At 37.0% G+C, this 72,089-nt stretch overlaps 3 protein-coding genes across 3 annotated transcripts; 1 reads left to right on the top strand and 2 right to left on the bottom strand.

The window, feature by feature from the left end:
• Positions 1 to 3,828: 3,828 nt before the first annotated feature.
• LOC106871907 (28S rRNA (cytosine-C(5))-methyltransferase) lies at positions 3,829 to 22,227 on the bottom strand. Its single transcript, XM_089360886.1, has 8 exons — positions 22,028 to 22,227; positions 17,761 to 17,949; positions 15,914 to 16,022; positions 13,766 to 13,886; positions 12,727 to 12,868; positions 8,764 to 8,879; positions 7,407 to 7,585; positions 3,829 to 4,535 (listed from the first exon to the last, which is right to left on the bottom strand). The coding sequence occupies exons 1-8, from the start codon at positions 22,196 to 22,198 to the stop codon at positions 4,156 to 4,158; spliced, it is 1,407 nt and encodes a 468-aa protein (XP_089217012.1). The 5' UTR covers positions 22,199 to 22,227; the 3' UTR covers positions 3,829 to 4,155.
• A 6,048-nt stretch (positions 22,228 to 28,275) lies between these two features.
• On the bottom strand, positions 28,276 to 70,225 carry LOC106871910 (sorting nexin-25). Its single transcript, XM_014918667.3, has 23 exons — positions 69,813 to 70,225; positions 67,963 to 68,207; positions 66,928 to 67,088; positions 64,916 to 65,047; positions 63,936 to 64,111; positions 61,244 to 61,430; positions 60,030 to 60,103; positions 58,149 to 58,225; positions 55,842 to 55,955; positions 54,942 to 55,033; positions 53,284 to 53,323; positions 48,677 to 48,796; positions 45,276 to 45,417; positions 43,912 to 44,084; positions 41,659 to 41,799; positions 40,416 to 40,559; positions 39,188 to 39,301; positions 37,823 to 37,956; positions 36,257 to 36,316; positions 33,238 to 33,384; positions 31,153 to 31,334; positions 30,324 to 30,424; positions 28,276 to 28,914 (listed from the first exon to the last, which is right to left on the bottom strand). The coding sequence occupies exons 2-23, from the start codon at positions 68,185 to 68,187 to the stop codon at positions 28,819 to 28,821; spliced, it is 2,832 nt and encodes a 943-aa protein (XP_014774153.1). The 5' UTR covers positions 68,188 to 68,207; positions 69,813 to 70,225; the 3' UTR covers positions 28,276 to 28,818.
• LOC149133056 (zinc finger MYM-type protein 1-like) lies at positions 49,530 to 51,400 on the top strand. Its single transcript, XM_089360657.1, has 2 exons — positions 49,530 to 49,648; positions 50,784 to 51,400. Exons 1-2 carry the CDS (start codon positions 49,530 to 49,532, stop codon positions 51,379 to 51,381), a joined length of 717 nt encoding a protein of 238 aa, XP_089216783.1. The 3' UTR covers positions 51,382 to 51,400.
• Positions 70,226 to 72,089: the final 1,864 nt, after the last annotated feature.

The following is a 72,089-nucleotide window of genomic DNA, read 5'->3' as shown; positions in this document are numbered from 1 at the left end:
GCTCATTTCTACCCATTCTGAAAATCGCCCAATTTCCCAAATCAACATCGATTTCATTCAAGTTTTTTTTATGAAATTTCATTAAAATATATCCATTCTTCTGAAAGTTGGGAAACAAATTTTGTGGGGCACAGTCAGGTCCTAAATGAACATTTGTATGCAGTAATCCCTTGACTATTGCAGGTGTTATGTTTCCAAGCACCGGCGATAGGTGAAAATTCATGAAACAGTACTGTACTGCATATATTTTTTTTATTATCATGTTATCCTCCGCCAAGCAGCTCATTTTAAGAGAGATACGCGAGTAAAATTACTAACAGAAACGAAAATAAACATTAGAATCAGCAATGGTTACGTAGAAAAGATGAACGTATTTTCAAGGGAGATAATCAAGGAACCTAACGTAATACTTCATGTAATGTAAATATAACAAATGAAAAATTCTTCAAGAATCCATAAAATTTCCCGGATCACGACCAAAATTTCATCATCAGTTCCTTGTGTCATTACCAACTTTTTCTGCAAGTTTCATCAAATACCGTTCATAACTTTTGAGTTATTTTGCACACAGACGGACAAACCAACGCCAATGAAAACATAACCTCCTTCCTTGGCGGAGGTAAAAATAAACTTTAGTGGGTGCGTAAATTACATGAGTAGATCATTTACAGAATTTTTTTGAGAAATTGTTTTGTTGAAAAAAGACGTACAAAATGTAAACATTCGTACCAGAAGTTTTAATGTCAGGATAGGTTTTTACAGAAAAAATAAGTGCAAGGACAAATTTATCACAGAATTCTCCCATCCAGTTTTACAGGAAGCCCAAGATATATGAATGAGAGGACACAGGGTGCCATAACTTACATGCGTAATTATGGACGTCTTGATCTTTTCATCACTTGCAATCCCAAATGGAACAAAATCCAAGCTGAACTTTTTCCAGGACAGTTATACATCAACAGACACAACCTAGTTGCAAGAGTTTTTCATCTCAAGATTTCGAAATTGATGGAATTCATAACTAAGTCTTACATATTTCGACCAAGACGTTGCCGCATGTATACCATTGAATGGCAAAAAGAGGCCTACCTCACACACATATATTAATCTGGCTTTTGCAAAAAATTCAAACTGATGAGATTGATTTCATAATCTCAGCAGAAATTCCAAACCCCACAAAAGACAAAGAACTTTATGAAATTGTAAAATTGAACATGGTTCATGTGGTGACCTCAACCCAGCTGCACTTTGCATGAAAGACAAGAAGTGTACGAAACATTATCCTAAAAATTCATCGAAGAAACGCAAGCTGGTAGTGATGGATATCCATCATACAGAAGGGCACCACATGATGGAGGTTTTGAAATAAAAATTGGTCCCCATACAATTGGTAATCAATGGATAGTGCCTTACTGCCCTCTTTTGTCTAAGACAGTCAGTGCCCACATAAATGTTGAATATTGTAATTCTATGAAGTCAATTAAGTACATTTGTAAATATGTTAATAAGGGTTCTAATGCTGCAATGTTCACCTTTCAACAACAGACATTTCAAGATGAAGTGACACACTTCTAAATGGGATGGTGTGTTTGCAGCAGTGAGGCTTTTTGGAGAATATTTGGCTTTCCTATTCATGAACGATATCCTCCAGTGAAACAACTCTCTTCATTTAGAAAATGGACAAAAAATATATTTCACTACAGAAACTGCTGCTCAGCAATCCCTAGCTCCAAAACAAACTATATTAACATTTTTCAAACTGTGCCAGAAAGTCTCTTTCGCTAAAACCCTGCTGTACTATCAATTACCATCATATTATACATGGAACAACAGACAATGAAATTACAGAAAAAGAGGCACTGAGGTTGATAGTTATCCTGATATCCGATTTGACAATGTTCGGGGAAGAGTTTCTACTGTGCATCCAACTCATCAGGATTGTTTTTATTTACATCTGCTTCTCCATGAAATTCGTGGTCCACATCTTTTATTGACCTTCAAACTGTTGATGGTTATGTTTGTGCTTTGAATAGAGAAGCAGCTTTTAGGTTAGGTTTGTTACAGGATGATAGTCATTGGATGGCAGCAATGTGAGAGGCTTCTATGGCTTGCACAGGAAGCAATTTAAGAACACTGTTTGCCATTCTCCTTAAATACTGTGATTTAGAAGATCCAGGATCAATATGGCTAAGATATAGAAATTATCTTGTGGACGATTACAAGTACCAGATTCAATTACAATGTCCTGGCATGAAAATAGAATACAGTGGCAAACGGTGAACAGAGGAAGAATAATTTCATTGTCATTTTTAAGATGAACCTGAATTGCAACTTTGTACAATTCACTAATGGCAGCTAATTCAACATTACCGCCGTATGTTCTATCCCTACTCATGTGTGCTTGGTATTCCTGCATTGTACTATTAGGAATAAAAGAATGAAAATTATTGCATATGTATCATACGGACTCTTCCGGAGAGTTTGGTAATTCCTGCTGTTTTTGAGCAAGAGTGACACAATTCTGAACATGCAGTTACCATCACCCATGACTTTATTAGTGATTATAATTTTGTAAATTATAAAACACCTTCAATGTTGACTTGAAACGTCATCTTCGCGAAAAGAAAAGTGAATTGACTCTCAGTATTTAGCAGACGATAACTTCTTTATCATCTGTTCATAAATGGAAAACAAAAAATACTTCGGTTATTTCTGGATAATTTTGGTTTAAACATTGTCTATAGATACTTGTCTATAGATTTGTGAGTGTGTGTATGCGTGTTGCAGAGAGGGAGACAGGCAGACAGAAAAACAGAGAGCGAGAGACAGAGAGAAATAGATTGAAAGCACATTCATGTGTATCTCTGAATGACAACTGTATCAACGTTACTACCCCACTGCCACTCCATATTTGTCGCTAACACAACTGTCCTCCCCTTCTCTGATATCAGTCACTCTCTCTATGCCACTATGTTTCCGCTCACACTAACATCCTTCTCATTTTATCCAATGATAGCCCAACTTACCACTTCAATTTTATAAGTTACTAGTAGAGGCACCCGGCGTTGCTCGGGAATGAAATTGTTGCTTATATACTTGAAGAAACAAAGGCAAAATATGCTGTATAGAAATTTGAGGACATTCTGTAGATGGACTCTCAGATGAATGATGGCTGGGCGCCTCTAATGAATGGGGAAAATTGAAGATGTACCAAAAAGCCTCATTGGTACTTGGAAACTTTTATGAAAATTAAAATGGGGATTAAATGAAAAAAATGATTTACGTGAATATCCTCACAAGAGTAATTGAAATAAATGGCGATTGTGGAACCCCGCACGCACGCGCGCGCGCATACACACGTGTGTCTTTGTAAATATGTTTGTATACATTTATGTATGTGTGTGTTTGTAAGAGACAGAGTGTGAGTGAGAGAGAGAGGTTTGTTGTCATGTATACGTACATGCATAAATATACATACATCTGTGGATGTATGCATATGACAACACAGCCCTTGACTCACTCACACTCTGTCTCTTACAAACACGCACGCGCACGCATACACACGCGTGTCTTTGTAAATATGTTTGTATACATTTATGTATGTGTGTGTGTTTGTAAGAGACAGAGTGTGAGTGAGTGAAGGGGTGTGTGTGTGTATGTGTGTGAGACAGAGTGAGAGAGCGGTGTGTATGTAGTATTTACTCTCTCTCTCTCTCTCATACACACTCACACACAAAATAGAGAGTGAAGCTTTTATGCCGTTGTTACGTCAATACCGGAAGTTGACATTGAGGAACCTTTTTAAAGAAGTGAATCTTAAATATAAAGCAATATTATGTATTTTTAATTAAAAAAATCAAATGAAGAGCCTAAGATTTATCCGAGGTCAAATTATTCACACATTACAAGTATGGAAGCATTTGGTGAAGTCGATTTCACGTGAAAAGCGATTACACACACATCTCTGTTTTATATATAGTATAGATAAGATAAATACAAATATATAAAAACACTAAACTCATTATTATATTAGAAGATTAGAATGTATTAGAAAAACGATGATAATGATGATAATGATGATGATATATTTTATGGTTGATGTTTCAGAATGAGCAACGTTTTCGGTTTGATGAGTTATCAGTTTATAGTTTCCATTTAGAGTTGTTCAGGGTTGGACTCAACTAATGACAGATCACGTCTTACAAAACAAGCCACAAAGAAACCATTAGTTTTATCAATATTTGATGCAAACCGTAGACAATACTTAGAACTCTGATATCCCTCTAAGCCACGGTGAGGAAAATCTGGCATAATTTCCTTCAGGCAATATTCCTTCTGGAACATTTGAAAGACTGTATCAATGACTTGTTCATTTTCTTCTGGGAAGACAGAACATGTGGAATAAACGACTCTTTTAACACTGGGGAAGCTGAGTGCATGTATCAGTAACTTTCTCTGAATAAAATACAGTTTCTGTAAGCGGTCATTGGTTGTAGGATTACTGTCAAGTACATTGTCCATTCTGGAAATTATGCCTGGAGAAAAGGAGATAGAAAACAACACAAAATGAATTCCTCATCATAAATGTCTTCAACTACACATTTATAAATCATATTGGTTTAACATGATCAACACAAGTTACAGTGCCCACGAGTTAGCCCATTACAGGGTGGCTAAGTCTGATAGAAACAAGTCAAATCAGTAGTCTCTCTTGTAATTTGTCTCACCAGGAAGAGGATATCAGTTGTCCCCTGCTCTAACACAAATCTGCACTACACTTGATCTAAGGAAATTTCCTTCCTAATTAGCTGTTCAAGAACTCTTTCTCTTACTGCCATAACATCATCATTTGAGTTCATTTCCCATGCGGGCATGGGTTGGACAGCTTGACAAGAGCTAGCAAGACCAGGGTCCACACCAGGTTCCTAAGTCAATTTTGGCTTGGTTTCTACAGCCCGATGCCCTTCCTAATGCCAACCACCTTACAGAGTGTACTGGGTACTTTTTATGTTGTACCATCACCAGTTTTCATGTGACACCAGCACCTACACCAGTGCTGTTTATGTGGTATCTTGGTTTTAGGATCCAAATTCTGTTGTGGTGGGTGGGTCTTCTTGAGTACAGCAATATCAATTTTCTGCTTTTTGTAGTTTCTTATTTCTAGAACATTTGTTTTTCCCTTTAATAAGTTAATGATGAGACTGCTCTGTTGCTAATCATTTTGAATAACCTCTTCCTGTACTTCCTGATTGACAAACTCATTAACTAATGAGTATCCTTACTTTATTAAATATTTACAACATTTCCAAGCCTGTGTCTAACCTTCATACCCTTAATAGCCATTTCCAATGTACTGCCATTAAATTCAAATAACTGATCCTTATGAAGGGTTTAATTGAGGTCCTTCCTCACCTCCTAAGCATTCTCCTTAATCAGTACTTCTCTTAATAGCATCTCAATGCCTCTGTCTGTCAGTGAGGGCAAGTGTACCATTTCCATTAAAAACTCAATATAGTTGTCAACCATAAATGAGTGTGATTTGGTAAGAACGTACCACCATGACTGTGGTGATTGATTTAGGGCTCTATAGAACTGTAATCAGATAAACATACCCTCACTCTTTCATTCCCTTCATCCAGAACATCCAACATATGACAGCTGCACCAATATTAGGCTGGTACTCTTTTACAGTTTAGTAGATTGCTGGAATGTGAAAGGTGCCTTACTGAAGAACACGACATGCTACCCAGTCAAGGAATTGAACCCCTGACCTCGCGATTGTGAGCCTCATACACTAACCATTAGTTCTCCATTAATGAAACCCTGTTTCATATTGACTTACCAGAGCTTCTCACATCACAGAACATTGGCAAACTTTTTATTTTCAATGTCTACTTCTCTCCTTGCTTAACCTAAAGTTTAGCCTTCTCTTCTAGTCATGTCTGGCCCTATGCTTTCCCCCTTTCTTCCAAGCTAAAATACAGATCTTTCAAAAAAAAAAGTTCCATTTGTAGATCTGGTCAGAGGTTCACAACAGATTGTCATGGAAAATGGACCTGTTGTCTTCTATGTTACAGATCTTTATCTCCTTTTCAACATATGTATTAGCTAGTACTTCTTTGAAACCCATGTCTGCTAAGCATTAAGATTGCATGTTCACTTCAATCCAAAAATAAACCTTAAAACTTTCTTAACTACAGTAACACAGAAAAATGGCGAACAAACAGTTACAAAAGAAGATACTTACAAAATATTCGCAGAGAGAAAAATATAAGGGAGGTAATTGCTTTATCGAATTTTAACGCAAATTTTAATTTATTTTTAATGAATTTAGACTTATAGTATGAGCTTTTTATGCTGATGTTGGCTAAATAATGTCATTTATAACAGAAAAGTAATTAAGATAGTCATGCATTCAATGTCTTCTATTGATAAAGATCAGAAATATTCCAAAACTTACTAAAGTCCACATCCAAAGAAAAACGAGGAAAAGTTGGAATTTCCTAATATATAAAGATGTGGAGAGAAAGAAAATTCATTTAAAACTTATCAGTTTTAGACAATTAAGGTAGGATTGAGCCAAAAAATTTTTAAATGTTTATACTGAATTTGAAGAGAAAGGACTTTCCTGCATTAGCAAGTAAAATGACCTCAAAAGGTTTTGGAGAAATCTGCTTTATGCAAGCCATATAACTCCTCAAAACTTTTCTTATTTTTTAGAATTTTCAGAAAATTTTTGTGAATTTGTGTTCAACACGTAGGAATTCATACGATTATGTAAAAACGAAAATAGCAAAGAAATTTTGGTGCCTGATTTAAGGCCTATTTAGCTGTTATTTTTAGCACGTCTCATAATCACCTCATACCCTCCTCGTTCGTTTGTCAATCTGATGTATTGATGTTTTTCAATATCTTTCTCTCCATAAATATTTTTAACAGTTTATTGCTGGGATTTAAGCCCAAAATTTGGATTGTCCATATTTTAAACTGATTTAAAAAGAAAAATTCGATAAATTAACCAAAGAATTCATCATCATCATCATCATCGTTTAACGTCCGCTTTCCATGCTAGCATGGGTTGGACGATGTGACTGAGGACTGGTGAAACCAGATGGCTACACCAGGCTCCAATCTGATTTGGCAGAGTTTCTACAGCTGGATGCCCTTCCTAACACCAACCACATGTAGAATACAAATTCACAAAAATTTTCTCAAAATTCCCCAAAATAAAAGTTACGAGGGGTTACATGGCATGCTTAAAGCAGAATTCCGCCAAAGTCCTCTGTTCTCTATATTTGTGCCCTCACTTTCCAAAGATATACATCATCAAAACAGCTGTCATTCTTTGTAGTTTTGAAAAAAAAGATTGTATTTAGAGATAAACTAAAACGTGATTGAGATCATACCTGATCCAGTACATGATGGATCTACCAGAATGAATTCCACATCTTTAAATCGACAGTCAGCAGGATCTAGCCTCATAAAATCACCAAAGATAGTTTCAACAATTCCACTGCCTGTCTTTGCAATGAAATGTTTTAAAGTCTCCATTCGACGTGCATCCCTTTCAATAGCATAAATTTTTCTGCCAAATGAAGAATATATGCAAATCAAATAAACAAAGTTAAAAGAGAGTTGCAAGTTAAAGCTACTTCATAAATGTAATTTGTACTAAATTTGTTTTATTTCATATCCTAATTTCCCATAAGTGGTAAACTATAGCCAAACAACAAATATGTGTTTCACTATTTTAAATAAAAAGATTTTGTGCTGATATGTTTTAATTCTGTAGCATTTAAACCAACCTTATTCAGCCCAAATATTCTACCTGTTCTATATTCAAACTAGCCAGATCCAGCCTCTCACACTTTTCCTACCAATGTCATTAAAAAAAGTAAACAATCTCATCAATACAATTGTGAAGCTACATGCTAATGTATGATTAATTCAAAACAATTGCTGCCATGCAAAAAAGGACCTGTGCTACTTCCACATTAAAAAGCACCCATGCTGGTGCCACATTAAAAAGCACCCATGCTGGTGCCACATTAAAAAGCACCCATGCTAGCACCATGTATAAAGCATTTCTGCTGGTACCATGTATAAAGCATTTCTGCTGGTACCATGTATAAAGCATTTCTGCTGGTTCCACATAAAAAGCACTTGTATTGGTGCCACATGTAAAGCACCCATGCTGGTTCTTCACATAAAGCTGGTGCCATGTAAAAACGTACCCAGTACACTCTGTAAAGTAGTTGGTATTAGGAAAGATATCCATCCATAAAGACGATGCCAAAACAGACAAGTGGAGCCTGGTGGAGTTCTCTGGCTTGCCAGCTTCTGTCAAACCAACCAAGCCATGCCAACATGGAAAACAGATGCTAAATGATAATGATGACATTTGACAGAGTATTCTCAATGCATTGGTTTCATTTCTATTCATTTAATTCTTTTAGAAAAACAAAAAAAAATCAAGACTAAAACTGTTGGTAGCTTAATGGAATGATTAGAGATAAAATGATTCGACCAATCTAGTGAATTGGTAGAATTATTAAAGTGCCAGATCAGATGCCTGGCAGTTTTTATTCCTGTTATTTGATTCTGAGTTCAAGCTTGCTGTGGTCTACTGACCACCATAGAATTCAAAGAAGGAAGAGGAAGGGGAGAAGAATTGGTGGTGAGACTTTATTTCAGTTTATTTTATGGAAGAAATTTCCATTAAATGCTATTGTGAAAAGATTAGACAAAAATAATTCTTCTTACCCAACATTATTCATCAAAGCGGCAAGATGAGTAGTTTTGTTCCCTGGAGCAGCACAGCAGTCAATAACACAGCTCCCCTCAGTGGGTGACAAAACATAAGCAGGGAAGCAACTGGCCTACAAAAAATAAAATAAAAATAAAAACACAAGTAAAACAATATTTGAGGAAGTAAGACTATTCGAAAACTTTTTAACAAAGACAAAAGCAACAGCTAACAATTCTGCCATAGTTTGCCTTAGTTTATATATTTCCAGTAATAATGGATTCAAATTTTGGCAGAAGGTCCATAGTTTAGGGGAGGGGCTTAATTACATCGACTCTTCCATCCTATCTCATTGGATAGATGGTTACATTGGACCAATTGTGTTCAATTTACTCTGCATTTATCCTCCTCCCTTCTAAAGCCTGTCACCACCCTGATTACACCAACAAACTTATTTGTTTTCTTTTACAGATATTCAGCCTCTATCACCACTCTAGCCACTGAGTCACATATATTTCTGTCACCTCCTAACCATCTAAGCTAGGTTGCCTTTAACCCTTTAGCATTCACATTATTTTGTCAAATGTAATGCTTATTTATTTACATTGATTTGAAATGATCATGTATTATCTTGCAACTTTGAGATTTCAATGATGTGATTGTATAGTTTTACAATGACATTCTTAGGTAGGTGCAAGAGGCCAGATCTGGTCAGTTTGAACATAAAGCAGGAAAAAAATTTGGGGCTAGAGATGGCTTGTTTAAATACCAAGGGTTAATATACATATAGTTACTTTGGTTAATTTATCGAATTTTTTCTTTTTAAATCAGTTTAAAATATGGACAATCCAAATTTTGGGCTTAAATCCCAGCAATAAACTGTTAAAAATATTTATGGAGAGAAAGATATTGAAAAACATCAATACATCAGATTGACAAACGAACGAGGAGGGTATGAGGTAATTATGAGACGTGCTAAAAATAACAGCTAAATAGGCCTTAAATCAGACACCAAAATTTCCTTGCTATTTTCGTTTTTACATAATCGTATGAATTCCTACGTGTTGAACACAAATTCACAAAAATTTTCTGAAAATTCTAAAAAATAAGAAAAGTTTTGAGGAGTTATATGGCTTGCATAAAGCAGAATTCTCCAAAACCGTTTGAGGTCATTTTACTTGCTAATGCAGGGGTTAGCTGTGCAAACTCCAAGAGAAGTCCTGGTGGAATTCACTTTTCTCTTCAAATTCAGTATAAAAATTTTTTTTTTATTTTTTGGCTCAATCCTACCTTAATTGTCTAAAACTGATAAGTTTTAAATGAATTTTCTTTCTCTCCACATCTTTATATATTAGGAAATTTCAACTTTTCCTTGTTTTTCTTTGGATGTGAACTTTAGTAAGTTTTGGAATATTTCTGATCTTTATCAATAGAAGACATTGAATGCATGACTATCTTAATTACTTTTCTGTTAAAAATGACATTATTTAGCCAACATCAGCATAAAAGGCTCATACTATAAGTAAACAGATGGCTTGTTTAAATACTAAATGGTTAATATACACACTGATCCTGGAATACTGAATACTGCTGTTAGTCGTCTCACACTCCCTCTCATCACTATCATTCATGCCTTTACCACTGAGTAAAAAGACGGATGAGCGAGCAGAGACATGGGTTTGTGACAAGGACATGGCTATCTCTCTATTATAAAAAACACACTCAGTTCAGTCTGTAGAATGTGAGGTTGTAAGGACCCTATCATCTTCTCATAACAGCTTTCAAGTGTTGGTGGGATGAAAATAACCCCTCAGTTCAATCTGTAAAGTGGTTGGTGTTAGAAAGGACATTCAGCTGTAGAAACCAACCCAGATAAAATTCAAGTTAGATGAACCACCCACAAAGTGAGTAAACCTGTCCAACCCATGCCAACTGATGTAAAACAATAAAGATGATATGATGGTGATATGCATACAAATATATACGTTTATTAAAGGTGCAAAAATCTTCACAAACTGTTACTCAGTTTCACATACCTGTTTGTCGGACAATTGTGATCATTCATGCATGCATACATACATATATTCAGTTCCACTGCATGACACCTTAGGCAAGTTCTTCTACTATAGCCCTAGTTGATGAAAGCCTTTTAAGTGGATTTGGTATCTAAAACTGAAAGAAGCTGCCGTATAGTCATATGTGCGTGTGCTTACTTGTTTTGACATCGTATGGTTGTTGGAAAAACATGTGACTGTCATACAAGCAGTGTCATCCGTTTTCAGTGTTTCAAAAAGACATGTCCAGTCATAGAGAAATATTACCTTGTTTGGAAACAAATGAGAGTTGTGATGACAGGAAGGGCACCTAGCCACAGAAAATTTGCTTCAAACAGTTTTGTCAGACCCATGCATGTATGAAAGTGAGCATTCGAAGGATTGAAGGACTTCCTAAACCCAGAACTTAGAATGACAAAGCTAAACATTCTTAGATATTTAGTTCCACCCAAAATAATTATTTATTGATTTTTCATTTGAACTATGGATGCAGAAAGTTTCCAAATAATACAAACTGAAACACATACATACACACATTGAACATTAAAAGCACCCAATACACTCTGTAAAGTGGTTGGCATTAGGAAGGGCATCCAGCCATAGAAACTGTCAAAACAGGAAAACACACAAAATGGAGCCCAGCTCCTGTCAAACTGTCCAACCCATTCCAGCACAGAAAATGGATGTTAAATGATGTACGAAGTGAGTCAGCTTCAACTAGAAATGAAATCTACTATTTTTATTATTCATTGTCTTTTAATGTCCATCTTTGCATGAGTCAAGCAGAGTGTGTCAAAGAGGGCGGCGAGCTGGCAGAATTGTTAGCACGCCAGGCGAAATGCTTAGCAGTATTTTGTCTGCCGCTACGTTCTGAGTTCAAATTCTGCCAAGGTCAACTTTGCCTTTCACCCTTTCGGGGTCGATTAAATAAGTACCAGTTATGCACTGGGGTCAATATAATCGACTTAATTCATTTGTCTATTCCTGTTTGTCCCCTCTGTGTGTAGCCCCTTGTGGGCAGTAAAGAAATAAGAGTGTGTCGAAGTAGATTTTCTACAGATGAGTGTCCTTCCTGTCATCTGTTTCCAAGCAAGGTAATATTTCCCCATGGCCAGACGTCTACGCAGAATATTGGAAATGAACAACATTGTTTATATGACAGTGACACTTGTTTATAACTACCAAGCAATGCCAAGACAAGGAGACACAAGCATACACCCGTACTCACTCCCCACACACACCTGACAGGCTTCTCTCAGTTTCAGGCTACCAAATCCACTCACAAAGCTTTGGTCAGCTCAGGGCTGTAGTAAAAAAGACAGAAGAGAGGCAGGAAAACTGCAAAAGTCTTGAGAGTATGCATGACTTTTACAGCTTTCCCCACCAGATTAGTGAGAATGACATGACGGATGTTCTGCTTTGACATTTACCAGTCAATGTTTGACAATAAATGTTATCATTAAATGTCAAACTAGTGTCAACTTCTTATATACATTAAGAGGAATAATAAGATTCAAGAAAAGCCTGTGTCTTAAAAATTATTATTATTTCAATATATATATAGACACACACACACACACATATATATATGATGGAATTCTTTCAGTTTCTGTCTACCAAATCCACTCACAAGGCTTTTGTAGGCCTGAGGTGTCATGCAGCGGGACTGAACCCAGAACCATGGAGGGTCATTATGCCAATAATAAATAAATGCTCTGGCTCTATTTCATTTCTTTACTTTTATTTGTTAACCAATTGACAAATAAAAATGAAGTGAAAAAGAACTAGTATGGGTGCTTATTATTGGCATAATGATCTTCCTAAGATTATTACTATTGAGGATGATGGATTAGGAGAATCAGTAGAGCTTTAGGAAAATGTAGTGGTAGCAAGGATTCTAAAGTCAACAAGAAACGAGTTACTTACTTTTTCTTGCAAAACTATTTCCCCAGACAAATACAATGGATGTTCATGGAATTCAGAACCAGCTGGAAAAACCAGGAGTGAAGGGATGTGAAGATCTCGCAGAAATTCACCAGAATTCATAAATTCTACGGCATTAACAAACCTGAAAATCAGCAAGATAAGCGAGAGTATAAGAGCAGAACTAGTAAAAATTAAACAAACTTGTGTGGTATAAACATGGTTCTCTGTCCAATCACACTGTGTGGTACCTTCAACAAGGTCTTTCTTTTTATAGCCTTAACTTTACCAATACCTTGAGAGTAGAATCTGGAAACAGAAACTATGTGGACACCCTTGGCTATCCACCTTTTCTTACTCTGGCATTGGCAGGACAAAACTTGTTCAGGCAATATTCTATAGCTGGAGGCTTTTCCTGACACCAACCATTGCGTCTTCAAGGAAAGTACTTTATTCTATGACTTCACCTATCAAAGTACTAAGCTGCCAGATTTTTTGTTTGGACACTAAACTTCACTTGTGAAGACCTGTTGAGGCAAGTGAAATCGAAATCGAGTTAAATTTGACAACTGGCACCCATGCCAACGTTGTCTCCTTCATTGGACACGAAACTCAGCTTGCGAAGACTTATTGGGGCAAGCGAAAGCAAAATTGTGATGGCGTCTGTGCCCAGCGTCACCTTTCTGGCATTTGTGCCCGCGGCATGTGTAAGGACTTTCGAGCGAGATTGTTGCCAGTGCCCCTGGACTGGCTCTTGTGCGAGTGGCACATAAAATACACCATTTTGAGCGTGGCCGTTGCCAGTACCGCCTGACTGGCCTACGTGCTGGTGGCATGTAAAAAGCACCCACTACACTCTCTGAGTGGTTGGCGTTAGGAAGGGCATCCAGCTGTAGAAACTGTGCCAAATCAGATTGGAGCCTGGTGTAGCCATCTGGTTTCACCAGTCCTCAGTCAAATCGTCCAACCCATGGAAGCGAACATTAAACGATGAATAATAATAATAATAATTCTAACTTTTTATAGATGTGAGAAAACTTACTCTTCATAAGTTTTTCCTTTCCGGTGGATCCTTTTGTATCCATTTTCTTTAAATTTTTTGCAAACAGCTTTTGTTCTCACCTTGAGAGTATTGACACGGATATACCTGGGTAGAGTCAGCACTAAGATATACAAAATTATAGTTTAAGATTTTTTTCACATATATATATATATATATATATATATATATATATATATATATATATATATACACACATACATATATATCATTATCATCCTGCTAGGAGGAGGAGAGAGAGAGAGAGAGAGAATAAAAGGTGTATACATACACAAGTGTATGTGTATATACTTGTGTATACATCATCTAGAGTGTGGCAGCTCTCAATGGCCGTTTATAAGATTCTGTACTAAGAGTCAGTAAGGCATCACATTGCAGTGAATGCAACACATTTTTTACTGCATAGATTGGAACAATGTGAAATGGAATGCCTTGCTCAAGGACACAATGTGCTGCTTAATCCAAGAATTGATCCCATGACCAGACAATAAGTTCAACAGCCACACATTCACAACATAAGCTTATACACACATACTCCTACAACTGTTAAAAAATATGAACCAAAGGGAGCTGCTGTGTAATTGCTCAATCGGAAAATGAGAGCTAAACTTACTTTGGACAAGATAATTGTTCTATTGTAGGCGACACTACCACACTATCTCGGTCAGAGTTTCTCAACCAGGGTCCATGTGGCCTTTGGAGGCCCATATAAAATTTTGTTGTAAAAATTTATGTATAATAAGTTATATTTCTACAATTCACAAATTATTTTAACAATTTTTAAAAAATAATTCCTAATATCTAATTACAAAAATATGATGATTTCTTTAAACACTGAATGGCTAGGAGGGTCCACCTAAGTAGAATTGGAATTGTAGAGAGTCTACATGTAAGGAATGGTTGAGAAACACTAATTTAGGTAAACAGAGCAGGGTCATCTTAGAAGTATTACTATTACAGCCCCTAGCAAATCAGTGCATGAGGATCTATAGTAACTATTTATTGACAAAAAGCTGTGGTATACATAGATCAGAATTGGTGCCCTACACCTGTAAGACACTCCAACAGGCACCAGTGTGCCCTTGTCTTAGGACAACACTGAAATGAGGTAGTGAAGAATTAAGTGTACTTTCCAAGTCTGAGCATTGGATTTGAACTGAAGAACCAACAGTTGAGAGTCCAGCATCACATGTATTCATCTATTTCCTTTCTAACAGCAAAACAGTAACATTAGTTATGAATGTTCACAGCAGCAATGATTGTTTGCGAAGTATTAGATTGACTTTTATTTTCTATGCATCTACATATCTCAATTATGAAGTACAATGGCGATGGTGGATCTCTTAACATATTGGACAAGACAAGTGGAAGCAGCACTCTAGTGTGAGCTTCACTTTAACCTTGTCGGGTATCCGTAGGTATTAGGGACACTAATATTCTCTCACCTCAAAGGAAAGACCTCATCTTTGGGATGCAGTCCTGTGTTAAGGATGTGCATCTATGAGAGATCCCCAATGATAGTAAGGCACACTTGGATTGACTGTGAGGGCCCCAACAGGACTTTGCACAGAGTTTCTAGAATTCCAGGTGTGTACTAATTGAGCAGATCTATGGTCAATGATATTCCAGCAACAACCATTCTGTCCTTTTCTTGGACATTGTACATACAGAACATTATCCAAAGTGTCTTTCTTCTTTTAAAATGGTGTAATTTGAGGGATATTTGACTGCTGTATTTAGCAGACTGAGTAACCTCACAGAGACTTCTTCGATGTCTTATATAATTACTGTAAGTCAGCTTGGTAGACACCATCCATCTCTTTTGTAATTTATATCCAAGCAAGATGAAGTGGGGGCTGTAAGCTAACTGAAAACATGGTTACAGTATTGCTACTGCTCAAAGTTGAATTCTTCCTACCCTGTGCTACCTGTTTAAACCTGGGTGGATTGCTCAATTTGAGTGTTAAATGTGATGTCCAACTTTACATAGTTCAAATATAATTTTATCTTTCATGTGCTTTACAATAATTTCTCAACGGTTGCCTTACTCCAACAGAATATCAGTTAAAAAAACAAAAAAACAATAATAATGACATACATATAAAAAGAAGCATAACATGTCCAACATACCATTTTCATTATCGTAGGTCAGTAATTCTTTCACATTATCAAGACCTTTTTCTTTTATTAACAATTCACAGTGGTTATTGATTTTGTCTCGATATTTCCTCATAACATTCTGAAATTGAACAACAACAATTTCTTTTTAACCCTTTCATTACCATATTTCTGCTGAAATATATAACCATTGTTTCAATTAATTTTTTTAATAATTAAGAATTTAGCACAATAATTTTGTAATTATTAAGCTCGTGCTTGCAGCTTTAGCATTTAAACTGGCCATATGAGGCCCAAATATTCTACTTGTTTTATGTTCAAACTGACCAGATTTCACCTCTTGCACCTACCATAGACAATGTCATTCCAAAAATAAACAATCACATCATCAAAATCTCAAACCTATGATTAATTCAAAATAATGCGAACCGACAAGCATTACATTTGAGAGTAATCAGAATGCTAAAGAGTTAACATAAAATTTTGATAGATTTGAATTTAGATCACTTTAAAACAGGATGTTTGTGTCCTCGAACCAGGAGCAGTCTCAGGCTGGATGGTAACAAAAGAGTCAATAAGTAATCAGTGGTTTTATACACACATATATGTATGGTGTTAGGAAGGGCATCCAGCTGTAGAAACCAAGCCAAAATAGCCTGGAGTCTGGTGCAGCTCTTCAGCTTACCAGTTTCAGTCAGCCCATCTAACCCATGCCATGGAAAACACACTAAATGATTAGAAAATTACTATTTTTAAATCTCACAATGAGAGATATTCAGCAACAGCACTTTGTAGTAAAGGCTGTTTGCCAACATGACATGGCAGTCCTGGTTTAGGATGAATGTAGCTGTAATTTAGCCCCAGGAAACATCGTCTCCAGCTGGCTATATGACATGGTCTGTGTCCTTGTATTTTCGAACAAAGGAATCTAGCACACCCACTCGGAAATTGCGATACACAGATATTGTTTTGAGCTGAATGGGGGTGCTAGATTCCCTTGTCTGAAAATATAAGGACACAGATCGTGTCGTAGCCAGCTGGAGACGATGTCTCCTGGGGCTAAATTACAGCTACATTCGTCCTAAACCAGGACTGCCATGTTATGTTGGCAAATAATCTTTACTAAACACTAAATGATGATGGAAAACAGACACTAAATGATGATGATGATGATGTGTGTATTTTGCATTTAAGGCTGTCTTCATTGGTTATTTCTCCAATCATATTTTAATACCTAATTTCCAAACACATACACCATATGCAAGCAGATGCAGTCTACTGAGGCAGATTTTCTATGGCCAGATGCCCTTCCTGTCAACAACCATTACCTGTTTCCATGCAAGGTAATATTTCCTCCATGGTCAGACATGCTTTCTATGGAAGATTGGAAATGGAAACTTCTTGCATAACAGTGATGCTTGTTTACAAGCATCACATGAATATTTGAATATTGGAAATGAAAGCCATCTATTTACAACATTCATACAATGTCAAAGACTAGGAGACATAAACATACACACACTCACATATATAAGATGGGCTTCTTTCAGTTTCCATCTACCAAATCTACTTACAAGACTTTGGTTAGCCCAGGGCTACAGTACAAGACATTTGCCCAAAGTACTATGCAGAAGAACTGAACTTAAATCCATGTTGTTAGACCACAGAGCCACAACTACTTGGAACATTCTAACATGTATCCTGCTATTCATTAATGTCACATTATCATATAGTTGCTATTGTTGCAATTGACAAGAGATGCTTTGCTCACAGTCCAACGAGGAAAAAACAAATTTATGTAAAAAAGAAAAGAAAAGAAAGAACATCAAAAAGTCTCAGCAGAAGGTAAAATACTCAACTTTAAACCGTCTGGAACCACAGATGCCTTTACCAAAAATTTTATCATACAGCAGCAATTGTAAAAGTGGCATATTTTGTCGTAAGGCGTAAGTCTCATTTTTCAGAATATTCAGAGAAGTTGCTATTTCATGAAGAATGTTTTGGTATTTTAAACCTTGACAAACTAAAGCATAGAGCTTCTTCTTATTCTGGAAAAAAAAACAAAGGCAGAGTTTTGGTTAAATTAAAAATATATTGATGGTACAGAAAGTCTCACCTACCCTTTTATTTCTCTGGCTGCTGGGTGCATAATGCTACCCACCTCAACAGCATTATCAAGCTTTTAAGTGACTTTAGTAGGATTTGATCTGTTGCAAACATCCAGAGTGATCCTTTGGTTTGAGGATTTCTGACCTATCTATGCCGCATAACCCCTCCACAAAAGTAGATCGAAACATTTTAGCCAATTTTCACTTCCTTTCTCAAACATCCAAGTAACTTCCATTTACTCCAACCCAGAATCTCCCTCCCATATTCCCCTCATTAGCCTATTCTCCTTCTACTCCTCCTATACATCAATAACCTACTTGCTGCCACACCTAGAAAATGATACAACCATTCATTTCCCTCTAGTCTTTCCCAATTGTGCATCATCCATTTGCAACCAAGACAACACACACTAAACCTGCATTGATTTCATGAACAGAAACTTTGAGAGTATCGTCTCGTACTACTTTGCCAATCTCATCGTTAAAAACAAAAACTGAAACATTATTTACAAGAAAACACTTCTGCACAACACCTACACTCAACATAAGCAGCACTCAGTTGGAGCCCTCACAGTAGCTCCAGATCTCTCCTAATGAATGCAATTGCCGGTGATACATAAAAGGCACCAAGTACACTCTGTGGAGTGGTTGGCATTAGGAAGGGCATCTAGCCATATAAACCAAACCAAAACAGAGCAGAGCCTGGCAAAGCTCTCCAGTTTACCATTTCCAGTCAAACGGTCTAACCTATGCCAGAATAGAAAATGGATGTTAAATGATGATAATAGTGATTGCATTTCAAACATGAGCTCTTTTCTTCAACGTCAGAAAATATTAGAGTCCCTAACAGCAACAGATACCCCATAAGGTTAAAATAGGACTCACAAGAGAGTACTGCTTCCATTTCTAGGACAGTGCTGTTGTTTCACACACACACATCCTCGACCACATCCAGCATCTGGAACACAGATGTGCTGGTTTATCACTTTACCTTTTCTGTCACTACTATAATGACCTCTGTTCCTCAGAACTGGCTGGTCATATATCTTCCCCACTTAGGCATCCCTGACCCATTTGTCTTTCCCCTTCTCATCACTCCTGTTGCAGCCACCACAACTACCCCCAGCCCTGCACTAATGACTTTTCCCAGTCCCTCCTTCCCGGAACACTGGTCTCCAAGAATCTTCTCCTTGCAACAATTCAATGGTCTCTGAAGACCTACAAAGGCCATGGGTGCTAACCCATCCTCCAGACTCATCAAGTAAAACAAACTAATTGGATTAATTATGCACACCATGTTGTATGATGGTGGCAGCCAATCCTCACTGATTAAACCAAGGAAATCATTTTTCCATTCGATTTTCTATAGGCACACAATCGTGGCCGTCAGGCATGGGTCAACAGGCCATGATCGTAACCCAGATAGATGCATTTAATTTATAGGCATTTGTTAGGGTCTAATGTCACTCAAACGCTCCAATACCCCACAGAATGCAAGAGGATGAATAGTTCAACTAATGACTTTTCAGATGATGTAAAACTTGCCACCATTATATATTAAGAAGATATTTTAACTATTTTTTGTTTTTTATGTGCATGGTAGTCTCATTTTCATAAAATGTGCTCAGCAGACCATGTTATGTAAGTGCAGATCCCAGGTAACATGTTTTCGATGTCTTAATGCCATCTGGGACTTCTCATGGCCCGAAACTTGATTCCACCTCACCCCTGTTGGCGTCTCAAACGATGAGGACAGTTCCCGCTGATTGGTACCCAACCTTTACTCCAGTCATCTGGTCTGTCAATGATAACATAGCATTCGTAAGTGAACAGAACTGTTGAAAAATCTATCTTCATGTATTCTTCTGCCCATTTCAGTCACTTCTGCTTGTGAACAGCCTTCGGAGGGGACCTTGTAACAGGTTTAACATTCCTGGCTACCTGCTTCAAGAGGTGACACCTGGTAGTTTTCAATACCTCTTTCCTGCTGCAACATTTGAAGACTTCTCTACTTGTCAGACATGGGTTCCACACAACTTCCCTTTTCACAAGTATGATGCAAAGCAACCCTCAACTTGCCCTTCTCTGCCCTTGAGCAGACAGAAATAGGAGACTGCACTAATTTCTTCACTGTTCGGTGATCTCTTCCCAGTATTTTTCCAAGCTCTAACACGATGGTTAACTTTTCATTCGAGGTAGAATCACGTTTCTGACCCATAATGACACTTAAATTGGGCACCTGCCTAGTAATTTGTGACAGCAGAAATGTTGTTCACAAGCGATAATGTTTGCCGTTTGTTTTCGCCTGTGCAGATCTGATTTATTTTAAGAGAATGTGCGCAGATAGATGTTGCCAACAGTCAGTTGGAAAACAACTGACTTTGAATGAATATACATTTATTTTATTGAGAGTAGATTGAGTTGCCTAATAATGTGGGACACAGTGTGAACAGAAATAGTAGGGAGCAGGAAGTGGGGCTAAAAAAAATCTTAGATTTTCAAATTTTTCTTTTTTATAGCATAACTGTTTATGGGGGAAAATATTGAAAAACATCAATACATATTTGGGTGAGAAAAAACAAGGAGGGTGGTCTTGCAATGTGCTAGAAACAACAGCCAAATCTCCATTAAATCACACACTTTTTCCTCTGAAAAGATTAAATTTCTTTTTAACCGAAAAGGTTTCTCCCATGTTTTTTAAGTGCGTGGTGAAAAAAGAAAAAAATTAGCCTAAATCGGTCTTGAGGGGGTGACGGGAATGAAAAAAAAAACTATAGATTAAAAAATTTTTTTTCTTTTTTTCGCGAAAAGATGCCTCCCTTCATTCTGGAGACTGTGCTGAAAAACAAAATTGGAAAAAATCCCAGTCAAAACGGAGAAATTCCAACTTCTGGGGGCCGTTTCCAACAAATCTTTACATACACTCAATCTACAGGATCTAAGTGATTACTTGTTCAACGTTTCGTTAAAAAGTATCCGTTTTTCTGGAAGTTATGAGGCAACAAAGTCGGGGGAGTACATCTGTAGTTTTGCCGATTATTAGCACTGTGACGTTTCCTAATGTCTGTGTTATAAATAGAGGAACGGGAAGAACGATGCCATGGATTCCTATGTACATATTCAGGAATAAGACATCTGGTTATCTTGGGTCATATCAATTAAAATGTTGGCACTCCGTCGCTTACGACGACGAGGGTTCCAGTTGATCCGATCAACGGAACAGCCTGTTCGTGAAATTAACGTTCAAGTGGCTGTGCACTCCACAGACACGTGTACCCTTAACGTGTGACAAGGCTGGCCCTTTGAAATACAGGCACAACAGAAACAGAAAGTAAGAGTGAGAGAAAGTTGTGGTGAAAGAGTACAGCAGAGTTCGCCACCATCCCCTGCCGGAGCCTCGTGGAGCTTTAGGTGTTTTCGCTCAATAAACACTCACAACGCCTTGTCTGGGAATCGAAACCGCGATCCTATGACCGGGAGTCCGCTGCCCTAACCACTGGGCCATTGCGCCTCCACATCAATTAAAATGAACTGTAAATATAACAAAATTTTAAATTTTAAAAATCGCAGGTTTGTTTGTCACATGGTTTCAGGTTCAATCCCACTGTGTGACACGTCGGGCAACAAGTGTTGGTTTGCTTATGTCCCAGTAACTTAGCGGTTCGGCAAAAGAAGCCAACAGAGTAAGTAACAGACTTCAAAAACATAAGTACTGAGATTGATTTGTTTGATTAGAGCCCTCCAATACGGTACCCCAGCATGGCTGCAGTCCAAATGAATGAAACGAGTAAAAGAAAGAAAATCAAAATTAGCAACATTTCGCCAAAAGTATCAAAATAAAACGATGAAAGAAATTAATTAAAGACAGAAAATCAATTACTTTCTTTCTTTAAATTCCGTGCCAATTAAAGACACCATGAGGGAATAATAATTTTGTGTTGAATCTTGCCTGGATTTTGCAAACTGATTTGTATTAAGATAAAAGTAAAGAAGTCATTAAATCATAAGCAATACTTACTGGATATTTTGACGCATAAACAAGAGACTTGACGTGAGCTTTCTTAGCTAAAGCATTGGTGAAAATATCAGCCGCTTGAACGTAAATATTATCAGCCATGCTTGAAGGCAACGTGGGAAATGTTTCGTTGCGACCGGCGGTGTAGTAGCAATCATGTTCCCAGCAAAACATAAACTCCTCCGGTCAACGACAGGCCCTCTACTTAGTCGCTCAACCTAGAGATAACAGCCAAATTCCCTCAAATCATTTCACCGTTTTTACAAAAGAAGGTTACATTGTACAGTCTGTGACATAGGAAAAGACCAGATGCCTTTTATCAAATGTCTACTGGATTAGAAGTGAGGCGGAAATATTCCTGCTACAGGACTTTCCTGTTAATGAAAGAATGAAAGTATTGGTGAATTGAACAAAATGAGACAGGTACAGATGTGTGTGCCGGTCAATGCTTTAGAAAAAGAGCATTGGTTAAATTGCGTAGATGGCACACAGGGAATCTTGCTGAAAAGAGCTGGAGTACTGACAGAAGATATTTTCTATTCACATTGCAGTTCTGTCTAATATGTGAAGTATTGCCCTAGCTTGAGGTACAAAAATCTACATAAGTAGGAGTGTGAAAAATGGACAAGAAAAACTAGGATGAATATCAAGCCAGAGTATAATTTGGCAATGTGCTGTGCTTGAGAGAACCCATCAAGCCAAGTGCACCCTTGCTGGTGGCATGTAAAGAACACTTTTTGAGCGTAGGGACTTTCAAGTGTTGGGCCTTGCAGAGGCAATGACTGAGACCTTTGGTACTATGTTGTGCTTGAGAAGAAGACCCACCAAGCCAAGCAAAATTGCAGTTGTGACAGATACCGGTGTCATGCAAATTGGCACCCATGCTGGTAGCATGTAAAAGCACTCCAGTGTTCCAAATGCCAGTGGGACATGAAAGGACACTCCAGTGTCCTGTGCCGGTGGCACATAAAAGCATACTGGTGTCACACAAATGGCACCCATACCAGTGGCATGTAAGAGCACCCATTACACTCACGGAGTGGTTGGCATTAGGAAGGGCATCCAGCAATAGAAAGCCATGCCAAATCAGACTGGAGTCTGGTGCAGCCTTCCAGTGTGCCAGCCTGGTCAAACTGTACAACCCATGCCAGCATGGACAACGGATGTTAAATGATGATGAGGAAAGATCTGATTGAGAATGCATGTATGTATGAGTCAGATGTGTGCAACCAAAATGTGTGAGTGTGAATGACTCATACATAGTCATGATCACTTACACCAGTGGATCTGTAGTTGTATATTCATGTGAATGTGGATTGTGTAATCTATACCGGTGGGTCAATATAGTGAACCAATTCAGCTTTCCAAGCTTAGGAACAAAAGCAGTTTTAAGTCGTTTTGGGAGTACCAAATATTTCTACATCAGATTTAAATATTATTTGCTATGGCTTCATTAACAGGATTTACAAACTAGATGGAATGGTTCAAATGTATATGACTGTATCCTTATTAAGTTGGGAGTTATTATAAGCACACCATTAATGTTGTTCCTGCTTAAATGAAGTCTTTAATAATAGCTGCTAACATCTTTGCACCTGTTTGGTTTACAGAAATAAGGAAGCATTCCTTTGTATTATTCTTTTAATGGTTTCAGTTGCTAGACTGTGGCTATGGTGGAGCATTGCTTTAATTTATTTTCTTTCAGTTTTGTTGCTTTACAGCTGGAAGTTGGTCTATGACTGAGTTGGTAGCAGCTGATCTTCCCTGAATGTATCCTTGAATGGTGAATGATTGGTCGATCTGGTATCATCATTAGGAGTTTATTAAATGTTTTTTTTTTGTAACACTTCAGTAGAGGCCCCCTATATTTCTGCTTTCTTTAGGTAGGCAGTTAAACAATTGAGGACCCCTAAATATCAGACTGGTACAATAGAGTGCTTTTGCTTGTGATTTCAAAGGTTATATTCAAAAGTGTTAACATATGCAAATTCATGTATATACAAAATGCACTTTGAAAGTGGTAAAATGCTACCTGTATCACAAAAATTATTGGAAGAGCTGTGTGGATATATTTAATGCTCAATCTGATAAGTTATCAAACTGGTTTTGTAACAAATGCCATTTCACACCTGACATTTATGGCTCTCTGTTGAAGATTTTGATGTTGCCTTGAGACACTATCCATGTCAAAACATATCAACCATATCCAAAGAGTGGTTCAGAGTTCTTTTGCTCATACTGTCTGAACTTTAGGAATAAAAAGAAAAAGTATGTCTCTCTAATGATGTATCCAATTGACAAAGATGGTTTCTTTTCCTAGCTGCTACTCTTCATGTACCTGACTAAGAAGCCGGTTCACTCATTTCTACTAATTCTAATCATTTGAAATCTCACCAACAATTTCTCATATCACATCATTCGGAGTAGTTTAAAAAAAAAAAAAAAAAAAGAGAGAGAGAAAAACACCACTGATACAAATGTTAGTCAGTGTCCAAACTTGGAGAAAACCATCAACACCAAATTAAATATGACAATAGGAAAGTCTATCTTCCCTAATTTCTTTCTACTCTCAGTGTTAAACAGAATTGCTTAATCATGTGGCGTGTGATCAACAATTTTCAACCAGAGGCTTTTGACACTTTGGCAGGTGCTGGTTGTTGGTATCTGGATGAAGTGTTTCACTTTATTTCTTGTGTTTAAGAAAGCAAGAATACAACAAATTCCTTTCCATTATTAAGTTTGTAGTGGCGCAAAATTATAGCCGCCATTAAGGAAGTACTATTCTGTGCATGCGCTGGGGATTTCACCACCAGAAGCCCCTCGAGTAGGCATGCGTAGTAAAACTGGTACTCAAACAGTGAGTTTCATTTTCTCAGCAAGTTGAGGACAGACCTTCTACGTGACAACTCCTCGCTCCTCAACGAAGCACTCTTCACCTCGATGGTGATAGCTATTTGCTTCTCTGGCAGGCATCAAGGAAGCCCTTAACCTTCCAATACCAACCACAACTTAATCAGCGGCTGCTAAGCTGAATGACAGGAATTGTGAAACCAAGCATCATCAGAAAAATAAAACTTATTTTTATTATGCTGTTAAATTGTTCTAACGTCTCTTCATATATAATGCTGTTGAAAGGTGATAGAGAGAGACTAAAGTCTCTATGACAACTATCAAACTTTTTACAAGTTTTAAAATCTTGGGCATTTGAGAAAAAAAATTGTGTTTAAAAATTTCTCGCACAAGAGATATATAAATAGTTAAATAAATACATAGTATTTGAGATACTTTAATAAATTTGGACAACAGAAATATTTAGATGTACAGACAGGTTAGATGTGGGGGCATCTGCCCCTGCAATGCATTGCTGCATTCACTATTTGTTGGTATATACCCAGGTCCTCCCAGGTGATCCATCAAGCAGAGTCCCCCTTCAGTCCCCATCTCCATCTTCATCTGCCATGACAATACGGCATGTGGTTGGCCAACATGAGCCATCAATCCAGTTGGATCTTCAGTGAAGAGAACACAGTAGGCAGAGTCTAATTCAAAAATTGAGCAACATGGCCAAACAAAGAGATACAAATAAATAACAGACACAGGATTATCAAAATAATTTAATTTTCATATTTTTAATCAGATTCATGTCAGATCACTACCAATCAACTTTCATAATCATGTACTACAGGAGATGAATGAATAAAACAGTTGGTTCTCAAGGTTTAGGAAGAATCAAATCTCAAATTCATAAGTTCATACCCTATCATTGGCATGTGGACTGTTGTGTACCTTAGGAAAAAAATTCCTAATTCTTTTAACCAAGAAGAACTTCTTTTGGTTCATCACTTACCCAGCAAAGCAATGAGTGAGAATGGTAAAAGTATGTTCTAGTGGTATCCTTTTGTTAGAATACTCATATTTAGGTGGCTTGCTTAGGGTGATATAAAACTCCACTAGAAATAAATAACTTTAACCCATAACCCAGGACATCTTGCAATAGTCCAGTTTTGACCATGTAAGCTCATTAACTTGGATTTAATTTGGTGTTACACAACAAACCACTTTGATTAAAAAATAAACATGCACCTATCATAACTAGACTAAATTGGTATATATACATCCATACATACACACGTATATATTCACACACACATACATGTACATAGATACGCACATATAAATATGAACATATACAGACACACACATATATAAATATAAATACATATATATACATAAATACATACATATATACAAGATGTGGGAGTGATTTGAGGACATTTCGTTTTTAGTTCATTACACCTTCAAATTGTTTAATGTATCATATTTTTTTTCAGATTACCCTTTCAAGATATTATGCTAACTCAAGAAATGAAAAGACATGCAGTCATAGTTGCTATATATGCAAACCACAGTGATTTAGAAATTGGCAACTTTCTAAATGTTGCAAAATCATTTGTAGACAAAATTTGGTTGGAATTGGAGGCATGTGATGGCAATATTTCACCTGTATCAAAGAGAAAAAGGCATTCACAATGCTCAGACACTAAAAGGACACTAGAATTTATACATGTTTAAAACATTATAGATGAAAACCCCAGAAGATCAATGAGGTTCATTACTAAAGAATTTCGGGTGTCAGAGTGGACTATCAGAACTGTGGTACATCATGACATTCGATACTAGTCCTATGTAATGAGGAAAGGCCAATTTGTGTCTGTAAAGACACAGGAAAACTGTCTCATCCGTTCAAAATGGTTACTCAAATAAGTGAAAAATCCTCATGAACAAGGCATTCTTTGGTTATTCTATGACAAAAAAACTTTGACCAAGTTCAAAAGTCTAACAGAAGAAATGACAGGTGGTTACGTGTAGATCCTTCTGAAGTACCCAGAGTGATGCACACGAAATTTCCAGCAACTGTGATGGTTTTAGGAGTGGTGAGTAGTGAAGGTCATGTGATGCCTCCCCACTTTTTTCCACATGGTCTTAGAATTAATACTGCTGGATACATTGAGGTACTGGAAACTGTTATCAAGCCCTAGATTAATGAAGTATGCAATAAAAAGCCATATGTGTTTCAACAAGACTCAGCACCTTCTCACAAAGCTCTATTCACCCAAGAATGGTTGTCAGACAATCTTTACGATTATGTAACACCCAATATGTGGCCTCCAAACTCGCCAGATTTGAACCCCATGGACTACTATGTGTTGAGCGCTGCTGAAAGGCAGACTAATTGACATCCTCATAATACCATAGCTTCACTGAAGGCCACCATTGTCCAGCTGATTTCCAAAATAAATAAGGACCATATAGTGTCAGCATGCCAGCAGTTTCAGTCCTGCATTGAAGCAATCATTGAAGCTGAAGGTGGTTTCATAGAATAATTTGCTAAAAAAAAATCATTATCAAAACTAATTGCACAAATGTTTATTCAAATACATATTTATTTGTGCTGAAATATAGTTGTTTTAATGTATACCAAAACTGTCCTCAAATACCCCTCGCACCCTGTATTTATATAAATACATATATACATACATACATACAAATATATATATATATATATATATATATATATATATATATATATATATATATACACACACACATATGTATATACATAAATACACACACAAATATGTATATACATACACACACACACATATATGAATTAAAAGCACTTCTAATAATACAAACATTATCAATACCACATACTGGATGTGTTTTGTTCATGCACTCATTAATTATATGTGTATCTGTATATATATGTATGTATATTCAAAAAATGTTTTGATCAATACTACATTGAAGGTTCATTCACTTGTAACTTACACCTCATTCTGGAGTAAGTCATGCTCCACCAAAGTATTACAACACCCCAACCTGAGAAACACTGATTTCATTCAAAACAATCTTCACAACTGGGTATGCTCACTCATACAAACTATCCTGTACTGTGTCATCTTCATTAATGAATGAATAACTAACTTCATTCACTCAATGTTAAAACCTCATTACATTCTTTATGTATACTTCGAAGATGTAAGCATCTCGTTCACTTATATTGAACTGGGAGATGTTTTAAGAATAATAATAATATAACAAATAGTATGTGAGCAGTAACTAGACTTTCACTAATTTCAGTTTTGATACCAAACTAATCATCCCAGAAATATTAAATACATTCATATAATTGATAAGATTATGCTATTTCATATATAATTAATTAATAAACAACTAATTAAACCAGCTTTTTACAGGTTTAATTATACTTCTTCTGTTGTTTTTATTTAAAATTTTTTATGGTCCCCATTTTTTGTGGTCTTTATTATTGAAGAATTATATTCCCCACTTAAAGAGTAAACAAATTAGTTACAGCTGGTGAAGAAACTCTGGTTATTTATTGATGCTCCTATCACAAACGGAATGTCAGTTTATAACGTAAAAGATCAATGATTCATATTCTGCCATTAGCACTGGGCCGTGTTTACTAAACTCCTGTCAGACTGCAACATTTAAAATTAAGACACAGACCATAGACAACTAGAAAATTGAGAGATAATCCAACTAATATCCTTTGACACCTACGTCAAAGATTTGGTCATTTATTCCTACAAACTTATTCACTCTCGCGGTGATTATTAGCATTAAAAGACAAAGGGTGGTCCCTGTATATTACAAACCAATGAAATATTTTCTTTTAGAGCTACAGAATGAAGATATCAGTAAAACAGAATGAAGGGACAGTTGAGGGAGGCAACTGACTATCAAACAACTCAGATAAGAATGAAGAGTCACTGAACAACTCCTGTTGATAAGAAAAAATGTTTTGAAGGGAATTTGATGTTCAATTCAGGACAGACTTCTTGTAGGACAAGTTCAATAACATTCTGAAAAAAACAAGAAAAAAATTATTATTATCATTATTATTATTATTAAGGTGGTGAGCTAGCAGAATTGTTAGCATGCCAGGCAAAATGCTTAGCAGCATTTCCTCTGTTTTTATGGTCTGAGTTCAAATTCCGCCAAGCTTGACTTAGCCTTTCATCCTTTCGGAGTCAATCAAATAAGTACCAGTTACGCACCTAGGTTGATGTAATCAACTTAATCCACACCCCCAAGCTGTCCTTGTGGCAAAAATTCGAAATCATTATAACTATTATTATCTAAAAAAAAAAAAAACTAATCAGTTGAAAGAAATACTAAATCCATTATATTACAAAATATATCCCATTAGTCTGCACTCAAATCCAACAAAAATCAACTTTGCTTTTTGTCCCAGCAGGATTAATAAAACACATACCAGTTATGTACTAGGGTCAGCTCAATTGACTAAACCATTCTCCATCTCAGTCTGTGATGAGCATGTTAAACAGCAGATCAGCGCAATTGACATTGTCAAAGATAGGGCCCAGTAGGTCTAATGAACCCCTAAATCTGTGATGGAAACACTAAAGAGCTCATAACAGCGAACACTGTCATGGGTAGGGCTCAATTGTTCTAATGGGAACCCCTAAATCCCTGATGGCTATGTTTAAATAACAGGCAAATAGCAGACCATCACAGTAAACACTCTCGTGGATAGGAAGGACCCAGCAGCCCTAATATATCCCTAAATCTTAAACTACCAGGCAAATTATTATTGTATCAAGGATATGTTGGTTACCTTACTGGTAATGGTGACTACGTTGATTAGCAGAAGCAGCCATTGACTGGAGGAGGAGGAGGATAAGAGAAGCAGAAAAGGAAACAGAGAGAAATCAAGAACTGCCAATAGCAATGACATTATCACAACAGCTTCTCTCTCTCTCTCCTCCTCTTTCTCTGTTTGTCTGTCTGTCTGTCTCGTTTTTCTTCATTTTAACTTCAAACTCAGGCTTCATTTTTATATACTTCATCTTAGTATTTTCTCACTTTCCTTTTAAAAAATTCTTGATAATACACCGACACATTCATACATACACCTATATGTTTTTACACATTCACACAATTATCCATTCAAACATGCATCTACACATTTTCACAACACATGACTTCACACACCAACATGCACCTCATTCACTTACATACTTTCACACATACACACACATTTACATATTATATACACTTCCATGCCTCTACACACTGCCACATGCATCTGAACACTTTCATCAATCGATACACTCATACATCCACTTACACATTTCCACATACAGACATCTTCACTACTTCACTCATAGATACATCCACACACTTTCACACACAGCTTTATAAAAACATGTAGTGGAGTTGGCAATTGGGAAAATGAAACGAGACTTACATAAAACAACTGCTTGTTTAATTGGACATCTTGTAAAATTTCAAATATTTTAATGGTCCCTTGTCTTGCATTGTCATCACCGACCAATGTCTTTAATACGTCTAAAAAATAAAACCAACAAAATAATATAACAGTCAGTTTTACTATTATGATTAAGAATTATGAAGTTGTAAAAGTAGCAGTAAAGATTTTGATTTTGTGTAGTGCATTTAGAATGATAGGAATAGAGTCAGTGATGAATGTTGTGAAAGAGAAATGGGATGAAATGGTTGAGTCATGTGCTGAGGAAGGACAAAAGTAGAGGAAGAAGAGGAGTGAGAAAAAATGCCATTTGTTCTAGTCATTTGAGCACCACCTCAAAGGGTTTTAGTTGAACAGCTTGACCCTGGTACTTACTTTTAAAGTCTGGTACTTATTCCGTCATGTCTTTTGAAGAATTGCTAAGATACAGGGATATAAACAAACCAACACTATTGTCACGTGGTAAGCAGGACAAACATAGGCACAAAGACATATGCTTCCAAACATTTCCCACCTACAAGGCATTGGGTAGCCTGAGTCTATTGTAGAAGACATTTGCCCAAGGTGCCATGCAGTTGGATTGAACCCAAAATGTAGTTAAGAAGATTGCTTTGCAACCAAGTTTCTTAACCATACAGTATTTCTTCTCTTCACAGCAAACTAACACATCTCAAATATTGCTTCTGATAGAGCTGTAATATAGTAAGATTTGAACTCTTCATCGTTATATATAGTTAGTAAACCAGCATCTTGTCTTCATAATCACAATGTCTCAAATGCAGAAATACAATTTGTCAAAGATACATACCAGGTACATTTTGAATAATTTTCTCTTTTGCTTCCATTCTGATTTTCATTTTTTCCTCTTCTGTCTTTGGTGGACATGGCTCAGCCAGAATGCCGTTGGGCCAAAGAGAGTCTTTGAATGTTTTTATGTAATAAATTAGCATCGAATCAGAGAACATCCAGTCAACAGCCATACGTAATTGTCTGAAATATGAAATAAAAAAAAAATTCAAAATACTAAAATGAGGCACTAGAAATAGAGACCTAAAACAATTATGAAGAATGGGTAAGCCACAATGCCAAAAGGAAATATTGGAGAATTCACCCAATCTGTTAGAAACATGTCATATTCTTGGAAGATTGACTGTTTAGTCTGTTACAATAAAGAACACCAAAATCTATTCAATATTTTTGAAAAAAAATTTTTTAATCATAAACAAAAAACACATTGCCGTTACTATGAATGATAAACACTGAGATAATTCAAAGCTTATTGTTCTTGAACCAGGTATCATAGCAGTCACTGTCATGACGTTAGCTAATTAGTGTGCAGTGCGGTCGCTGTCTATTTATTGTTTTTGTATGTCACAGCACTCTAGCTGACTGCTGGTTCTGCTACTGTCTAATGACTGCTTTGTGGCCATGCTGGAGCACTGCCTTGAAGGATTTTAGTTGAACAAATCTTTTTTTCTAAAGCCTAGTTCTATCGGTCTCTTTTGCTGTTTGCTGAACTACTAAGTTACAGGGACATAAACACACCAACACCAGTTGTCAAGCAGTGATGGGGGGACAAACACAGACACAAAGACACACACATCATCATCATCATCATCATCATCGTTTAACGTCCGCTTTCCATGCTAGCATGGGTTGGACGATTTGACTGAGGACTGGTGAAACCGGATGGCAACACCAGGCTCCAGTCTGATTTGGCAGAGTTTCTACAGCTGGATGCCCTTCCTAACGCCAACCACTCAGAGAGTGTAGTGGGTGCTTTTACGTGTCACCCGCACGAAAACGGCCACGCTCGAAATGGTGTCTTTTATGTGCCACCCGCACAAGCCAGTCCAGGGGCACTGGCAACGATCTCGCTCGAAAATCCTACGGGAGCCAGTCAGGCGGTACTGGCAACGGCCACGCTCAAAATGGTGCAGCTCATGTGCCACCCGCACAAGAACCAGTCCAGGGGCACTGGCAACGATCTTACTTGGCTTGCTGGGTCTTCTCACGCACAGCACATTTCCAAAGGTCTCGGTCAGTAGTCATCGCCTCGGTGAGGCCCAATGTATGAAGGTCTTGCCTCACCACCTCAGCCCAGGTCTTCCTGGGCCTACCTCTTCCACGGGTTCCCTCAACTGTTAGGGTGTGGCACTTTTTCACGCAGCTATCCTCATCCATTCTCACCACATGTCCATACCAGCGCAATCGTCTCTCTTGCACGCCACAACTGATGCTTCTAATGTTCAGCTTTTCTCTCAAGATACTTACACTCTGACGGGTATTCACATTGATATTACACATCCAACGGAGCATACTGGCTTCATTCCTTGCGAGCTTACGTATGTCCTCAGCAGTTACAGCCCATGTTTCACTGCCATGTAGCATGGTTGTTCGTACGCATGCCTCATACAGTCTGCCTTTTACTCTGAGTGAGAGTCCCTTTGTCGCCAGCAGGGGTAAGAGCTCTCTAAACTTTGCCCAGGCTATTCTTATTCTAGTAGCTACACTTTCAGCGCACCCACCCCCACTACTAACTTGGTCGCCCAGATAGCGGAAGCTATCGACTACCTCTAGTTTTTCACCCTGGAATGAGATAGAAACAGATATATATATGAAGGGCTTCTTTCAGTTTCTGTCTACCAAATCCACTTACAAGGCTTTAATCAGCCTGAGGCTATAGAAGAAGGCACTTGCACAAAGTGCTATGTTTACATTCTTAGAATTTCCTCTCACAGCAAGGCTTTCCAAGATAATGTTTAAATTTATTTCATGTCCTTGAGATTGACGTTGTGCATAAAATATATGTTGACTGACAATCTTAAAAAGCATAAATATATCAATTAAACTGTTTCAGTAAATCATCCAAACCAAAGAAGCAAAGGCTCACCTATTAATGGGGCCTCCACACATTGCTTCAACACATATTATGAAGCTTTTCCGTAACCATTTCAGTGGACCATGCAGCTCAAAGATTTCATTAATCAAATGGTGTAACGGCTCAGCAATGGAATCGCGGTTTTGTTCCTCTTTACCACTTTGAAAAGAAAAGAAAAGAAAAATACTCAAATGAAAAAAACAAAAAAACAAAAAACAAAAAAACCCCATCTCAATATGGTAATTTTATTGTGTAAGAAACAACACTGGAAATTTGTTGTGATTTATTATGGATTTTAAGTTTAGCGTTATCTGTCATCCTTTCAGGAACAATAAAAGAAAGTACCAATGTAACCGACCAGCTCCCACCTTTAAATTTTCAGGCCTTCTGCCTAAAGTAGGAAGGATTATTACTGTTATTATTATTGAGGTGTTGAGCTGGCAGAATCGTTAGCCCAGCAGGATAAATGCTTAGCAGCATTTTGGCTGTCGGCTGATTCTGAGTTCAAATTCTGCTGAGGTTGACTTTGCTTTTCTTCCTTTCGGGGTTGATGTAATCAACTATACCCCTCCCCCGAAATTTCAGGCCCCAAAATTATTATCATGAAGGCAGCGAGCGGGCAGAATTGTTAGCATGCTGGACGAAATGTTTAGTCTAAAGTAGAAAGGATTATTATTATTATCATTATTTCTAAAATAGGCACTAAGCCAGAAATTTAAAGGGAGAGGAGCAGTCAATTCTATTAACCCCAACCCTGGCACTTGACTGATTCTTTATTTCATTTGTCCCAGAAAGATGACAAGCGAAAATTGATCATGGCAAGATTTGAACTTAGAAACTAAACAGCTGAAACATATACTGCAGAGCAATTTGCCCAACACACAATTCAACCAATCCACTACCTTAATGATGATGGCAGTGATGGCGAAGATGCTTCTTTTTTTTTTAAATTTATTGGCTGGAATAATACCATAAATGTCCAGCAGAGAGTATAATCCCCATATATTACAAGAAGTTTACTTTACAGATTCCATTGAGCTTAATAGTAAAGTTTTAAGGATGTAATTTAAAACCATAAGTTATTGGATCATTTCTGTTGCCTATTGCATTATTGCTGCCATAGCAGACATTACACTCCGTTTTTCATACTAGCAGCATCAGATAAATCTGTAATGCACAAACTGTTCATGTGCTGCAAATCTCATATCATTAGTTTAATCTAAAGTTTCCCTCTGCATGTGTTACTCATACAACTCTTCACAAAACATTTGCCATTTTTTTACCCTTTTATTTTCATATTTACACACTCACCTCTCCTATGTCTATATACATCACATAATCTCATGACCGACCAGACTAACAGATGTTGTTACACATTGCTAGTTACAATGTGCTTTGCATCGTTTTAGCCACTGAATGACGCCACCCTGCTGGCTAAGCGAGCAGGTCAACATTCCTTTCCCCCACCCCGCTAATCAAAAGGGACTGGACAAATGTGAAATAAAGTGTTTTGGTCAAGAGCACAATGAGCTGCCTGGTCTGGGAATTGAACTCATGATCTAGCAATAGTGAGTGCAACAGCCTAACCACTAGGCCATGTGCCCCCACCACACACACACAGATATATATATATATATATATATATATATATATATATATATATATATATATATATATATATATATATATATATATATATATATATATATATATATATATATATATATATACATATATATATATATATATATATATATATATATATATATATATATATATATCTTGACCAATATCTTTGACAACCATTCACTTATATCGCTTCTGTTCAGCTTTTCTCATTAGTTAACACTGAAAACGTAACAGTTCAGAACTCAATTTCTTTCTTTCAATATATTAACAAATTCTATGAATGCATTGCTGGTGCCACATAAAAAGCACCCATGCTAGTACCATGAATAAAGCACTGGTGGTGGTACCACATAAAAAAAAAAAACACCCAATACAGTCTGTAAAGTGGCCTGCATTAGGAAGGGCATCCAGCCATAGAAACCATGCTAAAACAGACAATTGAAGCCTGGTTTAGTTCTCTGCCTTATCAGCTCCTGTCAAACTTTCCAACCTATGCCAGCATGGAAAACAGACGTATGATGATGAGGAGGAGGAGAGGAGGTAGTGGTGGTGGTATTGCCCATATTTCATCTAACTTGACTCTATTTTACTGAAATCTCACATAAACCACTGCCAGACACAACTGCAAGCCTTCTACACAGATTAACAGAACTGTTACAATACCTTGTGGTCTTTGTTCTGACTTGCTGTGCTCTAACTCCAAATCTTGCCAAAACCAACTTTGCTGTTTATCCTTTTGAAGATGGACAAAATAAAATATCAATCCAAGGATTGGTGAAATTGTCAGCATGTCAGATTGAACACTTTGCAGTTTGAGTTCCTGGGTGATAGTTTAACACCACCACATGGTCTTTTAGTGGAATTTCCTCTCGCAAATAATCAGGCCTAGTCCTTTCAGTCTTGGAGGTCTTGAAAAAATAAATGGACATGGCTGCTGTCCTTCCTTCCTTCCTTGACTAAATGGTGAAAAATTGACTACTGTCACACAGCTCACATAACATTACACAGCCACACAGCATTACACTTCTTATATAAGCTAATAATGTCCACTTTTTGTATACGAGGGGGTGCTAAAAAGTTCCTGGCTTTGGGTAAAAGAAAATACAGGAGGATCACTTAATTATGATTTTATTAAACATATTCCCCTCTCAGATTCACACAATTATCGCAAAAGTATTTCAGTTTTTCTAAGCCCTGTGAAAGAACTTGGAAGGTTGGGCCTTCAGTCAGGCCTTTTGAAATACCCTTAAAGCCAGAATTTTTCAGCACCCCACCCACCTCATAAAACAAGAAACTTGTTGTCAACAGAAACATTAACAACTTCCACATTCACCTTGTTGACACCCTAACAACGACAACAATAGCAACAACAACAACATCAATATTCAACCAGAGAACTTACCCTTCACAGTTAACAAACAGGAATTCATCTTCAGCATCAGTATCAGAGTTAACAGGGAGTCTGGATAAAACAATGAACATTCAAAATTAGATTTCATGTTGCCTCTCTAAACTTGTCACATTAATTAATCTGACAGCAATTGATATTTTCTGTATTAATCAGCTTCTTTATTTAGCTTTCTGGTTTTAATTCCCTATTTCGGTCGCTCCAACCTCCAGTAACCTTCAGGTGACATTCACCCCTTTAGCATTCAGATTATTCTATTAAATGTAGTAGTAGTAGTAGTAGTTGTAGTATAGCAACAGCAACAGTAGTAGTAGTGTGGGGGCTTGCACTGTAACAGTGCATCACTACACATTCACCGTTTTTTGGATCCCCAACTCCTGGTGGATGATGCCTCTGCATGATCTTCCAACACACGGTCTGTTTTGGGCACTCAATGCTGGAGAGGGTTTTGAGGTTGGTGCTGGTGGCATGTAAAAAGCACCCAGCACATTCTGTTAAGTGGTTGGCATTAGGAAGGGCATCCAGCTGTAGAAACCATGTCACAACAGACAATTGGAATCTGGAGAGCTCCCAGTTGACCAGCTTCATGTCAAACCGTCCAACCCATGCCAGCATAGACAACAGACCTTAAATAATGATGATGAGTGCAAATCCTACCTTAACACCAACATGAAATGAAGTGTTTTGCTCAAGAACAACACGCTGCCCAGTCCAGGAATTGAACCCATGATCTGATGACTACGAGTGCAAAACCCTAACCACTAGGCCATGCACCTCCTTGTGTTAAATGTAATGCTTATTTATTCATTTTGTTTTAACCCCTTAGCATTTAAACAGACCATGTCCAGCCCAAATATGTTACATGTTTTACATTCTAACCAGCTAGATCTACCCTATCACACCTACCCTTCAATGCCATTATAAAATAATCACATCAGCTGAATTTTGAAGCTATAAAATAATGCATGATTAATTAAAAACAACATTATTTACATTTGACGGATATTTGTCCTCATCTTGTTTGTTGCTAACACAACGTTTCGGCTGATATTCCCTTCAGCCTTCATCAGGTGTCTTGGGGAAATTTCAAACCTGGGTTCTCATTCCTAAGGTATTTTTCGATATTATTATTATTACTATTATTCAGGTCACTGCCTGGAATTGAACTCGGCTACTAACTGATGAAGGCTGGAGGGTATATCAGCCAAAACATTGTGTTAACAACAAACAAGATGAGGACAAATATCCATCAAATGTAAAGAATGTACATAATTCCACATCTCTTAAATATAGAACTGTAATTAAAAACAATTTGAATGAGAAAGTATTACATTTGGCAGAATAATCGGAATGCTAAAGGGTTAAATTAATCATGTATTATCTCACAGCTTTGAGATTTCAATACTGTGAAAACATTACTAGTGTAGTGAAGCTAGAGTTGTTCTTAAACATTTGATCATTTACCTCAGTGACAACAATTTGCTAAAGCAGAGCTGATCCTAGAGCTAAGTAACCATAACAACTTGAGCATTTATGTATATTATAATATCATGTACTCACTTCCGAAACAATTTTCCAAGAGAAAAGTTCCAGTTGCTTCGGTTTTGTGTCTGCTGACTGAGGAAGTCTGGCGCCGGCGAGAGGAATTCAAAGAGTGCTTCACTTTGAGCCATACGATCATCTTTCATTACAGTCTATAAGCAAAGTGGAAAGGAATTAACTTAACAAACATTTAATGAAATACAGTTTACAAATAAAGTGAAAATTAATAATAATGTGAAGATCAATATATTCAAGACACAGCCAATGCAATGTGATTGGTTATATGGATAAAGATATAACCATGTGATTTCCTCGAGGAAAATAACTTGCTGACTGACACCCAACATGGTTTCCGACCAGGAAGAAGCTGCCTGACTAAGCTCTTACAACACTATGACTGGGTGTTGAAACAACTGCTCAACCACTCAAATGTGGATGTGGTATATCTCAACTTTGCAAAGGCCTTCGATAAGGTCAATCATGGATGATATGTCACAAACTGCGTGATCTCGGCATAGTCGGGAAATTGGGAGAATGGCTGCATGACTTTCTGAAGGATAGAAGTCAGGTGGTAGTAAGTAGCCAATGGCGCCACCTCCAATGACATGCAAATAGTGAGCGGTTTTCCACAAGGTACTGTTTTGGCACCACTGCTGTTCATTATGACCCTCTCAGATATGACCTCAGCCACAGTTACAAGTTATGCTGATAGCACAAGGCTTGAAACTTTTCAGCATTAAACTGCATGCTATTCTTCTCAGCCCACTTGTATATTTCATCCAACTCATATTCCAGGTGCATAGTGTCTTCGGGGTTCTGTATCACCTGTGACACTTTTGTATCATCTGCATAACTTGTGATCATGGCTCTCTGTGTGGCTGAGAGGGCTATTATGAACAGTAGTGGTCCCAAACAGTGCCTTGCAGAAAACCGCTCTCTATTTGCGTGTCATTAGAGGTGGCCCCATTGGCTACTACCACTTGACTTCTATCCTTCAGAAAGTTATGCATATTATGTTCATAAGTTATCGGTAAAGACAAGAATGAACATGAGTTTATCAAGAATCAAAATTTGAAGAAAACAGAAAATGGAGAAGCACTGATGAACAACAATTGACATACATTATTTATTTATTCAATGCAAATAGACTGCATCACATCAGTCTATTTGCATTGAATTAATAAATACTAGTTGATGTAAGTCAATTGTTGCTCATCAGTACTTCTCCATTTTCTGTTTTCTTTATATATATGTATATATATATATATATATATATAGATATATATATATATATATATAAGTATTTATAGTCATTAGGTATGAATCAGTGCAACGGTCACAACAGGTATTGTTATTTACATGTTAAACACTGAAAGAACTTACAATGAGATAATTATTGAGAGTTTCTTTAGCTTTCTCCAGAAAAGATTCCCCAATGGATTTAAACCACATCTTATTGGTACTTGGAAGTTCCTTCTTTTTCAGCCATGCACCAATCTGTCAAAGAATAAAGAAAATAAACAAAAGTTAAACAAAAAAACAGACAAACGGTTTAACTTGTTCATAACCATATTTTCAAGGAAATACACTCTCTAGGTATGAGGCACTGTTGAAAACTTCCTGATTTTGGGTAGAAGAAAATACAAGGGGATCAGTTAATCATGATTTTATTAAACATATTCCCCTCTCAGACTATCACACTTATTGCAGCAGTCCTTCAGTTTTTCTAAGTCCTGTAAAAGAACCCAGAAGGTTGGGCCTCCAACAAGGCCTTGCGACACCTTTAAAGCCAGGAACTTTACAGCACCTCCTTGTACTTCAATTCATTTTTAAAATAATCAAGAATTAAAAAAAATTTACTCAAAACTATTATTTTTTGTTATTAAGCTGGTGTTTGGACCACAACAAAAAGTTCTTCTTTAAAATTATAAAGGATGGTTTTAATATAAACAAGAATGCTTTTAAAACAAAATATTTTGCTTCATAGAACTGAAGGTGGTCTTAGGCAAGTTGGTATAAAAACAGTTAAGTAACAAACAAGGAAAAAATACTCTTTAATCCTATAGCATTCAGATCACTCTGTCAAATGCAATGCTCATATAGTCATATTTTGAATTAATCATGCATTACCTTGTAGCTTCGAGACTTTGATAGAATGATTGTTCAGGTTTAAAATGATATTGTAGGGCAGATGTAAGAAGTATGATCTGGTTGGTTTGAAAATAAAGTAGGAAGAATGTTTTGGCTGGATATGGCCAGTTTAAATGCTGAAGGGTCAAAGTTATTTAACCCAATAACTCCAACTTAGGAATATAGATTAAGATTACAGGAATTCAGTACAAGTATATAAATATATAAATATATATATATATATATATATATATATATATATATATATATATATATATATATATATACAGTAATATAATGTGATTATCATCATCTTCATCATCATTGTTTAATGTCCACTTTTTATGCTGGTATGGGTTGGACTATTATATGTGTGTGTGTGTATGTGTGTGTATGCATGTATATATATAATATATAATGATCTCTTGCAGGTATACTCATTCTACTTTGATGCTGTAACAAATAAAACTAATATATTTACCTGGATGAGCTTTTCATGCAAAACACCAAAATCAGCCAATGTTCGAGAAATTGACCAGCCTTCACTTTTCATCAATGAGTCGGAATCATCAACATCGACGCCAATAACAAAGTAAGGAGTTAATTTGTCTCCCTCTGAAACAATCTGTTACGAAATAAACAATTAACAAACAATGGTAAAGGTAATGATAATGACTCAATAAATAATTAATAAATCAGGCTTTAGAGTTAGTGAGAATATATGCCATGGTGGTTGTTTAGCTCCAATCCAACCTTGGCCAACCATATCTATAATCCAATCTTGGCCAAACAGATCTATAATCTATAATCAAACAAGTTTCAGATTTGTAATCCTACATACAGGTGTGTTTAACAGTGATATATATTTCTGGGGCAGTATTTCTGATCTTGGATATTGATACAATGTTTCAATTTATTTTCTTTCCAAGTGTCTTCAGGTAAAATTCCTCAGCTGGGCCAAGGATTAAAAAAAAGCAATACACACACATGATTAAATATATAGGTGCAGGAGTGACTGTGTGGTAAGTAGCTTGCTTACCAACCACATGGTTCCGGGTTCAGTCCCACTGCGTGGCATCTTGGGCAAGTGTCTTCTACTATAGCCTCGGGCTGACCAAAGCCTTCTGAGTGGATTTGGTAGACGGAAACTGAAAGAAGCCCATCGCATATATGTATATATATGTATGTATGTGTGTGTATATGTTTGAGTGTCTGTGTTTATCCCCCTAACATCGCTTGACAACCGATGCTGGTGTGTTTACGTCCCTGTAACTTAGCGGTTCGGCAAAAGAGACCGGTAGAATAAGTACTAGGCTTCCAAAGAATAAGTCCTGGGGTTGATTTGCTCGACTAAAGGCGGTGCTCCAGCATGGCCACAGTCAAATGACTGAAACAAGTAAAAGAGTAAAAGAGATATACATGTAGAAACAGAAAATGAGAGAGAGAGAGTATTATAGACATGGACATGAGATAGCAAAAAATAAATATACAAAAGATCCCTAAGCTTCTTCATCATTATCACAACCATTTCACAGCCTGGTCTTATGTCATGGCTGACCCTTTTTATTAACCTTATATTGAACAGTAATGTCAACATCATTAGAGTCTGAACTCAGAACATAGAGGGACAAAACTAAACATAGTAAGACATTTAATCTTGAGCAATCAACTGCTTTAACCTCTTCAATGCTCTTAAATAAACCATAACAATGTCATCAACTTACATCAGCACTGTGCACTTGAGCCTTCCACTTGCCCTGGTTTTCCCACCATAAATCTGTTCGTTGAACATAAGCAGCAAATTGGTTCTTTTCACAATGCAATGTTTCCAATTCTTTCTTTAAGTCATCAACAACTTTTTTAAACTGTAAAGAAAAAAATTGATAACATGTTGACATACATTATTTACATTTACTTACATTTGATGGATATTTGTCCACATCTTGTTTGTTGTTACCACAATGTTTTGGCTGGTATACCCTCCAGCCTTCATCAGGTGTCTTGGGGAAATTTTGAACCTGGGTTCTCATTCCTAAGGTATTTTTTGATGTTATTATTATCATTATTTATTATTACTACTATTCAGGTCACTGCCTGGAATCGAACTCAGAGTCTTGGGGTTAGTAGCCCGTGCTCTTAACCACTACACCATATTTGTGCATGATGTGTATTTTTGTATATATGATTACAGATAAGTTCACCACCATCAATTCATCAGAGGGAAAGTTCACTGCCATCAATTCACTGTGAGGAAAGTTTACCAAGAAAATATATCCATAGTATCTCACTATTAATAGTTAAAAACTATTTCATTGGAAAAAAAAAAATGGTGAACTCACTGGACATGTATATATGTATATATATGTTGTTGTTGGCACTCTGTCGCTTACGACGTCGAGGATTCCAGTTGATTCGATCAACGGAACAGCCTGCTCGTAAAATTAACAAGCAAGTGGCTGAGTACTCCACAGACACGTGTACCGTTAACGTAGTTCTCGGGGATATTCAGTGTGACACAGTGTGACAAGGCTGACCCTTTGAATTACAGGCACAACAGAAACAAGAAGTAAGAGTGAGAGAAAGTTATGGTGGCAGAGTACAGCAGGGTTCGCCACCATCCCCTGCCGGAGCCTCGTGGAGCTTTAGGTGTTTTCGCTCAATAAATACTCACAACACCCGGTCTGGGAATCGAAATCGCGATCCTATGACCGCGAATCCACTGCCCTAACCACTGGGCCATTGCGCCTCCACATGTGTGTGTATATATATATATATATATATATATATATATATATATATATATAAATAACAAAGCAGGGCTCAGTGGTTAGAGTGTTGAGCTTATGATCGTGAGGTAGTGAGTTTGATTCCCAGACTGGGAAGACTTAAGCAAGACACTTTATTTCACGTTGCTCCAGTTCACTCAGCTGTAGAAATGAGTTGCAATGTCTCTGGTGTCAAGCTGCATCGGCCTTTGCCTTTCCCTTGGACAACATCAGTGGAGTGGAGAGGCGAGGCTGGTGTGCATGGGCAACTGCTGATCTTCCATAAACAACCTTGCCCAGATTTGTGCCTCAGAGGGTAACTTTCTAGGTGCAATCCCATGGTCATTCATGACCGAAGGGGGTCACCCTGTATACGTACACACACACATACATATATACAGACACATGCATACATATGCACACACATTCATTCTGGCACTTTGTCAGTTATGAAGGTGAGGGTTCCAGTTGATCTGAACAATGGAATAGCCTCCTCATGAAATTAATATGCAAGTGGTTGAGTACTCCAGATACATCTACCTTTAATGTAGTCGTCAGGAGATTCAGTGTGACACAAAATGTGATAAGGCTGGCCCTTTGAATTATAGATACAACTCAGTTTTGCCAGCTGAGCAGCCTAGAGCAAAATGAAATAAAGAGTCTTGCTCAAGAACACAAAGCGCTACCAGGAATCGAACCCACAATCTTACAATCCTGAGCCAAATAATCTAACCACTCAGCCACAAACCTTCACAAATATTATCATCATTGTTGTTTAACGTCCATTTTCCATGCACCAGGCTCCAATCTGATCTGGCAAGGTTACTACAGCTGGATGCCCTTCCTAATGCCAATCACTCTGAGAATGTAGTGGGTGCTTTTTACATGCCACCAGCAGGTGGACCTGTCATCAATCACGTTTGGATTGTGCTTTTTTATGTGTCACTGGCACAGGAGCCAGTCAGGGGGCACGTTCGGATGGTGCATATATATCAGTGATGTCTGGTAATTGTTATTACAGAGCATATTATCAAACTGAACCTTCTTCTCTGACATATTGGGAGATTAACATCACCACTGGACCTGAGTGGCCCTTAAGGAATTCTCTTAGTTGCAAATATTCAGGTTAACCCTAATAATAACAATGTGACTTAACATCTTGAAACTAGGGCAAAAAATAAGTAAATAAATAAAAATTCCATTAGAACCCACCTTAGAATCAGCTTTGGTAGAACTGAGCAATGTAGCGAGGGCTTGACTTTTATTGACAATTTTTTCATCCAGTTTCTCAAGTTTCTTCTGGATGGAATATGACTGATCAGCGAAAAGGACATCTTTGCCCACTTCAAAGGAACTAAAACTCTCTTTACCATCAATACTATCGTCTGCAAATGAGAAAGAGAGAGAGAGAGAGAGAGAAGAGTTGGAATCAGTAAACATATATAGTATGCTCCAGTTTTCTGGAACGACTTGATTTAATTTGTATGCAAACAGATTGGCTACTCATTTCTCTGGAATTGGTCAAGTAATGTAGATATCTCTGCAAAGACTCCAATAAGGATTGGATATAGATTCAAGGCTGTTCATTTAATCTACAGAGAAATAGATAAATTGGACATGTTGGTATGTCTGGCTTCATAAAACCCTTACCAGCAATGACGACTACCCAAACAGACCCATGGGCTGGAGGCTGTTGCCTGAGTGGTGCAAAGATGTCATCGGCCAGGTGTAGGGAATCCAGCCAACGGTGGATGCAGTGATGCACTATTACAGAGCATGCCCCCACACCACCACCAATACCACCACTACTAGGGTTTACAAACACAAACACACTCACATATAAATTAAGAAAGTTAAACAACAGTGAGAGGCCAAATGGTTAGTGTGTTGCATTCATGGCCATCAGGTTGGTCGTTCACTTCCTGGACTGAGTAGTGTGTTGTGTTCTTGAGCAAAACACTTCATTCCATGTTGCTCTAGCGCTGTTTGGTTACTCTCTTTTTGTTGCTAAGAAACTCCATTAAGAGGCTGCTCAGCAACAACAATACTAGTGGCAATGATAATAACAAGAGCCAACAAGATACTATTACATGGTCTATTAGTTTACTAGAAATAACAGCCAAATTTCCTTCAAGTCACATTCTACTGTCTGAGGAAAGAGGAACACATTAGATAAAGTGATCTTGGGTGCATAGTATACAGAAAAAACAGGATGGTCACAGATGGAATTTCACTGATTGTAGATCGGTTAAATCAGGGCTGACCTGGAGGATAACTCTGAGAGGATAGACTTAATCCACCACCTGGTTTAATCCCCCACCCCCACCTCACCCCACTCAGCTCGTTTAAGACCTTTAGCAAAGTCTCTGTTTTAATGTAAATATTTGAGCCAGGTCTTTGGTTTGAGGATATCTTCCTCCCTTCCTCTCGTCCATCTCATAGGCCTTATAATAAATCTTCGGTGCTGTTCTTCACTCTTAACTAAAACATTCATAGACAAAATAACAATCACAACTTATGAAAGAGCAAAGAAAGAAGGAAAACAACAATGAGAACAGAAATAATAGATATCTTACCAAGAGGAGATTTTGCAGAGGGTTCACTTTCCAGAGCAGCTATATATTCATGATAAATATCACTGACTATGAAAGATGAATAATGTTCTTTTTCTAACAGTTGGTAAACCTGGGTCTGGCCATCGGCAAAACCATCCAGTCCCTGCAAGAGAGAGAATACAAAAAAAACTGTAGAGCAGTGGTTCTCAAACTGTGGTCTGCAAAAGTAGTACTGGGGTTCTGTGAACTAAATTCAAAATTTCACACAGACACACACACATAAGGATAAGCATATTAAAAGGGATCAGTGAGAAAACTCATTTAAATAAAAGGGGTCCTTGGTAGTGAAAAGGTTGGGAACCACTGCTGTAGAAAGTGGGCCCCTACCTCCCGAAATGGCATGTTTAGATGAAATGATATTACTACTATATATTCCTTATGCAATATATATATATATATATTTGTCATCTTTGGATTCTTCTAAAGTTGTAGCAATTATCAACATTTGTCTGTTCTCATTAGAAATTTTAATGAAACAATATATCTATATATATATATATATATATATATATATATATATATATATATAAAATCTTGTGTTGGATATGCGGTATTGTTTTTGATATATATATATATATATATATATATATATATATATATATAAAATCTTGTGTTGGATATGCGGTATTGTTTTTGTGGTCATCCACCCTTATGTCTCCATTCTAACTATAATTTGAATTCTAGCTCATGCTGAGCACTTCAACTCTAGCCCATTTTTATGTATTGTTATATTAACAATATCTAACTATACAAAAAATTACAGTTTTTATATATATATATATATATATATATATATATATATATATATATATTAGGGCGGTGAGCTGGCAGAATCATTAGCATGCCTGGCAAAGTGCTTACCGGTATTTCATCTGCCATTACGCTCTGAGTTCAAATTCCACCCTAATATAACAAAACCCTTGCATCGAAAAACAGATGGAGGTCCCAAAATATTACATACAATTATATGTTTCAAGACTTACTGTTGAAATAATTTATTTCATATATGTATGTATATGTGTGTGTGTATATATATATATATATATATATAAGCAATGTTAATTCTCTAAATGAAGTATTAACAGTAACTGCACGATAAAGTGTAGTATATTGCCACTTAAGTGTGGCTGACCCCTAGGGGTGGATGTTACTGTTGCTTTTAGCCCCAGGAGGACATCTCCTCCAGCTGGCTTATCGACACACGACTGTGTCCTGTTTGCCAAGGGAAGTTATATATATATATATATATACACCTTGGTTCTTAATTTTGGCACAAGGCCAGCAATTTTACAGGAGTCAACACTTGCAGTAAAAATGAGTATTCCTGTGACAGACTGGCATTCTGTTCAATGAGGGAGTATATATGCTACAGAATCTGGGAAACCAGCTTTATGAGTGAACATGACTTGGGAAGAAAGTTCATTCATATCTTCTACACCCACACACTCACACACACACACACAGAATCTGCGTTGAGCCTATATGTTCACAAGACTCGGTTTATCCAGATTTTCAAAGTATTTAAGCTGAAAGTGCAAGACTCTCCACTGAATAAGACAACACCTTGAGTTCAACCCCACTAAGCAGCACATCATCATCATCATCATCATCATTTAACATCCGTTTTCCATGCTGGCATGGGTTGGAGGAGTAAATATCTTTAATATGGCTCTAGACTCACTTAATGCCTTGTGAGTCAATTTGGTAGCAGCAAAACTGAAGGAAATCTGTCGTGTATGTGTGTGTACATGCATGCACAAACACATATACATATATGTGTGAATACTGTCAAAGCTTGAACAAAACAGTGGTATTGTTGATATTCTTTGTTGACATCACGACCAGTCACTCCGCACTTTCACAAACATCTGGAATAAAAAATATCCCTGACTTGAAAAACAATTACCATCTTGTAGCATTTGGTATTTCTTTAACCAGTACATGCTCAGACCAGCAAGATGTCTCTCTCAGAAACGACATCTGAATCTTTTTATATCTAGTTTTTTTCTCTCAGTTTGTGCTCTGTTATTCATTCACCAAGCATTACTCATTCAGCAAAGCATGCTTACCTTATTTCTTTCAAACCTTTATAACATCATCATCATCATCATCATCATCATCGTTTAACGTCTGCTTTCCATGCTAGCATGGGTTGGACGATTTGACTGAGGACTGGTGAAACCGGATGGCAACACCAGGTTCCAATCTAATTTGGCAGAGTTTCTACAGCTGGATGCCCTTCCTAACGCCAACCACTCAGAGAGTGTAGTGGGTGCTTTTACGTGTCACCCGCACGCATCACATATAATATCACAATATGTTGGGCTTCACAGAGGCAATGACAAAAGACTGAGACCTCTGGAGATATGCTGTGACTGAGAAGACCCGGCAAATAAAGTGAGTTCACAGCTGTAACCTACACCAGTGTCGCATAACCAACCCACTCAAAAGTACCTTAGTTTGTAGGACAACATGCCGTGCTTGAGGAGACCTACTGAGTCAAGTACATCAAAATAAAATAAAATCACAATCAAATAGAAATTGTAGTTGTGATCCCTGTGTCGGTGGCATGTAAAAAGCACCATCCAAACGTGGTCGATGCCAGCTCCCTTTGGCCCCTGTGTCAGTGACATGTAAAAAAGCACCCACTACACACTCGGAGTGGTTGACATTAGGAAGGGCATCCAGCTGTAGTAACACTGCCAGATCAGACTGGAGCCTGGTGCAGCCTCCTGGCTTCCCAGACCTCAGTCCAACCCATGCCAGCATGGAAAATGGACGTTAAATGATGACAATGATGATGTAGAATCTGCCCTTCACTAGGAAAGAGAAACTTTTTGTTGCCAGCTGAGGTAATAGCTCCTTGAACTTTTAGCACACCATTCTTACTTTATCAACTGAGCTTTCAGAACATCCACTTCCACAGTTAATTAAGTGACCTGAGTAACAAAAAATAATTCTAGGGAGCCTTCCCAGCTTTGAAGGAGTTGATTTCACATCTATTGTCACCTCCAATGCTGCTGCCAGTCTCAAGCATGAATCCTTTCTCTATAGAAGTTAAGTCTTGTCTCATTTCCTGTTAACTAAAACTTTAGTCTTTGCTAGGTTGAATCTAAGGTCTCTAAAATCTAAATTTCGCTTCCAAGCTTGGAATTTCTTTTGTTGATCTTTGACCAAATCAGCTATGAGGACCAGGTCATCAGAATATATAAGTTTCCACAAACAACTGAGTTATCTTATGAAACTGGATCAAGATAGAACCACAGCAGTCTTGTTTTAACTAATTCTAGCACCTCTACATCAAAAAAGTTATCTCAGTATGAAGAAATAAATGGAAGAACAAATAAAGTAAACAGACTTACTGTGTCTCCAAGAACAAAAGCTTCCATCATCTTAATGATCTTCTTTTCCAAAATAATATTGTTGTTAGATGAAGAGAAGTATTGTTGTAAGATCTGACATGCCTTCGTCCGTTGTTCATCCTGTAAAATAAAGATTTCTTTTTTTGACTAAACAAAGTCAAATCACTGAAAATGAATGATTTTCAATGAAAATCTTAGATATTTTTTTCTTACTGCAACTTAAACTTATTTATTCAACATTTTTGCTTCCACAGTATTACAATTACAACTTTTACCTTTCTTGCAACTTATGAAGATCAGGTAAATTTCAAATTTTGGCATAAGGCCAACAATTTCAGGGTAGGAGTTAAGTTGATTACATAGACCACGGGTTTTCAAACTGTGGTCCCTGGACCACAGGGGGTCCGCAAGGACAAGACAGGGGCTCCGTGGACAGCAAATACTTTTTATGGGCAATTTGATTTTATATATGTTTTTTAATCGAAATCTTTTAATTGACGATAAACCTATTTGTTAAATACGGTTAAATAAATAAATGTAAAAATATGTGTTATTTTAAGCAAATATTTATGTGTAAATTTCATAAGCGTTTATAAGGGGTTCCCTAAGGTAAAGCCTGAAATATAAAGGGGTCCGCAAGTCAAAAAGTTTGAAAACCCCTGACATAGACTTTAGTGCTCAACTGGTATTTATTTTATTGACCTCAAAAGGACAAAAAGCAAAGTCAACCTAGGCAGGATTTGAACTTAGAATGTAAATATGGATAAAATGCCACTAAGCGTTTTTCCCAGTGTGCTAATGATTCTGCCAGCTCACCACCTTACTTGGACTAATTTCAAAACTGATTTACAAAATGTTGAAAGAAGATCTCTACTGCAACTGTCTGGGTCTTCAGGTACATGAGGACACTGATCCTTACTACATTACAATCTCAAAGTCTACTTGGGTGCCTTTTTCATGGCACCAGCACAAGTGAGGTCACGGCATACCAAGTGTGGGGCAGGGAGGGAAGTCTGCCCTGGACGGCACAATTTATTTGTATTAATAGAAATGCAGTATAAATATTATAGACTTTAATAATGTATAGTAGCTATTAAAATTTCCTTTAAATTTAAATTTATCATCAGTAAACTTGTATTATGTGTTAATATTGTGTAATATACAGTATAATATTGTTAATACAGTAATATTGTGTGTTACTGGACAAGACAGTGTGTCGATAATATTCAGAAAGTTGATTATCTTTTAAGTTGGTCTATACTAAATTTGGTTTTATTCACATAAATTTACAATATTACTGATATAATTTGAGATGAAATGAATTAAGGACAACGGTGCAGCATTTTGAAAAAAAACAACAGAAAAACGAGAGAAGAAAGGCGAAATGAAAGTGCCATAATTAAATTTCTCATCAGACCCAACCATCCAGACGAAACTGGTATGACTATAGAAGTTCATGGAGATGATGTTGTTAATGAAGTGTAACTTGAGAAGAAGATGAAGTTGATGATGCTGATCCACCACAAACTACTGAAGAACAAAACTCTAATATTAATTTGAAGGGATGTGGCCTGCTAAGTTTAATCACGGTGACGGTATTCAGGAAATCCTTGTACAACAAGGATCGAAGGCTGTGCAAAATATTGTCTGTGAATTCAAAGAAGTTGTATGTCCAGGACAAAAAAAAAAAAAAAAAACTGAAAGGGGAGACTAGAAAACTGTCAAGAAACTGGGTTTTTCGAACTTTACAAAACGGGGAAAAAATCTTGAGAACTTGGATGATATACTCTCCATCAACAGAAACCATGTTTTGCTTTTGTTGTAAGCTATTTTCAAGTGAAAACTCAAAGTTTTGCTCAGTTGATGGTTTTAAATCTTGGTGGAAGTTGAATCCTAAGATACAAGAACATGAATCTAACCCTGCGCATGAGAATGCGTTCACTTAGTGGAAGGCACAAGAAATTCACGTTTCCAAAGGCAAAGTAATAGACGAAGAACATCAAACTCTTGCTGAAAATGAAACAAAGAAATAGAAGCAAATCCTGACTAGATTCTTGGACATAATTATGTTTCCTGCTAAGCAAAACCTAGCTTTATGAGGCCATAGAGAAAACATTCTAGTTGAAAAGGTAAATGAAAATAAAGGAAATTTTCTGGAGCTTGTTCAACTGATTGGAAAATTTGACCTAGTGCTACGTGAACATTTGGTGAAAGTAAAGATTGATAAGTTTACAACTTCCTATCTCTCACCAAAAATTCAGAATGAATTTGTGAACGTCCTGGGAAATCAAATGAGAACTGCAGACATTTCTCATACTGACCAAATTTCTCTGGTGCTACGTTATGTTAGAATAGATGAAAAGGAAGTAAAAGTAGAAGAATCCTTTCTTCATTTTATTGAGATGAAAGGCAAAAATGCTGAGCAAATTACATCAATGATTCTGAAACAATTAGAAATGGATGACATTAACATTCAAGACTGTTGTGGACAAGCATTTGATAACGCGGCAGTAATGGCAGGTCATCGATCTGTTGTTCAAGTGTGCATCACAGAAGTTAACCCAAAAACTGTATTTATGCCATGCACCAATCACTCTCTGAATTTAGCAGCTGTGCATGCAGCTTCAGTTACATTTTTTTGGCACATTGGACCATTTATTTTCATTCTTCTCAGCCTCAACTCATCGATGGGATATCTTGATTGAGATAACTGGTGCAACTATCAAATAGGGTGGGGAAACAAGATGGAGTAGTTGAGTAGATGCAGTGAAAGTTGTACATAGAAAATTCACAGAAATCATCACTGCACTAGAACGGTTGGTGGAAGATGCAGAAAACGCAACTACGAGATCTGATGCAGGTTTAATTCTTCAGGCGATGCTGTCAGTTTCATGGCCTTTGGAGAAATACACTTCCAGAAATTAATGATACTCAAAAGTACCTCTAAACGAAAGGTCTGGAGTTGCAACAATGTGCCATTAAACTATCAGCCTTGAAAACTTCTCTGTTCATTAAACAAAGACAAAACAGTAGATAACGTTTCATCTACCGAAATTTGCTCTGATATGGGAATGAGCATAGAGTGTCAAATTCACAAAAAAAAAAGAATGAGCTACAAAGAAAGTACCGATGCCACTCTAGGCTACGATGCTGAGCTAAGAAGAGAAATGTTGTCAGTGATAGATAGATTGGTTGAAGAAATAACCTCTAGATTTGAGAGACTTCACGACATAGCAAAGAAAAACACCTTTTCCACACCATCCAATTTGTTAGATACAGAATGTAATTGTGATGTAGATGCTTTTGATGAGAATATTAAGAAAGAAGACTTTCTGGTTGAAAGGGCAAGACTGTAAAATTATTTGGTGGCTGCTGATGCTGAAGACATGGAAGGGCCTTTGCAAGTTCTTCAGTTTATTCGGAAATATAATCTTATCGATTCATTACCAAATATTGTAATACTTTTAATGGTCTTCCTAACTCGTGCCTTTAGTGTTGCTAGCTGTGAATGGTTCTTTTCTAAACTAAAGCTCATCAAGAACCACCTCAGGTCAACAATAAGTCAACAATCAGTCGACCTTGTTTTGACTGATAGTCAAAGAGCACAACCTTGCAGATAAAATTAATTTTGATGAAATCATTCAAGATATCACAAAGAGGAAGGCACGTAAAATCAATTTGTCAATCGTTTATTTTTGTAATTCACTCATCTTCTGTTCTCTAACATATTTTTCCTATTATCTTTTTTGTGTATAAACATAATAAAAGTAAATTCGAGGGAAATAAATGGCTGCTACAGTTTGTCTTCTTATTTTGCATACATATATACCTGTATTATTCCGTTTTTGGCGTTTTGAAGTGTTATTAGAACTTTTAAGGGGCGGCCAAATGAACATCTGCTCCGTGCGGCACTTTTACTAGGTACGCCACTGCATGTAACTCACAAGATGAGAGCCCTCGAGTGAGTAAAGATATAGTGTTGAGGGAGGTGGATTTGTGCCAGGGGTTGAAAGGCTAAAGCATGACAGAGGGACAAGAACAGGTGTCTTGCTGTAGAGGAGATACATGGCTACCCCAGCTAGAAAGGGAGACAGGATGGTGGTGATGAGGTGTTACAACATACCTTCAAGGTGTAAGAAGGTGGATAGAGAGAGAATAGGGATAGAGAATCGAGGATGGCTGGATGGATGTGAAATGAGAGTAAAAGACAGTTAGAGATGGGGGTAGAGGTGAATGCAACTTAATTTTGGTATCTGTAATGGTAACTTTATTTTGTCAATCTCAAAAAGCTGAAAAGCAAAGCTGACCATGGTAAGACATGAACTCAGAATACAGAAGGCTGGAACAAATATAACAAATTCTAATCACTACTCTAATAATTCTATCAGTCTGTCACCTTAAACTTGATATATTAACCACACACACATGCACATACATGTACATGCATGTACACACACAAATCTCATTCCTATAAATTTTCCAGAGCAACAAGAACCATATGAGAAGTATCCTATAATCTGGCACTCAACCACAAAGCAAACTGAATTTTTTTAAACAATACTTTATAAAATTGCATGACATTTGACCATAATATTATTTCTACCTACCTTGGCAATTTGCTTTAACTCTTCAACATCATTCCAAAACCTACAAAATTAAAACAATATTGCATATTAATACAATATTATTTTGTGGGTTAGAGTAAGAAAAATGCAGACACAACATCAGCATCATCATTTTAAAATCCACTTTTCCAAGCTAGCAGGAGTTGGATGCAGTTTATTGAGGCATATTTTCTATGGCTGGATGTCCTTCCTGCCACTGACCTTCATTTGTTTCCATGCAAAGTAATATTTTCCCATGGCTGGACATGTTCTTGCAGAATACAGGAAGTGAATGACATTGTATTTGTATGACAGACATTCATTTATAACTATCATACAATGTCAAGATAAGGAGACACAAACATGCACACGCTCACACAAACAGCACAGTGGGACTGAACACAAAACCATGTGCTTGGGAAGCAAATGTCTTGACCACACACTCAAGCCTATGTAATGTAATTTTAATGGCTATTTTGCTATGCCTGAGTGGGAAAGTAGGTTGAGGGAAGGCAGCCTTCTCCAACACAGTGTAGCACCAGTAAACCTGGTCCTTTGTCATCTCCTTAATAAGGTGTAACAGCTTCAGATCTGTCTTCACCATTTTGCTGCATGTCTTCTTCAGTCTTTCTCTTCCACAGATTCCATTTACTTTGAACACACACCATATTTTTATACAGCAGTCCTCCATCTCCAGACATCTCACATGCCCATACAAACACAACCTCCTCTCTTACGTCTGGTTCTCCTTATGTTTAGTTTGTCTCTCGGTTCATTTGTACTTTGTCATTCTCACACACCAACATTAAACAACTACTAGTGGAGCATGCTCTCTTCATTTCTTTCTACCTTTCACAGATCCTCTGTGTTTAAGGACCATGTCCTTCTACCATGCAGCAGTGCATTCTGCACACAAGCATCATACAATCTATTCTTTACTCCGAGAGAGAAGCCCTTTGTTACTGGCAGAGTTAACAGCTCCTTGAACTTCCCCCTAACCAGTTCTTATTCTGATTACTATATTCTCAGAACACATGCCTCCACAACTAATTAGGCCTCCCAAGTAACAGAAACTATCAACTACTTCTAGAGAACCATCTGAACATTGGATAATATATGAAGTATATCTTCTCTGTTAACCTACTTGTGGTCTCATTTCATCTATATCCAAAGTTTACACTGGGTACACCTTACAGAATTCCTTACCTACACTTACACTAATATCAAACAAGAATAATTTTTTGATGGAATCAGGGTCCCCTTTTCTTTGTACTTATTTCTTTTATGCATATGTATGTATGTGAGTGTGTGTACACACTTGCTGAGCTACAAGCAGTGACATTTTTGTCATTTTTCCTATCCAAAAAAATCATCCGCTTATTTGCACCTTCAAAGTGTATAATAAAACATCCCTTACTTGAAAAACAGCTAAGGATTAGTGACAGAAAGGGCATCCAGTAGTAAAACAATGCCTTAAAATCATATCCATTTAACCCATGCTAGCAAGGGAAAACAGACATAAAAGCAAATGAATATCTTTAAACATTAGAGACAACAATAAGCACTCTATTAGTTGCTTCTCTTCTCCCAGCAGTTTATACCTGTGAAGTGGATGCAATAATATATTTTTTTAATAGACAGTTAAAATGATTGATACTTACTCTAGAAGTGCATGGGTATTGTTTCGACGAAGAAACTTCAGAAAGAAAAGTCTTAGTTCTGGTGTGTCCATCACGGTTTTCACTGAAAAAATCTGTAGTAAGGAAGGAACAGACAAAAAGAATGGATAAACATTTCTCATTAGTAACACTTTTCTGGGTTCCTTAACATCCAATCTATAAATCTCGTGTGTACAGTTACATGTACAACTATTACTATATGAGTTAGAGCTCCATGTAGATTATCTTCATCCAGTCAGCTTCCATCATAGTGGAACACTTAGTAGTGTTACTAGTTATGGACTTCAGATATTAGATCTCTGTAAGAGAATGCAATAAAGTGTTTCCCTGGTGACCCATTGTAGTCAGGCATCCAAATGCATTTGGAACATCCACTGCAATGGTGAACCTTATGTAGAAACTATTAATTTACATTATTTACATTTGACAGATATTTGTCCGCATCTTGTTTGTTGTTAACACAACGTTTCGGCTGATACACCCTCCAGCCTTTATCAGGTGTCTTGGAGAAAATTTGAACCTGGGTTCTCATTCTTAAGGTATTTTTCGATGTTGTTGTTATTATTATTATTATTATTATTTTATTCATATTATTAATTTATACTTGTGCTTATCTTAATTTTCCAACACACACACACACACACACACAAAATATCTGTGCTGGTGCCATGTATAAAACACTGGTGCTGGTGCCATGTAAAAAGCACCCATTACACTCTGTAAAGTTGTTGGCATTTGGAAGGACATTCAGCCAAAACAGACAATTGGTGCCTGGTGCAGCTCTCTGGATTGCCAGCTCCTATCAAACTGTCTGACTCATGTTAACACGGAAAATGAACATTAAATAATGATGATGATGATGTGAACCATTACAAGACTTACTTTCCGACCAGGAAGAGTTAATTCTTCACTGACACTTCCTTCACCATAGCATTTATAGTCAGGGCCACCAATTGCATGAATCCTTTTCTCACAAGTCGTTTTAGCAACAGTTAACTGAAAAGAATAATAGGAGATATATAACTAAAATGTTTTTAGTGTGTGCTTATAATTTTTAAGGCAACCTGTTGAAGAAGGTGGTAACTCCAGATATAGAATAAAAAGGGTATCTTCACTACCATTGTAAACAACCATCCTCTACCAGTGCAAAGATAAAAACATACCCAATTTACATTGTAAAACAGCTGATGAGAGGAAGGGCATTTAGCCATAAAATCCATGTCAAAAATAACAACACACAGGCATAGACGTGGTTGTTTGGATACAAAGTTTGCATCCCAACCACATGGTTTCAGTTCAGTCTCACTGCATGGAACCTGGAGCAAGTGTCTTCTACTAGAACCCCAGGTTGATAAATGCTTTGGGAGTGTATTTAGTAGATGGAAACTGTGTGTGTGTTTGTGTGTGTGTGTGTGTATATATATCTTTTTCTATACTAGGCATAAGGCCCGAAATTTTTGGGGAGGAGGCTAGTCGATTAGATCAACACAGTACGCAACTGGTACTTAATTTATCAATCCTGAAAGGATGAAAGGCAAAGTTGACCTCAGCAGAATTTGAACTCAGAGCGTAAAGACAGACACAATACTGCTACACATACTTGTGTTTATCTTAATTTTCCAATACACACACACACATATAAAACATCTGTGCTGGTGCCATGTATAAAGCACCCATGCTGGTTCCACATATAAAATACTGGTGCTGGTGCCATGTAAAAAGCACCCAGTACACTCTGTAAAGTTGTTGGTATTTGGAAGGGCATTCAGCCAAAACAGACAACTGAAGTCTGGTGAAGCTCTCTGGATTGCCAGCTCCTACCAAACCGTCTGACTCATGTTAACATGGAAAATGTGAGTGTATATATATCACCTGACTGGCACTCATGCTGGTGGCATGCAAAAAGCACTATTCAAGTGTGGTTGATATTAGTGCTGGTGGCACGTAAAAAGCACCATTCGAGCATGGTCGCTGCCAGTGCTGCCCGACTGGCTCCTGTGCTGGTGGCACATAAAAAGTACCATTCAAGTGTGGTTGTTGCCAGTGCCACCTAACTGGCTTCCATGCCAGTGGCACGTAAAAAGCATCATTCAAGCATGGTTGCCAGTACTGTCAGACTGACCCTCGCATCGGTTGCAAGTAAAAAGCACCCACTATACTCTCAGAGTGGTTGGCATTAGGAAGGGCATCCAGCTGTAGAAACTTTGCCAGATCAGATTGGAGCCTGGTACAGCCTTCTGGCTTTCCAGTCGTCAGTCAAACCATCCAACCCATGCCAGCATGGAAAGTGGACGTTAAATGACGATGATGATGATGATAAATATATAAATATGTATGTATAATTATTAGTGACACAAGCAATATTAATACCAAAGGGTAATATTTATCCCACTTAAAAGTTGATGTTGTGTTAGAACACAAAATACTGCAGTGGCTATCATGAGAGAACCACTCATATTGGCTTTTGGTGCATACAAGCAATCTTTTTATATCATTAGTGAGAGACAAATCTCTGCACACTGGCAGTGACAATTACAGAGGTTTGTCTCCCACTGGTGATGTAAACAAGAGTGCTTATATGCACCAAAGGCTAACAATGAAAGGCTCCCCCACAGTAGCTACTGCAGTATTTTGTGTTCTAACGCAACATCCACTTTTAAGCGGGGCTAAATATTACCCATATATACGTATGTACGTGTGTGAGTGTGTGTATGTTTGTGTCATCTTGTCTTGACATAATGAGATAGTCATACAAGCAGTGTTATTCATTTCCAATATTCTGCAAAACCATGTCTAGCCATGGGAATATATTACCTCGCTTGGAAACAGGTGAAGGTTTGTGACAAGGAGGGCATCTGACCATAGAAAATCCACCTGAATAAAGTCTATCGGACCCACACTTGCATGGAAAAGTGAACGCTACAATGATGATGATGGCAACATAGTTGGCTGGTTTTTCTTTGTTGCTGTGTATAGGAGATGGAGAAGGCCAACTGTAGGTGAGGAAATGTCATGAGACCAGTCCAACCCATGCTAGCATTGAAAGATGGATATAAAATAATGCCAAGTTGACCTATGTAGGGTTTGAACCCAAAAAGTAAAGGGACATAACCAAATATTCCGCCAAAGTATTTTGTCCAACACTCTACTGATTCTGCCATGATCAAAGTGCTAAGTCAAATTCCTTACTTGGTTGATGTATATCTTCAAGTTCCTGGCTTTCAAAAGATCTCCTTTTGCCATACTCTTTGGTACATGAGCTTTAGCTGAAGAAAAGGAAAAAACAAAAATAAATATAACGAGTCTACTTGTCCAAGTTTTACTGTGTCATCGGTGCCAAGATTAATTTTCTAGAGTTTCAAGAATCTTGTGAATGTCTTATCTCCAGAAGTTATTGTGAATATATATTCAGATAATATTTTAATTCTAGAGATTAATTTTTGCTTAAAAATACATTTCTGGTTTTCAATCTCTCTGGCTCTTTTTCTTTCCCACTTTTTCTCACACACACACACACAAGACACATGTGCATGCATGCATGTAGCACTCAATATTTAATACCTTACTGTCCTTTCCAAACAATACTAATTATAACCAACCAAATTACACATTACTTCCCAAAGGAGACTCTTCACAGCCAATCAGATTATATCTCTTTTCAAATATTTAATGATCGTGAACAAGTTCAACATGTTAATTATTGATGTGTCAAAAGTTGAAACACTTAACAGTGCATGTGAAGCCCCAGTTTCAAGATTAAAAATTAACTTAAGACATAAATATGATTAAAAATTAACTTCATCATCATCATCATCATCGTCATCGTTTAACATCTGCTTTCCATGCTAGCATGGGTTGGACGATTTGACTGAGGACTGGTGAACCAGATGGCTACACCAGGCTCCAATCTGATTTGGCAGAGTTTCTACAGCTGGATGCCCTTCCTAACGCCAACTACTTAAAATATAAAAAATGATTGTTTGTATGGATGTTCTAAATTATAGGCTTCATTTTTGTACCTAGGTAGCTGAAACTTTGCATAGGAGTACATCTTCTTTAGAAGGTAAGAGCCTATGTGACTTTTAAGTCACCTAACTATATTGAGTTCAAATCCTGCTAGAGTAAGTTTCCACCTTCTAACAATAAAAAAATAAGCACCAGTTGTCTACAGGAAAATCAGTTAAATTGATTGAAGACTCTTCTCAATAAATTTATATCTGATGTTGAAGTAACAAATCATTTATTCACTAACATCACTGAAAGAAACAAACCAGACTTACCATGCACTATTGTAGTGCGTTGCTGTATTCACCTTTAATTGGTATATTTCCAGGTCCACCTGGGTGGCCCATCAAGCAGAGTCTCAATCAGTCCTCGTCTCCACAATACACCTCCTTATTTGCTGTGACCATGTGGCATGAGGTTGATCAACATGAGCCATTAATCCAGCCAGATCTTCAGTGAAGAGAACATGGGAAGCAGGGTCGAGCTTGGAAAATTGAGCAACATGGCCAAACAATCTGACCTGTTGCTCCCAAATCATGCAAGTAACAGGACACATACTAGTTTCTGAGTAGAGTCATTGGTTGGATATGAAATCCAACCAATGGTAACCCATAATCCTGCAAAGTGTCCTGGTACCAAAATAGTTCAGTGATCTCCAATAGCAAGCATTTATATCTAGATGAACAGAGCCGTTTTCATTGCATAGTAACAGAGATGAAATTTCTTTTCTACTCTAGGCATAAGGCCCAAAATTTTGGGGGAAGGGGCCAGTTGATTAGACCGACCCCAGTACACAACTGGTACTTAATTTATCAATCCCGAAAGGATGAAAGGCAAAGTCAACCTCGGTGGAATTTGAACTCAGAATGTAAAAATACATGAAATACCGCTAAGCATTTCACCCGACATGCTAACGTTTCTGCCAGCTCGCTGCCTTAACAGAGATGAAATTTGAACCTATAATCTCTCAACTAGTAAGTACTGCAACTATTCTATCAACTCAGTCGATTGTGATCCCCAACAGAGTTTAAAAAGATGGAAAAAAAAAGTAAATAAGGTATTTACCTGTGCTGATACCTTGTGACTTCTTCCAGTTGTTAATAGTTGTAGCTTGCAGAATTTCACTTATGATATTATATCTACAAAATCAATAAATCAGTATTATATATTTTGTTTATCTCATGTAAGTCTTTGTAGAAATAAAGTGGTACAGTAGATGAGGTATTTGGCTACCAGCCTATGCAACCTACTATTCTATGTAACTGTCTGACTTTATGCTAACAAATAAAAAAATACACTGAAGTTAATACTTTGATAATGGTGATGATTATGATAATCATCTTTAATGGAATATCTTATGTGTTCTTTTACAAAGGCTAAAGAAGAACAGAACTCATGACATTAGCAGGCATTCCCAGATTGATGAGATCAATGCAGCTACTGTTCAGTTTGAGCAGGGAAAATGTGGACAGGAAGACAATTCTAGAGGATTGTAGCTCTGGGAAGGGACAGTAGAGAAAAGTGTTTATAGTACGATCAACGAAGAGGGACACAGTAGTAATAATGAGAGAAAGAGGTACAGATGTACAGGATTGAGTTGTGTGAATGTGATACACAGACAGTTTTAGAGGTCATTGCAGCAGTAATAAAAAAAGGAAGCAAGAAGAAAAACATGTCTCTAAACCAGTAAATTGGTGAGTGAGTCTTTACCAACCAGATGGCCTATTTTATGAATGTATTCAAGGCTGTCTGTGAATGTAGAACCCACCATTCAGAATAATATATAGGCTATAATATAGAGTTTGGAATATTTATTTCTGTTCTTGCAGCTCTACAAAAACATATTGTTTTGGTTGGCATTGCCAACTGAAATATCTCTATTACAGATCTGCATAACAAACTTTGTTGTTTTTCTTTTTTTTAACAAAGTCAGATTTTAATTCAGTCCTGCAATCTGCCAACACCAAATATGTAGTGACTGTAATTGTATAAAGAAGTTGTCATACCTCAATCACAGTCCAGATATGTCAGCAGTACTCGAAGAAGTGTTGAATTTGAGCAATGTACAGGCTCAACAATAGGTTAGAGTTGAAATATTTTGTTGCCCTGAAGAAGGTTATTGCATACAGTCATTAATTATACCTCCCTTGTAGAGCTACTGACATATATATATGCTGAGCAATCAAGAGCAAGCATCTCTATTAAACGCACAACAGAAAAAGAATAAAAAAAACACAGGTGGATGAGAAAACAAGAGAAAAACTAATTGTTTTTCTTACCGAAGTTGTTTGAGGCATTCAATGTCTTCACAGTTTTGAATCATTTTGACAAAATCTTCATATGTGGCAGCGTAAGAATAGGTTTTCCTGGTGTCTTCTGACAATTTGGCGCGGTAACTTAAATAGGAGCGCAGTTGTTCATTGATAAATTCCGGATCACATAACAGATCAATGGCAGGCTTCAGAACTAGAAGATGAGGCAGTAAAAATAAATTTATGCAACAACAACAACAACAATAGCAGCAGCCACCGCCACGATGATGACAACATCCTTCATTAAACAGACTCCAAAAATAAAATAAAATACTTTAGATTGTTATCTGAATAAGTCCAACTATCCCTACCTCACACATAAACATATATACAAAGACACAGTTATGGCGTAGATAAGCTGCTTATTAAAAAGAAATTTGCATCCAAAATGCTTTTAAATCCTGACAAAAAGAACAACAAAATCCCCTAATGTCTACTTCCACTCCTCAATAGATACAAAGTCAGATGATTAAATATGATAGAAAGAAAATTAATTAAAACATTTATTTTTCTAAACTGGAATGAAATAGAAAAAAGTTCATCAGTAAATTATTTTGTTCATTTTTAAATCTAAGCAGTGGCTTCTTGTAATATTAATATGTGAAAGAAATCAAAGAAACAGTGTCTATATAGTCATTCAATCTGCAAGAAATAGCAGCGAAATCTCTCACAAATTAGATCTTAAAGTCTTAAAATGGGAATGGAGCATATATATATATATATATATATATATATATATATATATATATATATATATATATATATGCCATATAATGTATATCTGCCACAAGTTCTAGTCCTTGTTGCAGTGTGGTGGCCCTGAGAGCTAAGCCAGCAGAGTGCCAGCACCTGATAGGGCCTCCTATGCTTGACAGGTCAAAGAGAGACCAGACTAATATGGACCACCGCTTCCTAAAAATAAAAATTGGTTTGGGTAGGGCCAATATCTTAACTTTGAAAAAGCAAGGTTACAGAAGTATCAATGAAAATTCAAAACAAACAAGAACTGGAATAGGCCAGCCTCCCCTCAGGGAAAGACAATCCAGAGTCAAGAACAATGGAAAAAAAGTTGTCAATGGCTTATGTTCCTTAACCCTTTAGCATTTAAACCAACCATATCTAGCCCAAATATTTTACCTGTTTTATCTTCAAGCTGTAAAAATCTGGCCTTATGTACCAACCCTACAATGTCTTTCTAAAAATATACAATCATCGCATTTAAATCTCAAAGATACAAGATACAGCACGATAAATTCTAAACTATGTGAATTAAAAATTATTAAATTTGACAGAGTAATTTGACAGGGTTAGGGAGCATAAGGCTTAAGTAAATATCTACACTATGTCTTTTAAAAAGTATGACTTGATGGTCATGGGTTGAAGATATTCGACCACAGGTCTGTTCAATTAGGGCTGACGAAGAATAAAGAAAATTGCTATAAAAATATCAGCAGTGTTCCACTCCCACCCAATACAAATATTTCATATTCTTGTCATTTTGTTGTTTAGCTCTGATCAAGCAGACTAATGATCAAAGGTATTCCAGCCATGCCTATCCTATCTTTTTCAATGTAAACCTTTTTCATTTAGGATAGAGAGCACTTTTCAGTTTTACTGACGATATGACAACCTCTCCAGTTCTGGTGCCATAGTAAAATGTGACCACTATAAAGTGGTTGGTATTAGGACAGGCATCCAGTCATGGAAACCATGCTAAAATAGAACATACAAGCAAAACATGATCCTCAAACCTGTCAAAGGGAGCAGTGACTCTGGATAAGTGATTGAGACCGTGATGACCCATCCAACTCATGTTAACATGGCAAATGAGGGAGCTTTGGATACTATTTCTAGCAGGACAGGCAATTGCTTAGAAGCTCCCTTGGTGCTGTTATGTGATATCACCACACCATCACCATCATCATCATCATCATCTGTAACAGATATACTTTAACTCTCACAGACATTTTTCTCGTGATTTTTCCTCTAAGAATTTCATCCAACTGAAAACTATTCTGCTTTTAGTGGAAGTACTGTATGTGTCTCTCTAGCAGCCAATGAGAGCCTCTTTGTGGTCACTGGCTCACTAAAAATAGCAGCCAAATCACATACAACCAATATTTTTTTTAATGGGAAGGATCTACACCTCATTAAACCCAGCACTAAATACAAGCATGGTTGCGTGGTTAAGAAGCTCTTTGCAACCATGTGGTTTTGGGTTCAGTCCCACTGCGCAGCACCTTGGCAAAGTGTCTTCTACTATAGCTTTGGGCAAACCATAGCCTTGTCAATGTATTTAGGTGGAAGCTTTGCTGTGTGTTTATATGTGGGAAAGTGCTTGCTTGTGCCTCCTGTGATAGATGCAGGGTTAGATTAAATTTTATGAAGGGCTTGTGCTGATTGAGAAGATCTTTGATCAAAGGAGTTTCAACCATAACAATCTCATCATACTTTCAATTACAGTGTAGTAATATGGCTATATTATCCAATGTGTCATTCCTTTTAAGATCAAACTATGTCATTTGAAGGAAATTTGACTGCTATTTCTAGCCAGTCGAGTGACCATATAACAAGTTGTCAACCTGATCCCAGGTATTGAAGAGTGCATTAATTAAAAATAAAAACTTCGGAAAAATGCTGAAAACAACAGGAAGCTTACCAGATACAGTGAAAATCTCCCTCAGTAAATGTCGAACAATATCACAATGAGCATAGTTTGTAGGTAGAAGTACAAACATTATAGAGTTGGTTAGAAATCTAAGGAATTCTTTCTCCTTTTCTTCATTCTCCAACCAGGGATAAATTGTGTATTTGTGATTGGCTGATTCTTTTGACCTAACAGGAGCAACAGAAGAAGAAAAAAGAAAGTTACAGATCTTGTCACTTTTCTGATGATCAGTTACTTTTAAAAGGAATATGGATTCACTGGAGTATACAAATCTTACAATGTAATCTATTATTATCAATATTGATTTCAAATTTTGGAACAAGGCCAACAATTTCAGAGAAGGGGTATTGATTATATCGACCTCGGTGCTCAACCGATCCCAAAAGGACAAAAGGCAAAGTTGACCTCAGCAGAAATTGAACGCAGAACGTAATGACGGATGAAATGCTGCTAAGCATATTTCCCGGTGTGCTAACGATTCTGCCCACTCACCAATTCATTTTGTGGGTCAGAGCCTGTAGAGCATGGGTGAGGAAAAGAATTGACTGGCCTTCGTAGGATTTTCGAGCGAGATCGTTACCAGTGCCCCTGGACTGGCTCTCGTGCGGGTGGCACATAAAATACACCATTTTGAGCGTGGCCGTTGCCAGTACCGCCTGACTGGCCTTCGTGCGGGTGACACGTAAAAGCACCCACTACACTCTCTGAGTGGTTGGCGTTAGGAAGGGCATCCAGCTGTAGAAACTCTGCCAAATCAGATTTGAGCCTGGTGTTGCCATCCGATTTCACCAGTCCTCAGTCAAATCGTCCAACCCATGCTAGCATGGAAAGCGGACATTAAACGATGATGATGATGATGATGATGATATGGCTTACTGTGTCTCTTTTATGATATTTGTGGGATTGAAAGAGACCAAAACTGAATTGGTCAAAGAAACAAATAAAAAAAATATGCAAGAAAAATTACTTACGTTTTAGATGATAACCGTATCTCTTTAAAGTGATTGTGTAATGCATTAATGAGGTCCTGTGTCATAAACTTCACCATGTCAACTTTTGACAAACGAACAGACAGTTTCTCTATTACAATCCAAATGTCAGATCTGTGAGTAAGGAAAAAGAAACATTCATTATTATTATTATTACTCAGCATTTGATAGTTTCAGGCAGATTTCTACTGCATCACCAGCTACACCTCCATGTTGCTGGGATGTATGCAGCATTGTGTGTTCTTTTTTGTTGTTGGGAAATACAAACTCTTTCAGGCGTTGTATTGCATCAGTTTGTTTTCCTTTGGGATTTGGTTGTAGTCTTTTGTTGTATTAGTGTTTGTATTGTGTATTGTGTGAGTAATGCAAGTTGTGTTCTGTCAGGTATCCAACCTATAGAGTACATGCGATGGTTTTTTAAAATTATTATTATTGTTCAGTAGTTTTATTTTTATAACGTGCTTTCACTTCACTACCGAGCGCAGCTCTGTGTGCCTTGGGTATGTGCTGTGGTTTGCTGTGATGCTCTTATGTTTACTGTATTGAAAGTGTTTTGCGTAGGATGTGTGCAGTGCCCAGTAGTGCAATTTTCTGTATGTCATATATATTTGTAAGTCCTGGTGTTTTTGTTATGTATTTGTCTGAATATTTTTTTATTATACCTAAGGCACCTACTATGATAGGAATTGTTTCTGTTTTTAGATTCCACATTCGAGTTATTATTATTATTATTATTATTATTATTATCATTATCATCTTCTTTGAATTCTGTTTCCATTTCTTGCTGAGTGTCTTCCTAACACTTAGAGAAGAGAAACTCACTGTACACATTGGTAGGCCATTAAAATAAAGACACCCAAGGGCAGGAGTAGCAAGATTATACCTACCTAGAAAGGAAGGTGGAAGAGGGTTAATATCAGTAGAAGACTGCGTGGAGTTTGTTAGAGTAGATATAGACTCCTATGTAGGTAGTAGTGAAGAAAGTTTATTAAAAGCTGCTAGAGTCACAGTAAGACATAGGGAAACCAAAAACCCAAACGAAATTAAAAACCAGAAAAAAGACTAGAAATTATCTGACTGGCAGGAGAAGGCATTGCATGGTAGATAGTTTCAGCAAATACTAGTAGTGAGACATGGTTATGGCTGCAGAAAGGAAAACTGAAGGGAGAGACAAAGTTTGTTAGTAGCTGCACAAGATCAAGCATTGGATAACAGCCAAGCTAGACAAAAACCAAGTAGATTCCCAATGTAGATTATGCAAATCAAAAGAGGAAAGCATTGCTCATATAGTAAGTGAATGTAGCATGCTGGCACAAAAAGAATACATGAAAAGACATGACAATCTGACAATCTAAGAAGAGCAATCCACTAGTAGCTATGTAGAAAGCTAGGATTTGGAACCAAGTAAAGTACTAGAAAGTAAGAAATAGAAGATGTTGTGGGACTTTGACATTCAAACTGACAGAGTAATAGAAGCTAGAAGGCCTGATTTAGTAGTACTAGATAAAGAGAATAGAAAGTGCCAGATAATTGACTTTACAGTCCCAAATGATGAAAATATTAATATGAGAGGTAAAGAAAAATAGCAAAGTACCAGGACCTAGTTATTGAATTACAGAGACTATGGAAAGTGTATGTAAAATGTACCCCAGTAGTTACAGGTGCATTGGGAACAATCCCTAAAGCTCTGAACAGATGGATAGAGGAAATAGGCATAAAACCCAGTTTAGTACAACTGCAGAAAACAGTATTATTAGGGACAGCTAGAATACTTAGGAGGGTTCTTGGCATCTAAGGTCACTTGCTGTAACCCAATAGGAGGATTCTTGGCATCCAAGGCTACTTGTTGTAGCCCGATGTTAGGATTCTTTTCTTTTCCAACAGTCTAATCTGTTGAGTGTATATGAATAATAATAATATTATAATAATAATAATAATAATAATAATAATAATAATGATAATAATAATAATAATAATAATAAATTGCTACTCACTTGATTAACTGTGCTACTGACTCATCATCTTTACCAATAGGTTTATACCATGTCATGACAAAATCTCTAATTGACAGGTCGATTACTTCAAGAATAGCCAAATCCAAGTTCTGTGATGTCACCACTTTCCTCTGTTTTGAGAGAAGAGCCATTTTCTTTTTCTGCAAATGAAAGAGATAACAAAAGAGAGTAAAGAAAGGAAAAGAGAAAAAAAAACCCAAACTTTTAGCAATTACTTCACATAACGTTTCATGGGTACATTTAACTTCCCAAGACTCTCTACTAGAAGTAAAGATGGGATGGTCATAGCTGAAACACTTTTTATTGTACATCTGCTCATTCAGGGCTGACCTAAGACTAAAAAATACTTAATTTCAACTTTTGACAATGGTTGCCATGCTATACAGCAGTGACTGCCAAGGACATGCGACAGCTTGAAAGAAATAAAGTTAGTATGCTTTGCTGGATTTGCACTGTCAGTGTGCATGTACAACAAAGTGTAAACATCTTGAGAGAAAAATTGAGTATAAGAGGCATCAGATGTGACTGATGTGCAAGAGAGAAGACTGTGCTGGTATGGTCATGTGATGAATATGGGAGAGGATAGTTGCGTAAAGAGGTGCCGATATCTAACTATGGAGGGAACCAGAAAGACACGAGACAAGGTGGTGAAGCGTGATCTTTGAATGTTAGGCCTCACGGAGATGATGACAAGTGACCAAGATCTCTGGTGATTTGCTGTGCTTGAGAAGACTCACCATGCCAAGTGAAATCGTAGTCATGGCCAATGCTGGTGACACGTAAAAGCACCTACTACACTCTTGGAGTGGTTGGCATTAGGAAGGGTATTCAGCTGTAGAAACATTGCCAGATCAGACTGGAACCTGGTACAGCTCTCCAGGTTACCAGTTTCAATCGAATCATCTAATTCATGTCAGAATAGAAAGCAAGCACTGAATGATGATGATGATGATGTTTCATTCTTCATTAGTTGTAAAAGCGAAATGTGTTTTTTTTAAAAAAAAGAATGCTTACCTTGACTTTCTGAACCAGAAGCCCTAGGAAACTTGAAGTCTGAGGAGGTAATGCTGTACGGTAAAATGGGCTTCTGTCAATGAACCATCGCACTCCGACCGACACACCAAGAAGGCAGACCGATGCATAGAGCAATGTGAAGGAGATATAGCTAAACAAACCATGGCGCCAGAATACTGCAAGTGCCACACCTCCAATACTGAAAGCCAGGGACAATCTCTTCATTATATCAACAATTCATCATCCTTAAAAGGAAATAACAAAATAGACATTTTAGAAATAATCTGGAAAATATTCAGTTCTGTTGCACATTTCACATTAGAAGCACTAACATATTTTTTTCTACCTTTAAGGACCATTTGCACATTCATAACTACAAAACTATATATATTTATAGTTATATTTATATCTGCTAAAACAATATCATAATACATAATACTTATGTATAAGTCACAAGTCTTTATACTTGATTTCAACTGAAAACTGGGGTGAGGCTTATATATGAGGCAAAACTAAAATTAGGAAGTAAAAAAATTTTGTAACAAGATTTAACACTAAATTAGGAGTGTGACTTAAGTAAATATGGTAGCTTTTATTTACCTTCTAATTTAGTTTAGAAAATATCAATCATTTCATGAAGATAGTGGGTATACAAAATCAATGTTTAAGTTGTGTTTCTGTAGCAATAAATAGTTGAGAGGAAAATCTACAATAGGATGGTTGTCTATTGCAGCTATATATTGTTCAGTAACATGATATATATCCTGCCTAAGAATGAAACAAAGTGCCTACAGCACTTACTTCACATCTAGTGTATGAAATATACACGCATGCTAACCACTGGTATAAATTTAATAATTTCTACCCTCGTATTTATAAAGTTATATACACACTGAAGGATTACCATATATACCAGAGTAAGTACATAAATGTGAAACAAGGCGGAAAAAATAGCATTCAAATACAGGAGGTAGAGTAAAATGCTTCGTTAATAAAGCTGCAAAGACATCACAAAAACTGTTATTCAGAGTTTCACGTTCCTGCTCGTCTGAGAGTTTGAGTTGAGAAACCAAAACTGACCGACGGATGGGAACGTCAAACTGAGTAACAGTTTTTGTGATGTCTTCAAATATGCTCGAGGAATATTCGAACCCGCAAGAAAGCCATTCACTGTATTTCGTCATGGAGAAAATTTCTCGCTGTTGACAGCGGGTTCGAATATGGGCAATCTTTCGTTTTGACGCGAAGGCGTGTGTGCGCAGCTCAGCTGCGAGTTATATCGAAGGATAGCTCGAATATGCGTCAAGCATATTTGAACTGGCAACAAGTTTGTATTCATACACATCACTGCTTAGCGCTTTCGCTCTGTATTATATATATATATATATATATATATATATATATATATATATATATATATATATATACGAATGAGGGACAAACGAAACAAAAGGGCACTCAACACATATAGTAGGAGTTACATATATTATAGTTTGCTTCGGTTCTATGCGACATAGTCTCGCAGGCCTCTAATAGAAGGCTTTCTCTTTTAGGCTTCAGACATGTTTGTTAGTAATTGTATGATTCTTAAGACAAGTGCTGGTAAGGGTTTAATATATTTGTCAATTAAGTTATTGCTTAGACAACGATTGTCTTTATTTACTATATGTGGTTGGAGCAAACAGTTATATATACAATTACTCTCGTCATGAAGCTATACATGTTTTCTTATTTCTGAAACGAAATCTAAGAACTAGTTATATTGTTATTTTTCAAAAATTGCATTAGAAAAGAAATAAACGAAATATATATTAAATGAATTGAATGAAATTATTTATTGATCTACGTACGGTCTTTTCTCGTTTAATCTGGACTCCACTTTGATCATTCTGTTTTGCTTCCGTGATCAACCGGTGTCCCTTGAATATGTCACCGACGAAATAATTTTCTTAAATCAATGTGCTTCATTTTATTGGTGTTATCTCTTCTCACATCTGCAGTCATTTCTTTCTTTCGTAGATTGCTACTCCTGTCTTGTGTAAATCATTTCTTTGTAAACCAGATTTTTAAACCTATTTTTCTTAGCTGTTGTTTTGTAGCTTCAGCTGTAAGAACCATCAGAGCGTTCTTGTCACACGGCTGTCAACTTTCGCTTTCGTCACGAATCCCCACTATTGTTTTATTCTTTATTATATATCGTAATTTACTGTAATTTAATGATCAAAATAACCGAACTGAACTCAGCTGAGAAACCGCTGCAAGTGAGAAGTGTTGATTATCATAATCAAACATAAAAGGAATGGAATCTTTTTAAATTTCTTCCTACCATCAGAATTTTTTTTCAAATTTTCCACATTGATGTAGTTTTGTATGTTGATGACGAAAATTACATTTATTTTCTCCAGAAATAAATAATAAAAAAGCTCAATTTTTGTTATTAGCATGCAAATTTATTCTGTTGTGTCTGGGGAGAGTCATTTTCTTATTGTGCCTTAAAATTTAACACACTCACCGGTAAAATTTCCACTTATTTTTCTTTTTATTTTCCTAAAATTTTCAATAAGAAAATGACTCTCCCCAGACACAACAGAATATGCTTCAACACACGAAATCACATAAAAAATCTTGCAAACCAAATCCAAAAACGAAACATGCAAATTTACTTCAGTGCAAAAAAATTGGAAACATACGGCGAGAAAAAATTTTAAAGATCTGTACACTAAAAATAAATAAAATAGCGGGTACATTTTTTATATCGTCAAACATTATATTACTGACGATGGCATATAACTCATGCACACACACACACACACACGCATATGTATGTATGTACATATCTATATATGAGTGTATATCTGTGTGTATATATATATATATATATATACATATACACACACACACACATATGTATATATACATACATACACACACACATATGTATGTGTGTATATATATGTGTGTGTCTACATATATACATACATACAGGTATACATACTGGGTTTTGAAACAGCTACTTGACCATTCAGATGTCAGCATGATATACCTTGACTTCGCAAAGGCATTTGATAAGGTAGATCATGGCATGATATGTAATAAGCTGTGAGACCTTGGCATTGCTGGTAAACTGGGTGAGTGGCTACATGACTTACTTAAACACAGAAGTCAGGTAGTTGCAGCCAATGGTGCCCTTCCTAAGGAAACTCAAATCCTAACTAGTGTCCCCCAGGAAACTCTTCTGGGGCCAGTACTGTTTATAATAGCTCTCTTAGGCATGCTCATGGTCACTCAGACAGCTACTGTCACTAGCTATGCCAATGATACAAAATTATCACAGGTAATAAAAAACCGAGATGATGTCACAAGCTTACAGCAGGACCTAAATTCAGTCTATGAGTGGGCCAGGGTATACATCATGCAGTTGAATGCTGGAAAATTTCAAGCACTGCACTATCAACTCATGAATACAGTACAATCTACATATACAGGACCCGAAGGCACTACAGTCCCAGAGTCACAGGCAGTGAAAGACTTGGGGATCAGTATGCACAATGACACATCATTTTATATGCACATTAGCAAGATAGCAGCAAAGTGCAGACAACTGGTGGGATGGATACTAAGGTCCTTCAAGACAAGAGACCAAGAAATTATATTGATCCTGTGGAGAACCTTTGTTCTCAGCCACCTGGATTACTGCTCCCAATTATGGTTACTACATAGTGCCAAACTAACGGTCCAGCGCCACTACACTAACAAGGTTGAAACAGTGCAGTGAATGAGCTACAGGGACAGGCTGAGAAAACTACAGCTTTACTCCCAGGAGCGAAAGCATGAGAGATATGCAATAATATACATATGGAAAATACCAGAAGGGCTAGTACCTAACTTTGGCATTGAGTGTTACGCAAATGCCAGAACTGGCCATCATTTTATTGTACCAACGGTACAATCCACTTCATCTAAATTCAGGATCAGCTATTGCAATAGTCTAAGGTTCAAAGGCTCACATCTCTTCAATGCCCTACCACAAAAAATAAGAAATTTGCATAAGGTGGAAGTAGATGTCTTCAAAAAGGAACTAGACATCCTCCTTTCCACCATACCAGATGAACCAACAGACTGACATT

The sequence above is a fragment of the Octopus bimaculoides genome, chromosome 12, assembly GCF_046866305.1.
Source record: "Octopus bimaculoides isolate indiv1 chromosome 12, ASM4686630v1, whole genome shotgun sequence".
Classification (NCBI taxonomy): domain Eukaryota; kingdom Metazoa; phylum Mollusca; class Cephalopoda; order Octopoda; family Octopodidae; genus Octopus; species Octopus bimaculoides.
This window is presented reverse-complemented; position numbering and strand designations above follow the sequence as displayed.

Excerpts from the sequence above, each read along its gene's own strand:
- LOC106871910 (XM_014918667.3), bottom strand. The coding sequence starts at position 68,187 with ATGAAGAGATTGTCCCTGGCTTTCAGTATTGGAGGTGTGGCACTTGCA. Across the intron at positions 36,317-37,822 it reads CTTGGAAAATTGTTTCGGAA|ACTCCCTGTTAACTCTGATA; the intron begins GTGAGTACATGA and ends TGTTTTATCCAG. Across the intron at positions 28,915-30,323 it reads TAAACAAGCAGTTGTTTTAT|AATGTTATTGAACTTGTCCT; the intron begins GTAAGTCTCGTT and ends TGTTTTTTTCAG.
- LOC149133056 (XM_089360657.1), top strand. The coding sequence starts at position 49,530 with ATGTTGAAAGAAGATCTCTACTGCAACTGTCTGGGTCTTCAGGTACAT. Across the intron at positions 49,649-50,783 it reads TTTTCATGGCACCAGCACAA|AGAAAACATTCTAGTTGAAA; the intron begins GTGAGGTCACGG and ends ATGAGGCCATAG.
- LOC106871907 (XM_089360886.1), bottom strand. The coding sequence starts at position 22,198 with ATGTTTTGCTGGGAACATGATTGCTACTACACCGCCGGTCGCAACGAA. Across the intron at positions 16,023-17,760 it reads GTGGTTCCAGACGGTTTAAA|AATGTTATGAGGAAATATCG; the intron begins GTTGAGTATTTT and ends GTTCAATTTCAG. Across the intron at positions 4,536-7,406 it reads TCCATCATGTACTGGATCAG|GCATAATTTCCAGAATGGAC; the intron begins GTATGATCTCAA and ends CCTTTTCTCCAG.